The sequence below is a fragment of the Ovis aries genome, chromosome 5 (assembly GCF_016772045.2).
Source record: "Ovis aries strain OAR_USU_Benz2616 breed Rambouillet chromosome 5, ARS-UI_Ramb_v3.0, whole genome shotgun sequence".
NCBI classification, from domain to species: Eukaryota; Metazoa; Chordata; class Mammalia; order Artiodactyla; family Bovidae; genus Ovis; species Ovis aries.
In genome coordinates, this window is record NC_056058.1 from 24,150,007 (window position 1) to 24,222,095 (window position 72,089).

Consider the following 72,089-nt stretch of genomic DNA (forward strand, 5'->3'; position numbering starts at 1 on the left):
TATCAACAGGAGACAAGTGTTCCCTTCTCTCCATGTCCTTGCCAACCCTTGATAATTATTTTCCAGTTGTACTGAGGTATAATTAACATACAACACTGTACACGTTTAAGGTATAAACCATTACAATGGTTTGACTTATCTGTATTGTGAAACGAACACTACGTTTAGTTAGCACTCCTCATATCACTAAGAAAACAGAAGCCAGAGAGAAAAAAAAAGCTCCTTTTTTTTTTTTCTATAACTCTTTAGGATATACTTTCTTAACTTTTATGTGTATCATACATCAGTGTTAGTTATAGTCACCCTCCTGTACACTTTTTCCCTAGTACATATATCTTATAAGTAGAAGTTTGTCCCTTTTGACACTTGATTGAATTCCTCCTTTCCCCAATGCCCTGTCTTTGGTAACCACAAATCTGATCTCTATTTCTGAGAAGTTTGGTGGTTACTATCGTTGTGGTGGTGATGGTGGTTTTGTGGCTCCATATATGGATGGTATTTGTCTTTTTCTGACTTTTATTATTTAGCTTAATGCCTTCAAGGTCCATGTTGTTGTAAATGGCAAGATTTTCATTCTTTTTAAATGGAATAATATTCCATTGCATATATGCATCACATCTTCTTTATCCATTCATCCAGCAGTAGATGCTTAGATACTTCCATGTTTGGGCTATTATAAGTAACTGCTATGAACATGGTGACTGAGTGAAGTCGCTCAGTCGTGTCCAGCTCTTTGCGACCCCATGGGCTGTAGCCTACCAGGCTCCTCCATCCATGGGATTTTTCAGGCAAGAGTACTGGAGTGGGTTGCCATTGCCTTCTCCAGGGCATCTTCCGGACCCAGGGGATCACACCTGGATCTCCCACACTGCAGCAGACGCTTTACCCTCTAATCCACCAGAGGGTACATGAACATGGTAGTGCTGCTATAAATTGAATCGTTTTCTTCTTTTTCAGATAGTCATCATTAATACGTGGGTGCGTAACTAATTTTTGTTTGTTAATTTTTTGTCCTGCAACTTTACTCATGTGGATGGTTAGATCAAGATTTTTTTTTTTTGGATTTTCCATATATAGAATAATGTCATCTGCAAATAGAGACAGTTGTCCTTCTTCTTTTTCAACTCTGAGGACTTTTATTTCTTCCTGTAGCCTGTATTATTTGGTAGGCCTTCCAATACTATGTTAAATACAAATGCTGAGGGAGCATCCTTTTCCTGTTCCTGATTTTAAAGGAACGCTTTCAGTCTTTCACCACCGAGTATCATGTTACATGTGGACTTATTATGACCTTTAGTTGAGGTCTGTTCCTTCTATATTTAATTTATTCAGAGTCTTTACCTTGAGCAGATGTTGAATTTCATCAGTTTTTTAGATATTCATATGTTCCTCCAACCCTACCATTCTATCAATGACATATATCACATTGATTTTTGTGTATGCTGAACCATCCTTGCATCCCAGGGATAAATCACAATGGATCAAGGTGAATGATCCTTTTAATGTGGTGCCAAATTCAGTTAGCTAGTATTTAAGTAAGCATCTTTGCATCTATATTCATCAGGGATATCAGCCTGTACGTTTCTGGTAGCATCCTTTTCTTGCTTTGGTGTCAGGGTAACAGAGTCTCACAACATGAGTTTAGTAGTGTTCCTTCTAAGAATTTTTGAAACAATCTGAGAATCAGGATTGAGTCTTCTTTAAATGTTAGCTAACATTCACCCATGAGGACATCTGGTCCTGGGTTTTTCTTCATTGGGAGGTTTTCAGGTGCTTAATTCAGCCTCCTTACAGGTCTTTACCAATGTTCTGTTCTTTCTGATTCCATCGTGGTATGTTGTATTTGTCTATGAACTTCTCCTCTTTAAGACTGCCAGCTTGTTGGCATATAGTGGCTGTTACCAGTTGATAGTGGTATCAATTATGATGCCTCATTTCTCACTTATAATTTCATTGATTTGGATCCTCTTTTTTTTCTTGTTTAGTCTAGCTAAGGCTTATTAATTTTATCTTTTCAATGATCCAGCTCTTAGATTTATCTTTTCTATTGTTTTCTTGTTCTCTTATTATTTCACTTATTTCTGCCCTAATCTTATTTCCTACCTTGTACCAATTTTGAATTCAGTTTGTACTACTTTTTCTAGTTCCTTAATGCATTAAGTTAGGTTAGTTTCTTTTTTTTTTTAATAACTTTTGTGTTTAAAGTAGGCATATATTGCTATGGACTTCTCAGTTAGAACTGCTTTTGCTTTATCTCAGTTTTGGTATGTTGTGTTTCTATTTCCATTGTCTCTAGGAATTTCTTTATATCTCCTTTAATTTCTTCTTTGATCCATTGGTTGCTCGGAAGAGTCTTCATATCCATGCATTTATGAATTTTCCCGTTTTTCTCCAGCTATTGATCTCTAGTTTCATGCCATGGTGGTCAGAGAGGATACCTCACCCTTCTTGAGTTTGCTAAGGCTTGTTTTGTGGCCTAACACATGATGCAGCCTAAAAAATGGCTCATGAGCACTGGAGAAGAATGTGTAAACTGATGGTGTCAGATAGAATGTTCTATACACGTCTCTTAGATTTCTTTGGTCTCTAGTGTTGTTCAAATCCTCTGTTTATGAAGTCTCTGTCTGGATGACCTAAATATTATTGAGAATGGAGTATTAATGTCCCATTTATGATTATTTTTAGTTGGCATATAGTTAATTTATAATGTGTGTTAGTTTCTGCTGCACAGGAAAGTGATTCAGTTCAGTCGCTCAGTCGTGTCTGACTCTTTGTGACCCCATGAATCGCAGCACACCAGGCCTCCCTGTCCATCACCAACTCCTGGAGTTCACTCAGACTCATGTCCATCGAGTCCATGATGCCATCCAGCCATCTCATCCTCTGTCGTCCCCTTCTCCTCCTGCTCCCAATCCCTCCCAGCATCAGTCTTTTCCAATGAGTCAACTCTTCGCATGAGGTGGCCAAAGTACTGGAGTTTCAGCTTTAGCATCATTCCTTCCAAAGAAATCCCAGGGTTGATCTCCTTCAGAATGGACTGGTTGGATCTCCTTGCAGTCCAAGAGACTCTCAAGAGTCTTCTCCAACACCACAGTTCAAAAGCATCAATTCTTCGGCACTCAGCCTTCTTCACAGTCCAACTCTCACATCCATACTTGAGCACTGGAAAAACCATAGCCTTGACTAGACAGACCTTAGTCGGCAAAGTAATGTCTCTGCTTTTGAATATGCTATCTAGGTTCGTCATAACTTTTCTTCCAAGGAGTAAGCGTCTTTTAATTTCATGGCTGCAGTCACCATCTGCAGTGATTTTGGAGCCCCCCAAAATAAACTCTGCCACTGTTTCCACTGTTTCCCCATTTATTTCCCATGAAGCGATGGGACCAGATGCCACGATCTTCGTTTTCTGAATTTTGAGCTTTAAGCCAACTTTTTCACTCTCCTCTTTCACTTTCATCAAGAGGCTCTTTCGTTCTTCACTTTCTGCCATAAGGGTGGTGTCATCTGCATATCTGCGGTTATTGATATTTCTCCCAGCAATCTTAATTCCAGCTTGCGTTTCTTCCAGTCCAGTGTTTCTCATGATGTACTCTGCAGAGAAGTTAAATAAGCAGGGTGACAATATACAGCCTTGACGTAATCCTTTTCCTATTTGGAACCAGTCTGTTGTTCCATGTCCAGTTCTAACGGTTGCTTCCTGATCTGCATACTAATTTCTCAAGAGGCAGGTCAGGTGGTCTGGTATTCCCATCTCTTTCAGAATTTTCCACAGTTTATTGTGATCCACACAGTCAAAGGCTTGGCATAGTCAATAAAGCAGAAATAATGTTTTTCTGGAACTCTCGCTTTTTCCATGATCCAGCGGATGTTGGCAACTGATCTCTGGTTCCTCTGCCTTTTCTAAAACCAGCTTGAACATCAGGAATATCATGGTTTACATATTGCTGAAGCCTGGCTTGGAGAATTTTGAGCATTACTTGACTAGCATGTGAGATGAGTGCAACTGTGTGGTAGTTTTGAGCATTCTTTGGCATTGCCTTTCTTTGGGATTGGAATGAAAACTGACCTTTTCCAGTCCTGTGGCCACTGCTGAGTTTTCCAAATTTGCTGGCATATTGAGTGATTCAGTGATGCATATGTACACATTCTTTTTATATATATTTTCCATTATGCTTTATCACAGGATATTGAATGTAGCTCCCTGTTCCATACAGGAGGACCTTATTGTTTATCCATTCTATGTACAATAGTTGCATCTGCTAACCTCAAATTCCCATTCCATCTTTCCTCCCCCTGCTTCGTTCATCACAAATCTGTTCTGTCTGTGAGTTTTTTTTGTAGATAGGCTCATTTGTGGCATCATTCAGAATCCACATGTAAGTGATGTCATATAGTGTTTGTCTTCTTTGACTTACTTCACTTAGTATGATCATCACTAAGTCCATCCTTGTTGCTCCGAATGTTATTATTTCAGGCTTTTATATTGCTGCATAGTATTCCATTGTATATATGTACCAGAGTTTCTTTAAAATAAATTTTTTTTTTTCGGCTGTGCTGGTCTTCATTGCTGCCTGAGCTTTTCTCTAGCTGCGGTGAGCAGCAGCTACTCTTTAGCTGAGGTGTGCAGGCTTCTCATTTTGGTGGCTAGTCTTGTTGTGGAGCAAGGGCTCTAGGCACATGGACTTCAGCAGTTGTGATATGTGGGCTCAACAGTTGTAATTCCCAGGCTTAGAGCACAGGTTCAGTAGTCATGGGGCCTGTGCCTAGTTGTTTCAAGGCATGTGGAATTTTCCCAGATCAGGGATTGAACCTGTGTCTCCTGCATTAGCAGATGGATTCTTTACCACTGAGCCACCAGGCAAACCCAGCACTACAACTTCTTTATCCGTTCGTCTGTCAAATCAAATGGACATGCAGGTTGCTCCCATGTCTTGGGTACTCTAAGCCAGGCTGCAATGAACATGAGGGTGCAGATAGCTTTTCAAGCTATTGTTGTTATTTACTTTGGATAAATGCCCAGAAGTAGAACTGAGGGATCCATGCAATAGTTCTATTTTTAACTTTGGGGGGAACCTCCATACTGTTTAATAGCAATTTGCATTCCCATCAACAGCACACAAGTGTTCCCTTCTCTCCACATCCTTGCCAACACTTGTTAATTTTTTTCCAGTTTTATTGAGGTATAATTGGCATACACCACTGTATACATCTAAGATATAAACCATTACAATGGTTTGACTTACTGTGAAATGAACCCTGCAGTAAGTTTACTAAGCATCCCTCATCTCACCAAGGAAACATTAAAAAGAGGAAGCCAAAAAGAAAAAAAAATTTTTTTTTTAATGATAGCTTTTTAGGATGTACTTTCTTTACAGCTTTTATATATATCATACTGCAGTATTAAGTACAGTCACTCTCTTATACAATATCCCTAGTACATCCTAGTCCCTAGTCCCTTTTGATCATCTTGATTCAGTTGTCCCTTCCCCCAACCCCGTCTTTGGTAACCGCAAATCTGATCTCTTTTTCTATGAGGAGTTCGTGGTTGCTATTATTGTGCTGGTGGTTGTTTTGTGGTGGCGACATCATTTAGTATTTGTCTTTCTGTGGCCTGTATTATTTAGCCTGATGCCCTCAAGGTCCATCCATGTTGTTGTAAATGGCAAGATTCTCCTTCTTTTTAAATGGAATAATATTCTATTTCCTATATGCATCACATCTATATTCATTCATGCATCAGGGATACTTAGGTAGTTCCACATTTTGGCTATTATAAATAATGTTGCAAGGAATATGAGGGTACAGATAACTTTTTGAGTTAGTGTTTTCTTTCTGTCTTCTTTCATTTGGATAAATACCCAGAGTGGAACTGGTAGATCATGAAGTAATTCTATTTTTAATTTTGGGAGGAAACTCCATACTGCTCTCTGGTGGCCATGTGTGTGTCTTATTTGGAAAAATGTCTACTTAGGTCTTTTGCCTGTTTTGTTTATGGTTTCCTTTGCTGTACAGAAGCTTGTAAGTTTAGCTCCCATTTTTTAATTTTTGTTTTTTTTCCTACGCCCTTGGGAGACTGACCTAAGAATTGTTACAGTTGTTACAATGTCAATTGTTACAATTGACATAAATCGTTACAATCTATGTCAGAGAGTGTTTTACCTATTTTTTTTCCTAGAGATTTATGGTTTCATCTTATATTTGAATCTAAATGACTTTGATTTAATCTTTGTGTATGGTCTTAAGAGTGTGTTCAGTCTTCATTGATTTTCCTGGGACTCTCCAGCTTTTCCAGCACCATTTGTTAAAAGAGATTGTCTTTTTCACATTGTCTATTCTTGCTATATTGGTCAAAGATAGATTCTAGGTGTTTGTGTTTATTTTAGGGCTCTCTATTCTGTTCCATTAATCCACATGCCTGTTTTTGTGCCAATACCATGCTAGTTTCCCTGGTGGCTCAGACGGTAAAGCATCTGCTTACAATGCAGGAGACCCAGGTTCAGTCCCTGGGTCGGGAAGATCCTCTGGAGAAGGAATTGGCAACCCACTCCAGTACTCTTGCCTGGAAAATCCCATGGATGGAGAAGCACGGTAGGCTACAGTCCATGGGGTCACAAAGAGTTGGACACGACTGAGTGACTTCACTTCACTTCACATGCTAGTTTGACTTTGCAGTATTGTCTGAAGTCTAGGAGCCTTTTGCCTTCCACTTTGACCTTTTCCTTCAGTATTGCTTTGGCATTTCTGAGTCTTTCACGGTTCTATATAAATTGGGGGGAGGGGTGCTATTTGTTCTAGTTCTATGAGGAAGTGCCATGGGTAATTTAATTGAAATCACATTACATCTGTACATTGCTTTGGGGACTAGGGCCATTTTGTAAGAACACTAATCCTTCCAACCCATGAGAATAGGATGTATTTCCATTATTATTACATTGCTATTTATTTCTTTTTAACTCTGTTAGCAGTCTCTGTCTTTAAAAAAAAAAATCTCTTATAGGCAGCAAATCATTGGATCTTATTTTTAATGCATTCATTTAATGCCTTTTGATCAGAGAATTTAATCCATGTATGTTTGAAGTCATTGTTGATAGGTAAGGACTTACTTATTGTCATTTCCTTAATTTTTTATGGCTGTTGTATAGAATCATTCCTGGTTTCTTATCCTGCTGACTTCATTTTGGTTTCTTTCGGTATCCATATGCTTGATCTCTTTATCATGTGGTTTTGTGTAATTACTGTAGGTTTCTCCCTTTTGGTTACAGTGAGACTTACAAAAAATATTTTAAAATTATAACACCTTATTTGAAACTGATAACTTTCTAGAGCATTCCTAAACTTGACCCTTTCTCCTTCCCTGCACACTTTAGATTACTGATGTTACCAATAACACCATTATTAGTGTTATTTTATTAATATTTTAATAGCCATTAATATTTTATATAAACAAATTATTATAGTAATCATTATTTGAGTTATGGTTACTTTCACTATTTTTTAAACTTTTATACTAGAATTTAAGCGCATTAAGCACCACCTTTTCCATATTACAAAATCTAACTCTGACGATATACTTACCATTACCAGTTAGTTTTACACTACCTCCTTATATTTTTTAAACATGTTAATTGGCATCTATACTTTCATTCAGAGAACTCCCTTTAGCATTTCTTGTAAGCAGGTCTAGTGGTGATGAACTCCCTCCACTTACGTTTATTTGGGAAAGTCTTTTATCTTCTTCATTTCTGAAAAACAGTTTTATCAGATAAAGAATTTTAGGTTGACTGGGTTTTTTATTTCAGTATTTTGAACATAACATCCCATTCTGTCTTGGCCTGAAATTTTTCTGTTGAGAAATCTGCCTGTAACCTTATGGGGATTCCCTTGTATGTAACGTCTCTCTCTTGCTTACTGTTTTCAAAATTTCCTTCAACTTCTAACAATTTAATGATAATGTGTCACAGTCGAGCCCTACTCAGGTTCAACCTCTTTGGGGTCCTTTGTGGCTCACGGATTTGGATGTCCATTTCTCTCCCCAGGTTTGGGAAGTTTTCAACCATTGCAACTTTAAATGTAATTTCTGTCCTTTATCTTTTCCTTCTGAAATCGTCATAATGCAGATACTGTTTCTTTTGATGGCATCCCATAACTCCTGAAGGTTTTTTCATTCCGTTTCTGCCCTCTGACTCAATAATTTCAGTGTCCTGTCTTCTAGATCATTGATTATTCTGCACAGCCAAGTCTGCATTTGAGCTTCTGAATTTAAATCTTCAGTTTAGTTACTGTGCTTTTCTGTTCTAAGATTTCTGGATTATTTATTTTCAGTTCAGTTCAGTTCAGTCGCTCAGTCATGTCCGACTCTTTGCAACCCCATGAATCGCAGCATGCCAGGCCTCCCTGGTCATCACCATCTCCCGGAGTTCACTCAGACTCACATCCATCGAGTCCATGATGCCATCCAGCCATCTCATCCTCAGTTGTCCCCTTCTCCTCTTGCCCCCAATCCCTCCCAGCATCAGTCTTTTCCAATGAGTCAACTCTTCTCATGAGGCGGACAAAGTACTGGAGTCTCAGCTTTAGCATCATTCCTTCCAAAGAAATCCCAGGGTTGATCTCCTTCAGAATGGACTGGTTGGATCTCCTTGTAGTCCAAGGGACTCTCAAGAGTCTTCTCCAACACCACAGTTCAAAAGCATCAGTTCTTTGGCGCTCAGCCTTCTTCACAGTTCAACTCTCACATCCATACATGACCACAGGAAAAACCATAGCCTTGACTAGATGGACCTTAGTCGGCAAAGTAATGTCTCTGCTTTTGAATACGCTATCTAGGTTCGTCATAACTTTTCTTCCAAGGAGTAAGCATCTTTTAATTTCATGGCTGCAGTCACCATCTGCAGTGATTCTGGAGCCCCCAAAAATAAAGTCTAACACCGTTTCCACTGTTTCCCCATCTATTTCCCATGAAGTGGTGGGACCAGATGCCATGATCTTTGTTTTCTGAATGTTGAGCTTTAAGCCAACTTTTTCACTCTCCACTTTCGCTTTCATCAAGAGGCTTTTTAGCTCCTCTTCACTTTCTGCCATAAGGGTGGTGTCATCTGCATATCTGAGGTTATTGATATTTATCCTGGCAATCTTGATTCCAGCTTATTTATTTTAGTGATTTCCATTTTTTTGAACTTCTCATTTGTTCAAGCTTTGTTTTCCTAACTTGGTTTAGTTGTCATTATTTCTACAGTTCACTGAACTTCTTCGAGGATTATTCGTAATTATGTCTGATGGTTCATAATCTCCATTTCTTTACAGTTACCATTTAGGTATGTATGTTTCCTTTGGTGGTGTTATGTTTACCTCCATTTATGTGATCCTTGATTCATTACATTGGAATCTGTGCCTTTGAGTAAGCCGTCTTCTTTTCCAGAATTTACAGGTCCACATTGGCAGAGAAAGTTAATCACTGGTCAGCTCAGTTTGAGTGTCTGGCCATGTCTGCTGATAACATTCTTGGGCAGGTGGTACTTGCTATCAAGGTATATTTTGGGGTGAAGTCACTGCCAAGTTGTGAGGCTCAGTATGAGGGTACCACTGGCTGAAAACAGTTGGATAAAACTTCTGGCTTGATATTCTGTCCAAGTGAGGCTACAGGATGGGCTCTGCAGCTATCTGGATTCTCTGGTCAGGCTTACTAGGCAGTCAGGGTTGGATATATACTCAGCAAAGATGGAGCAATGAGTTAGCTTCCTTGCTATGGCAGGACAGCAGAACAGACCCCAGGGCCTGTACAGCTTGTTTTCTGGAGACCCAAATCAAGCAAGACTAAATGAATTCCCTGGTCAGGTGGGGCCAGTGGCTTTGCTTGCAGATGGGGAAAACCATGGGCTGTGTTCTGTGTGTCAGGTTCCACTGTAAGCATGGCTGTTGGATGGACTACACAGCTTCCTGTGTGTTCTAGTTAGGGTCCCTTTGAGTAGGCTGATGGTTGTATCCAGGAATTGGCGGTGCTTCAAATTTGTTTCCCTGTCGGGACACAGTGGGAAACCAAACCTCAAGGCCAGTAAGGCTCGTAGTTTGTGATCATGACTCAGGTCGTCCTGTGCCCAAAATCCTCTGGCTGAACAGAACCACTTGGCTTGCTCTACACTCTAAACTCTGCCGGCCAATCCTCTGCTCAAGTATTGCTGGGCTGTTCAGTTTCTAGGCATTCATGCCAGCCTTTCTGGTCAGGCAGGCCTTGTCTCCTGGCCTGTGGCTAAACCCCTTTGTCTGGACTGGGACAGAGCAGGTTCCACGACTGATTAGGCTTTTCATGTGAGGACCTGAATTGCACTTGCGGCCTCCCTGGTCAGACTGCTCCACTGACTTGGTTCTGTAGATAAGCAAAGCTGCTCTTAGCACTTGAGTACTATAGGTATGAACTCGGTTTCCCAAGATCTAAGATCTGGTTCTTGCTTCTCCCTTCTCCATCACAATCAGATTCCCAGTGGGTCACGCCCTGAAGATTCTCCTGCACCCTCCAGTGGAGACCAGAGTAGCAGCTTCCGCAAAACCACCCACAATACTGGGTGTCACTCCTAGGCGTTTTTCCTACCACCGGCTCACAGCATGGTGCTGTTCCAGCCTAGGAGAGGAGCAGTGCAGTTGGTGTGCAGCCATTCCTTTTTACCATCTAATGTGGTGTTTTGGTCTCTGTGGCACTGGGAAATGCTCAAGAGCCTCATCTCCACGACTTGGGATTCTCTTAATGGTAGCTTGTCCATGAATAATTCTTAGTTGGTCTTCTTGTGAGAGGAGGCAAAGTCAAGAACAACCTGTGTTGCCATCTTGGTGACATGGCTCTCTGAAATATCTTAGTAAATGCAGAATGAGTCAGGATTTATACTATAGCGGTGATTCTCAAAAAGATATTTCTAAAGCACCTGTAGGTCTTTTTATAATGTTTAATAATATATGTGGTCATTATCTTTCTTGAAAACTAGTTTAACAATGACATTTCTGGCATTTATCCTAAAAATGATACTCAAAGGTAAACCTAGTTTATGGTTTCCTAATTTGGGGAGTTAGAATAATCAGACATCAGAAGTATATTTTCCTACCAGCAGCAAAGCCCAAAATAGCCCTCTCAAACGAAAAATAAAGGCATAGTTTTCCTTAAACATAATATTGTAAAATTAAAAGTACACTACCACTCCCTGGTGGCTCAGAGGTTAAAGCATCTGCCTGGAATGCGGGAGACCCAGGTTTGATCCCTGGGTCAGGAAGATCCCCTGGAGAAGGAAATGGCAACCCACTCCAGTACTGTTGCCTGGAGAATCCCATGGAGGGAGGAGCCTGGTAGGCTCCAGTCCCTGGGGTCGCAAAGAGTCAGACAGGACTGAACGACTTCACTTTATCACTTTACTTTATCAAAAGTACACTAGGGCAAAGTCCTCATGCCACTATTTGAATTCAGTTAGATTCAACAAGTAATTGTAAGTGATTTACCCATTAATTTCCTGAAGCAAATATTCAGGCTATCTTGGAAGAAAATGTTTTAGCAAGTCACACCCTCCATTTGACTTCTATCTTTGTAATTCGTTTGTTGTGATGATACTGGAAAAGCAGCTTAGTGTGATTCAGTTATGTCATCTATAAAAGTTAAGTGTCTACTCCATTGTCTAACTGTAGGTACTTATCTCATAAATGTTAGCTCCTCTTTCCTTTCTGACTGCTTTAAATCCTTAAAATGAGTTCACTTTATGGACTGTTCCAAAGATTTCCTTCATCCTTAAATTATTAAATTTCCTTAATAATGACTTTGCCAATTTTGTTTCTGCTGCCAAATATTTTTTCCCCTCTTCCAGTTCCAAAGTATGAATTCAACAGGGCTTTTCCTGGGCTCCAAACTGCTTTTTTCTTGTCTACTGAAAACAATACTTTGTTGTTATTCAGTCCCTAAGTGTGTTGGAACTCTGCCACCCCATGACTGTAGCACACCAGGCTGCACTGGAGTTTGAAAGTGAAAATCGCTCAGTTGTGTCTGACTCTTTGCAACCTCATGGACTATACAGTCCATGGAATTCTCCATGCCAGAATGCTGGAGTGTGTAGCCATCCCCTTCTCCAGGAGATCTTCCCACCCCAGGGATTGAACCCAAGTCTCCCACACTGCAGGCAGATTCTTTACCAGCTGAGCCACCAGGGAAGCCCAGGAATACTGGAGTGGGTAGCTGTTCCCTTCTCCAGGGGATCTTCCTGACCCAGGAATTGAACTGGAGTTTCTTGCACTGCAGGCAGATTCTTTACCAGCTGAGCTACCAGGGAAGCCCCGGAGTTTGCCTTTTGGCAAATAAACAAAGCCCTCAAATCAATATCCTATTGTGTTTGGCATGTACCCCCTCCCCACCAAAACAAAAGAAAAATCTCTTATCTTGGGATCCAAGACTCAGAATAGCAAACAGAGTAAGAAATAAACTTTTTTTTTTTTTTTTTTTTTAAGGAGGATACTCCTGGAGGTCACGGGTAAATTAAACTCATGACCAGAGAGGGTTCCTCATGAAAACAGCCTTAACTTCTTGCCTTCTACCTCCAATGTATCCTTTTCCCCCAAATATCCTGATTTCTTTAACCTTGAAGTTAGAAACTCTGGCACACAGTTGTCCCTTGAACAACATGGGTTTGCACTGTGCAGGTCCACTTATACACAGTTTTTTCAATAAATATGCAGAACAGTACTACACAATCAGTGGTTGGTTGATCTCTGATGTGGAATTATGGCTATGGAGAGCTAACTATAAAGTATGTGGACTTGATGTGGACTTGTATGTTTAGGGGTCAGCTCCCCAAAGCCTTCATTGTTCAAGGGTCAGCTGTATTTGAATGTTACCATTCCACTTGAAAGATGGGCAAAGTTGCTATTCCGTAATTCTTGGCAGCCAGTAGCAAGTTGAGACAAAAAGGAAAATGGGCACTTCTAATATAACATGAATATGATTAACATTTGAAAAATCACTTGGGATATAAGTTGAGGTATTATTTATTTATGACATATTTACATATGTACAAAATTGGCTTTATCCAATACATTATCCTGCATCAGTTCAGTTCAGTCGCTCAGTCATGTCCGACTCTTTGTGACCTCATGGACTGCAGCATGCCAGGCTTCCCTGTCCATTACCAACTCCCAGAGCTTATTCTCCGTATTCTGGGAGTAAAAATCCAAGTTTCTCAATTTATGTATAACCCAACATCTTTTAGAACATAGAATGTTACCAGTTTGGCTTCACAGAACACAAATTCCTGTTTAAAAATTTTTCTAGGCAAGAAACAAAGTAAATTTCAACAGCATCTTAAACTAATTTGGCTGGCCCTGAGTGTATTAGTAACTTGCATGATTTTGAATTAATGTATACAATACACTTTCATCTGTTATCTACTTATATTTACTATCATACTACCATTTTGTCTATATCCATTCATCTCAATTTTCTACCTCATTAATCTTTGAGAGAAAGCACATAGAAAGGGGAAGTAATAATAAGAGAGTCAGAGGAGAAAACTACTGATACTGGCTCAATCTTTTCTACTCAGAATCTGGGGCCCAGCTCTAGGTTACCCAATATACTTAGTAACAAGATGCTATTAATATGAGTAATCTGAGTACCTTCTGTCAATTGAGGTTGATGTAAAATTACTCGTCCTGCATTTTTTTCCTATTTTCTTTCACACTTCTTAACTAAAAAGTATACAAACTTCTCAAATTCAGTAAGTAGTTCTGGGAGCACTTCAAAAGAAAAAAACAAAACACACACACACACACACAAACATGACCAAAACAGTAGTGGCAAAGAACTGTGTTAAAGATAAGTAGTCCCAACATGCTTGAGGGTAAAATGAAAGAAACAGTCTCAGCTCAACTCACCCTGAAAAATGCTACTGGGGGAGTTATGAGGAAGCAAGCAGGAACAGAACAGGATGGCTGGATAACTGGTGAAGGGATCTGGGGCCTTAGGCTGATGAGCAGCATGTCTTGTGCTGTTACCAACAGTAAAAGGCTGCCTGGCCCAGGATGCCGTGGTGTGTGAGAGATTACTTTTCTTGTACCTTGTACGACAAGGAAATCCAAACATGAAAAAATAAACAAGAAGCTGGGAAAGTTGACTGTGTGGAATAGGTGATGAGCATCAGCCTTTCAAAGGTAACTCTGGGCCAAAAAAGGAATAAGTGGCCAGGATGAGGTTATGTATTCATCTTTTCCATCTGCCCTTCCCTAGTCCTTACCCACTCACAAAGAGCAGAAGGTGCAAATTACCATCTACCGGGAAATCAGCTGCACCCAAACCACAGGATAACTCGCATTGCTATCTGATGACCTGAAGACTCTCCTTTAATGGGATGTCAATGTTAGTTATTTTATGAAAACAATCCCCAAAAACATCAATTAAGATATCTGACATTTGGTAAGATCAAAGGAAAACTCGGATTATTTTTAGGATCTGTAAAATTTCCCTATAATAGAAGGGAAAAAAGCAGAAATACGAAGTATGGACATATGTTCCTTCATGCCTAACAGTGATGTGTCGTTAGTCTGACACCATGATTAAGGGCAGCTTTTTAAAATAAATGTTAGAGAAAGGCTTCCCTTAATCATGGAAGATGGAGAAAACACAGATGAAGTGTTCCATAAACACCAGTAAAAAGGGAAAATAAGTATTCTGTTCCTGTTATGCTATAGCAACTGGCCGCATCTTTCTTCTCTCTCATTAATTTTAATGACACAGATATCTGAATTGCACTCAACAGTCATTATATAGGGCATGGAAATTAACACATAACATAGGTGGGAAATTAATAGGTAATCTTATTACCCTCAGGTTAAAAAAAACAGAAGTCAAATAAGTACTTGAAATGATATTAAAACAAAGCAAACGACACATAACGACAGTACAGGATAACAGCTTCAACACCTTAAAAGATTTTATAAGATTGTGCTAATTTTTTTTTTACCTCTAAAGAATTATATAGAAGAGTAAATAAAATTTAAATTACATTTATATAAGAAACAATCTTCAAAAGTTATTTAAACTTTCATATATAGAGTTCAAAAGTATATGACAAAGTATTTATTTTTGATTTGTATAAATCCCAAATTGGTAAAATATATTATTTGGGGGGGGGGGGGAGCTTTCGTTAAATACAAACGTAATACACTGAATAAACCAGGTTCACTATAAAATCGTTTCTTTGAAAACTTGCATAAAAAGTAAAGGCAGAAGGGCACAAAGTTAGAAAAGCAGTGTTTAAGGCAAACTAAATAAGAAGTATCCTTAAAGTAAGTCGTATAATCTCATAAACAATAACTTCCTCTCAAAAATGTATCCATTACAGCTGGAGAAATAAGTTAAAGCAGAAATAATGGCTGCTGTCAAGACTTTACTTGGAAGTGCTGAAGAGTATTATGCAAAAAATACCCAATGCTTCTAATTTAAATAGACTGGAATCCTTTGCCACTTAGTTGTCACAGATCAATGAAAAAATCAAATGTATCATCCCAATGTTTAGCATATAGTATGAATGTGAAATGCTGAAACTTACTTGAAAAAAAAAATTTTTTTCAGACCATATGTGTATAGTATGATAACCAAAAAGAAAATATCAATTCTGCTATTGGGGCCCATGTTAAAAATATGCATAGAAAAGTGCACCATCTCCCTCCAAGTAGGTGTCTTACAGTCTGTTGGTGAGCCCACAGCTTAGCATCAGACCTGATCACATGCACACACAAAAAGCTTCAAAGACTGGCAGGGAAGATATTAATCATGAATTAAAAGAAACAATGCCTTTAAACAATATTCAGTAAATATGTTCTTTAGTCAACTATTTCTTAAAAAACAAAATAATAATCAAGTACACATCATTAAGTTAAATACCTCAGCACATGAATTTGCACCTTATAAATCTGGTATATCAAACTGTCCTATAAAAATATTTATGCATTTTTTGAGAACTATGGTACGTGAAATTATATAATCATAAAAAGGACATGTTTCTTTTCATCTACTGGAATGATACCACACCTTTCTAGAAAAGAAAAACTGCAGCCTACAGGAAATGATCAGAACAGCTGGACTGACCAAAGTTGTCCAGTTTAAGGGTCTGTCTCTTCTCTACCAGTAGCTCCAAGTGAGCAAGTGTCAGTAGCCCAGGGCCAGGCTTCTCACACGGTCCTGGGGGGCAGGCGCTGTTTATACATGCCCGCTATCGCTTTGGCCGCGCTGTAGATCATCTGCCGACGAGACATGCCAGTGAAAGCCATATGCCAATCAGTCCGGCTGACATTGAGTAAACTCTTCTCCAGGACTTCACCCACTGTCACCAAGAGGCCAGACCACCTCAGATTGTAGTCCTGGGGAGTCAGACTTTGAGCCTCAAGAAAAAAGAAATTGAGATTTTGTTAATACATTAAAAATAAAATCACTGGAACTATCTCTAAGTGACATTCCAAAGTCCCTCAAGTTACTTTTAGTAGAGATTATGACAAACCATGAGAAACACAGCTATGCTGCCAAATGTATGAAATTATAAGGCAGCAAAAAAAAAAAAATTGCACGCATGTACTTGATTTAAAATGCCCACACTAACACACTAAACTCAGGGTTAAAATACAATCTAGATCTTTAAAAAATTTTAAAGATGTTTCTTTGGGGCTGTGCTGGGCCTTCGCTGGTGCGGAGGCTTTTCCGTAGTGGCATGTGCAGGCTTCTCTTTGCAGTGACTTCTCTTGCTGTGGAGCACGGGCTCTAGGGTGCGCGGGCTTCAGCAGCCTCGGCACATTTGCAGTTCCCGGGCTCTAGAGCACAGGCTCAACAGTTGTGGTGCCTGTTGGCCATCTGTACGTCTTCTTTGGAGAAATGTCTATTTAGGTCTTCTGTCCCTTTTTGACTGGGTTGTTTTCTTTGATACTGAGCTTCAAAAGCTGTTTGTTTATTTTGGAGATTAATCCCTTGTCAGTTTGTCATTTGTAAATATTTTCTCCTATTCTGAGGATTGTTTTTTCATCCTATTTATGATTTCCTTTGCAGTGCAAAAGCTTTTAAGTTTCATTAGGTTCCATTTGTTTATTTTCATTACTCTAGAAGGTGGATCCAAAAAGATACCGCTGCGATTTATGTCACAGACTCTTCTGCCTATGTTTTCCTCTAAGAGTTTTATAGTGTCCAGTCTCACCTTTAGGTCTTTAATCCATTTTGAGCTGACTTTTGTGTAAGGTGTTAGGGCATATTCTAACTTTGTTCTTTCACATGCCATTGTCCAGTTTTCCCACCACCACTTACTGAAGATGTCCTTTCTCCATTTTATATTCTTGCCTCCTTTGTCATAGCTTAGGTAACCATAGGTGTGTGTGTGTATCTCTGCGCTGTCTATCCTGTTCCACTGACCTGTGTGTCTGTTTTTGTGCCAATACCATACTGTTTTGATTACTATGAAGTCAGGGAGCCCAATTCCTCCAGTTGATTTTATTTTCTCAAGATTGCTTTGGTTATTTGTGGTCTTTTGTGTTTCCATACAAATTGTAAAATTCTTTGTTCTAATTCTGTGAAAAATGCCATTGATAATCTGATATGTATTGCACTGAATCTGTAGACTGTTTTGGGTACCACAGCCATTTTCACAACATTGATTCTTCCGATCTAAGAACATGGTATATCTCTGCATCTGTTTGTGTCGTCTTTGAGAACTCTAAGATATTGATTGAAGAACAGAGTATAAGTCTCTGTCTCCTTAGGCAGGTTTATTCCTAGGTATTCTTTTTGATTCGATGGTAACTGGGATTGTTTCCTTGATTTCTCTGATATTTCATTGCTAATGTATAGGAATGCAACAGATTTCTATGTATTAATTTTGTATCCTATATTTTGACTGAATTCATGGATAAGCTCTAGCAGTTTTCTGATAGCATCTTTAGGATATTCTATATATAGTATCATGTCATCTGCAAACTGTGACAGTTTTACTCTTTTCCAGTTTGGATTTATTTCTTTTATCGTCTCTGGTTTCAGTGGCTAGGAATTCCAAAATGTAGTTGACTAAAAGTGCTGAGTGGACATACTTGTCTCGTTCCTGACTTTAGAGGAAATGCTTTCCATTTTTTACCACTGAGAATGACTGCTGTGCGTTTATCATATATAGCCTTCATTATGTTGGGGTAGGTGCTCTCTGTGCTCACTTTCTGGAGAGTTTCTATCATAAATGGGTATTGAACTTTGTCAAAAGCTTTTTCTGCATCTACTGACATGATCGTATGGTTTTTATTCTTCAATTTGTTAATATAGTGTATCACACTGGTTAGTTTGCAGATACTGAACAATTCTTGCATCCCTGGGATAAATCCCACTTGATCATGGTCTATGATCCTGTTAAGGTATTGCTGGATTCAGTTTGCTAGTATTTTGTCAAGGAGTTTTGTGTGTATGTTCATCAGTGATACTGGTTTGTAATTTTCTTTTTTTGTGATATTTTTTTCTGGTTTTGGTATCAGGGTAATGGTAGCCTCACAGAACATGTCTGAGTGTTCCTTCCCCTGGGATTTTTTGGAAGATTTTAAGAAAGATGAGTGATAACTCTTCTCTAAATGTTTGATAGAATTTGCCTGTGAAGCCATCCGGTTCTGAAGTTGTTTTTTAATTATTATTGGAAGATTTAAAATCATAGTTTCAATTTTAGTACTTGTGACTGAACTGGTTGTATCTTCTACTTCTTCCTGGTTCAGTCTATAAAGGTTGTACCTTTCTAAGAACTTGCCTGCTTCTTCTGGGTTATCCATTTTATTGGCATACAGTGGCTTATAGCAGTCTCTCATGATCTTTTTATTTCTGCTGTGTCAGTTGTAAACTTCCGCTTTTTCATTTATAATTTGATGGATTTGAGTCCTTTTTCTTGACGGCTAAAGCTGTGTCAATTTTGTTTATTTTTTCAAAGAACTGGCTTATGGCTTCATTGATCTTTCCTATTGCTTTCTTTGTCTCCATTTCTGCTCTGATCTTTATGATTTCTTTTGTCAGCTAACTTTGTGTTCTGTTTCTCCTTCTTTATCTAGTCCCTTCAGGTGTAAGGTTAGGTTGTTTATTTGAGGTTTTTCTTATTTCTTGAGGTAAGACTGTATTGCTATAAACTTCTCAGAACTGTTTTTGCAGAATCCCACAGGCTTTGGATTGTGGTTTTGCTGTCATTTCTCTAGCACTTTTTAATTTCCTCAGTGATACACTGGTTATTTAGTAACACTGTTAATCCTTCTGTGTCTGTGCTTTTTTATAGTTTTTTCCCCCTTACCTAATTTCTAACCTCATAGTGCTGTGATTAGAAAAGATGTCTGCTATGGTTTCAATTTCCTTAAATTTACGGATGCTTGATTTGTGACCCAAGAGGTGACCCATCCTGGAGAAATGTCCCATTTGCACTTTGAGAGGAATGTATATTCTGCTACTTTCAGATGGAATGTCCTATAAATATCAATTAAGTTTATCTGGTCTAATGGGTCAATTAAGGCATGTGTTTATTAATTTTCTATCTGGATGATCTAACCAGTAGTGGGTTGTTAAAAATCCCCCCTACTATTGTTATTTTTTTCAATTTCTCTTTCTATGGCTGTTAATATTTACATTATATATTGAGGTGCTCCTATGCTATGTGTATATATGTTTACAACTCTTGTATCTTTTTCTTGGACTGATCCCTTGGCCATTATATAGCGTCCCTCCTTGTCTCTTGTAACAGTTTTTATTTTAAAGTCTATTGTGTCTGATAGGAGTACTGCTACTCCAGCTTTCTTTTGATTTCCAAGCGTGGTTGTTACCTCTAGCAAATTCCAACTAAAGAAATGCTTTTTCTCCCTTAATCTGTTCATATATTCACCTCATAAATTGATTCACAGGCATTTGAACCAACTGGCCAATTTGGGACAAATCCTTGGTCAGAATATAATGTTTGGGATTCTGTGACTTATAATTTAAGAAATGCATATTTGGTCTTTGTCCCCAGTTTCTGACAACAAGCTGCCCTGGACGTTCTAAGCAATAAGGGCCATACAAAGGTTATCTTTTGTTGTGTTGAGGGGATATTTGAAAAGCTCTCAGGTAACCTAAGGACAGAAGTTTGTAGCCAAGGGAACCAACTCTGTGACAAGAGTTGGAACTTTCATTCCTGTTCACAACCTGCATCCCACCCAACCTCTGGGGAGGGGACAGAGGCTTGAGGTTCAATCAGTCATAAAGCCTCCATAAAAACTCAAAAGCAGAGGATTTGCTGATTCCAGGTTGGTGAACATGTGAAGATTTGAGAAGAATGGGGGTCAGAGATGGCTAAGAAACTGTATGTCTTTATCCCATACCTTGTCCTATCCATCTCTTCCATCTGGCTGCTCCTGAGTTATATTCTTTTGAAGAAATTGGTGATTTAGTGAGTAAATGGACTTCCTAAGGAGGAGGTTGGAGAAGGAAATGGCAACCCACTCCAGTGTTCTTGCCTGTAGAATCCCAGGGACGGAGAACCTGGTGGGCTGCCGTCTATGGGGTTGCACAGAGTCGAACACAACTGAAGTGACTTAGCAAGGAGGAGGTAACTGCAACTCTCAGTCTATATATAGTATGCCAGTGAGAATTCCAGGTGATAGCCTAGGCTTGCTACTGGCATCTGGGAACTGGGGACAGTCTTATAAGACAGAACCCTCGGCTTCTGGTGCTATCTCTTGGTAGACAATGTCAATACTGAACTATAGTACACTTAGCTATGTTCTAGAATGGCTTGGTAGTGTGGGGGATAAAACCCTCCCAAACATTAGAATTGGATTTAAAACCTATATAACTGCTATCCGAAGTAGTATTTTCAAGAATGAGCCTGGCTCACAGAACTGTGTGGTTTGAGAAGAAAGGATGAAAGACTGGGGGATGAGGAACCTGATTTCTGGGTGGTATGGAGCAGCAGCTGTGCAGCAATCAATTATTCAAGGTAAAAAAGTTGATAATGGAGTGTAGAGATGCATCCAACTCCTGGGGAGCAGGCTCACTGAATGCATAACGAAATGAGAACTAATTTTTTGAAAAAGGTAACTATTCAATCTTTGGTTACAATTATGTACAACAGCTAAACTAAAAGAAAAAAATGCTGGTTTGGGCCTTGGAAAACAGACCAAGCTCAGATTTTGATTAGTCTGAGCTTTGGTCACTTGTCTAAAAGTCATCTCCTCCCCAGGGAGAAGTTGCCCAGGGACAACAGAAAGATCTTTAAGACCTCTGGTCACTAAACAGATAGTCACTAGGGAGGGGAGTCAAAATCAGGAAACTCATGAAACCAGGGGTACAGTGTGGAGGAGCCAGCTCATTTTGTGGATTCAGTAATAGTTAACCTTTGCTAAAATAGATCGTGAAAATAACCAATTTAGGGGCTAGTCTTTGGTTTTTAATGCTGCAGAACAGAATAGCATGTTTGTAACAATGCAGGACCCACAGTTTGTTGTGGAACCATTAGAGACAATTATATATGATCCAGACACACAGGAGACTACTTCTGAAGGAAAAGCCAGTCTGGTCAACTAGATAAAAGCACTGTAAGGTTTATTTACCCTGAGAGGGGTCTGTCCATCATGCCATTATAAAAGTCAAGTGGAACACCCAGATGAAGCAGCCAATATACCTCCTATGCAGGCCATGTGCAACCAGCTCTGTGATGACCGAGCTATTCACCTGCTCATATAATATGGCTGTTTCTCAGGTCATGGTGGCACATCCCTGGTGGCAAAGATGGTAAAGAATCTGCTTGCAATGCAGGAGACCTGCATTTGATAATCCTTGGGTCAGGAGTGGCAACCACTCCAGTATTCTTGCTCGGAGAATTTCATGGACAGAGGAGCCTGGTGGGCTACAGTCACTGGGGTTGCAAAGAGTCAGACACAATTGAGTGACTAACACTTTCACTTTCATAATGTGCTTATACGTGAAAGAGCTAAATTGTGCAGGATAACTAAGTAGGAAATCAGTATGTACAAGAGTGGAGAACATAAGTTTCCAGGACTTGACACGGGAGTCCCTTGAGTTGTGTTACCAAAGTCCACTGGTGAAGGTCTGAAATGTGCTACAATCAGACTGAAAATAAAAATGTAATCACTGATGTGATTATGAAGTTGAATATTTAAGCAGGTGTAACAAAGCTGGGTCTCTCTTACACAGCTGGACGGATATCATGTCTGGCTGGGGAACATGTCCCCTATCTAGTATTACAAAACCAAACCTGTTGATGAAGTCTCAGTGGTCAGTGCAGTGAGGAACAGAACTGATGATGGAATCACAATATGTGTAAGTTTGTAGAATTGGTGTTTGAGCAGGTTTTGTTAAGTGACTGTGTTTTGTCTCTTTTTAACCGGATTGTACTTTGAGGATGGAGACTCTCTCTCATTGGAGAATGGTTCCTCTCTAGCTATTGTTGTAAAACAGAAGGGATGGAAAACCACGCTTCAAGCATTTTCAACTGAACATGCTATTCGGAACCAGTGATATTGTCTGAGCCCGCAGCGTAGAATAGAAGCTGCAGTGCTGGTAGGGACAAAATTCTCTGTGCCATAGTCCTATGTGAAGGGCAGACTGAGGCTTATGGCAAAAATCTGAGTGCCTCCCAGCAAAGACGTCTTGGACTTCAAACGAGAGAGTTTCTACTTAAAGGGTGTTTACTGCTAGTCTAGGATATTATTAATTAAAGCTACTCATAAACTAAAGGACATAAAGTGATCTTGAAATCTGAAATACCCATAACATCTGGGATGATGCAGAAACACCCATATAGGGAAGGCAGTGCCTAGAAGTGTTCCGTAATAACATGGAAATGGTTTATAAAGAAGCATGCTCTCTGGGGAATATGAGGAGGAAACACTCACAGCTCCAGTGTCGCTGTTCCTCTAGGACAGACTTTGGAATCAACAGAGGACCTGCTGGAACCAACTGCCAGGTAGACAGCACACTATGAACAGCTGTAAAGTGAACAACCAAGAGCTGCTGGGATTACGGATGGCAGCTCCAGGGTGAATAGATGACATCCTATTTGGAAGTCCACCACTCTGACTGGGGAAGTTAAAAACAAATCAGTTGGATCAGTAAGGTTGAAATGCATGCTGTTTTCCCAGCAGTGATGGAAGAACTGAATGGTGCTATCCCTTATCTTTGACTTTTACTGACTCATGGGCAGTGGCCAATGGCCTGGCCATATGGTCAGACAGGAGGGCAGTGGCAACCTGGCCTATAAAAGGGATGTCCATATGGGCCACATAGCCCTGTGGAAATCTGTGGGAATTAGAGGGATGCATTAAAGTAGGACATGTTGATGCCCATCAGAAGAACTCCTTTCCAGGCTTGGAAGGTGAATGGAATCACAGGCAGATATCCCCCTGTGCTCTCCTGAGACAGCCACCTGCATCCAAGAAGTAAGTGGATACGGGGTTAGTGCAGCAATGTGAGACTGGCTTAACCTAGACACACTCTTCTTTTTGTGCATTTTGATGCACAAAATGCCAAGAAGAACTGTTCTGTCTGCCAGCAAAAAAGGACAGAGACTGCAGATGGCTGTGTGGCAGCTTCCCGGGAACATGTTCCCAGCCCTGAACATTTATCTGGCAAGTTATCGGGTAGACCTGGGTGACTTTGCTGACTCCAGGCCAGGCTTTTCTCACCCAGTGGTAGAGGCAAGTGTTCAGAGTGTTGTAAGAGAACTGGAACAGAAGACAGTGCACCAATTTGGATGGCTGAGCCCCATTTCTTCAGAATAAGGAAAACACTTGTACAGCCCATAATGTCCAGTGGGTAAAGGCAGCCCCTCAGAGAGAGTCTGATAGAGAACTGAACAGGTAACCGAAACCCTAGTTGTCTAAATGGGGAGAGAAAGGTGAGAGAGGCTGGCCTGCAAGACAAGAAGAGCTAGAGGAGGGTCTGCACAGGGTAGAGTCCAGCGTTGTTCCGGGAGGGAGGAGGTGGCGGAGGGTGCTAGTGTGATCAGGCAGTTCTTACCAAGGGCAGAGGACACTGCGATAAGAACTTTTTTTCTTTCTTTCTCAGATCACCTCAACCTTTCTCTCCCTCTGAGGTAGCAGTGAGATGACCAAAGTGGCAAGTGCAAGAAACAGAGATGCTTTCTAAGCCAGAAACTGTAAATGTGTGTCTTAATCTTTGTTACAGTTCCTAAGGGCCTGGATGAACCCTCACTCCATCGAGCAAAACCAGGGCTGACAGTGATTGCCACTATATGGCCTGGTGGTGAAGACAGCCCACCCACTCTGCACCCCTGTAACTTTACCTTGTTTGAGAAGCGGATGAGGGGGAGGAACTTGCCAGACTAAGTACTGCTGTCTGTAATCTAGACTGGCCCAGAGGCTGAACCTAAGTCACTTCGAAAGGTAGAAAAATTTGAGTACGAATGAAGGAAAAAAGGGGGGGGGGGAAAAAGACTCAGAGCATTATACCATATGTTTGAAAGGGTGAAGCCATATCTTACTTCTGAAAGCACTCCTGCTTGTTTTCTAATTGAGGCGTTGTTGATTTACAATGTTGTATTAGTTTCAGGTATACAGTGAAGTAGTCCAATTATATGTACCTATGTATATGTTATTTTCCAGATTCACTTTCACTATAGGTTACAAGACACCGAGTAGTCTCCTGTACTGCGCAGTCTATATCGTTATCTATTCTATACACAGTCGTGTACAGCTACTAACCCCAAACTCCTAGTTCATCCCTGCCCCCAACGCCTTCCCTTTTGGCAACCATAAATTTATTTTTCATGTCTGTGAGTCTATTTCTGTTTTCTAAATGAGTTCATTTGTATCTTTCTCTTTTTTTAACATGTACATGAGATCATATGCTACCACTTATGAGATCTGGACTTGTACTGACCCCTTAATGTGTGGGATCCAACACTCTTTATAGGTAGACAGTGTCAGAATTGGGTTGGATTATAGGATATCCAGCAGGTATTGGATAACAGCTTGGTGGTGTGGGAAGAACTACCTCACCTCCTCACACACACAGAGGAACTGGTTTCAAAACCCTTCTTACTGTTCTGTTTCTAAATTTTATTAATTTTACCAATTAGTTCTTAAGTGATACTGTATTACTGTTTTTGGTTAGGTTACAAGCCAGACTCACAGAATAAACTGGAAAACTTCTACCTCTGTGTATCAGATGCATCAGTCATCTATTCTTTGAATATCTTTTATACCTCACTTACAACACCACTGTGTGTGTGTGTGCGTGCTAAATTGCTTCCGTTGTGTCCGACTGTGCAATGCCATAAACCGCAGCCTGCTAGGCTAATCTTACAACTCAATTTTGGGGGAGCTAGGTGAAATTCTTGCATTAAAAGGCTTCACTAAGATAGTCAACTTAAATCACATCAAACTGCCAACATGTAGCTGTTAACTTCAAAAAGCAATTTTGTACGGTTCAACCTAATAGTTATAAACTGCCATTGTTAATTCAAGAATATTTTCCTAGAAAATCAACAACAGTATGTAATTTTTCTAAATTATTGGTATAGCAGTAGGCATAGCATTTGTTTACAATATTTTAACGACCCTCATATTGGAGTGAATTTAACATTACCATGTATATAAAAATGCTTTCTTCAACTCTTAAAGAGAAATTGTGGTAAAAATTATGGTATCAGTGGTATGGTATTATGAAACAAAACTTTATAAGCATCAATTCTTATTTCCCATCTAAAATGTAAAGCCCTAAGAAGGTCACAGGTTGCTTGAAGGGGCTCCATAAACACATAAGCCAAATTTATATGTGAGTGTATACATCATACATACTTTCTCTTGGGGGAGAACCCCAGGAGAATTCTCAAAAACCTAAGGTCCCAAATAACTTTTGAGAGTTTTGACATGACATTTATGAGTATAAAGAGTCCAATGTAAATAACTCTTATGTTCCATTTTGTTCAAGAAAGGATTAAAAGTAACAAAAATGTAGATGGAATGAAACTCATTATCGCTTAATGCTTACATTCTTCTGGAAACTATGTGGATAAGTAAACATTTTTCAGCAGACTGGAGAGACATTTGCCTTTCATCCAAGGTTTGTAAACTTGCTTCTAAATATGTTTCCACATGTCTTTACCGATGAACAAATTAAAGACGAAGATAAGGACAAAGAAAAAGGAACTAGAGTAACCAGGAAGAAGGACAATGTGAGACAAATGAGACAATATATGAAGGGTTAACCTAAAATCAGAACAGGTAAATTTTTTTCTAACCCAAAGGTAATGAACACAATCATAAAAACAAACAAGCAGAACAATGAAGAAAAGAGCAAATAACCATGTAATAGATTTACCTTTGCAAAGACCGCTGGAAAATAAAAGTAGGGAGGTACTGAAACAACGTGAAAGGGACAGAAAATTGAAAAAGAGAAAAGATTAAAAGGGAAAAGAGGGAAGAAAAATCAAGAATATACCATATTTCCAATAAAAATCTTATTTTGAGGACAATATTTCAAGCTTTTCTGGAGCATAATGAAAAAGGATCAAACCAACCTGTTGCACGAACTCCAAGGGTACTGGTGTGGCTTGTGTAAATGCTTCCAGATGAATGCCATGCACAGGGTCTTCAACGATCAGGCAGCCAATGTCAAACCACCTGCAACAGAATGTATGCGTTTCAAGCTGTGTATGTGCTAAGTAAGTTCTATGAATTGGCAAAGTACTGTCCTTTGGATAAAACACTAGCAGACTGATTAAAAGATAACTCATAAAAGCAACATATAAAATTGCCCTGTTGGCTTAATTTCAAGAGGAGGGGGGAAAATGGGGAAGAACAACAAAAATAACTGAAAACCATGCATCATGGAACATTCCTTTTCTTGCTAAGATTTAGGGAGAAGAATGTCAATTAGAGGTCCTCAAATATGCAACAGATAAATTTATTCATCTGAAAATGCGAATAGCTTATCATAATTAAAAACATCATTTGCTAATACATGGGAAATTTTATACTACCAACTCTATGATTCGTATATACCCAAGCTGCAAAGTTACTAGCTGACTTAAAAAATAAGCTCATTCAGGAAATAACAAACCCTCTCCTCATTCCTGATAAATTTTTCTAATCACAATTTCTGAACTGTTCACAATGAATCAGACTTTGAGGACAGCTTCATGAAATCAAGAAAAATTTCTTCCATTTTAAGATACACATTAAAAAGTGAAAAATTTTAAAACTGACTTAGGTGAGGTTATCCGTACATCATCAGCATTTTAATTAACCAGAAGCAGGAAATCATGGTTTTAGATGAGAAGATACAGAGCAAGAAAATTTTTAAATATGCAGATTAAAGTGCTATGAAATATAATACAGATTAGGAAACTTTTTTTTAACATATTCAAAGAAACAACAAAACAGTAAACAGAATAACAACTTTGCCTGAGTGGTAAAATGGCAGTTCATTATGTCTACAGTATTCATATCCCAAAACTGCTTCAAATCGAGAGCCTTAAATAATTATCTTATATGAATCATTATTTTAAGTATCTGGGATATGAATCATTATTTTAGTTGGGATATGACTCAGTATTTGATTGTACACAGCTGTGTATCGTGCAGACAGCAGAGGACTGCAGTGACTCAGCCCCCAGGCACGGCACGGACTTCCTGGAAAGCAGCGCCCCTGAAGGTGCGAGCAGTCTTCGCACGCTGCCTGTGAGCACACTCCCCGTCTCCACACCGCTCTCGTGCCCCGTGTGTCTACCTGAGCATCCCATTCTGCTCCAACTCAAATCTCAAGTGCCGTCACTGTCATGGTCAGAGACCTCTTCAGCACCTCTCCCTGGTGCTGCTGGCCGAGGAACTCTGCCTTCTCCCTCCACCCTCCTGTCCTACCCAAGCTCCACTCTCCACCCAGAGGAGGAAGAGCGGCGGTCTCCACTGTTCATGCTCAAGGACAGCCACCAAGGAACTCTCTCCTCCTCCTCAGCCTCTCCTTGTGGCTGGTGAAATAAGGCAGACTTGGCCAAATCCTATAAGGAAGTCACCTGGACTTAAGCAGAATGGTAGTTCCAAGACTCTGGATTTTATGTAACAGAAAAAAATCGAAAGAGAACCTGAGGAGCTAATACAGGTATGCCAGTTTGTATTTTACCAAAGAAAGACTATCTACTATCACCAGTTACTTCCCAAAAGGACATTTTAATCCATTTCACACATAACCCAAATATTTTTAAACTTGATAGGTTAATTTCAGAATAAGGACAGTTCATGCTTACATAGGTATTTTTCCATTTTGGTACACAAGATGCTCATTTTCCCCGTGGAGCATGAACTGATGCAAAGGCCATCACAGAGAGCTAGATCTTTACTCTGTTAGGCTCTGCACTGTTAGGGGCCAAACAACACTGGTCTTTTCTTGCCTTTGTTATAAGCATGCATTTCTCTATCTTCTGCGCATTTATTTCCTACGGGAACATCACAAAGATTAGTAGCCAAAGCAAACTATCAAGTGTTGTGGGTTGTGGGTTTGCTCTCATGCACTACTTATTTGCTCCTCTTCTGCCCAAAAAAGCATTAATATTTGGCAGGAAAAATACCATGTCTAGATATGATGGTGCAGTTGATGGTGGACCAATGAAAAGCTGGATGAGGTTATAAACTATAACCAAAGGTATCCGAGAGCTGCAGGAGCAAGGAAGACAAAATGGAGTAACGTTCTCGACAGAGACAACTTTATAATGGTACCCTTTAAGACCTTCAGCTGATGCTGAGCACTACCCAGCCTGGACTCAGGTCAGTCGTGACTGCAGTGCACCAAACCACCCTTCACACACCTCACTACTGTTTACTACAGAAAACAGTGAACCTTCTCAGGATTACCTGAAGACTCTCGAGTTGCTTAATACCCAGCTCTAAAAGACAGAGAGAAGACATCGACAAAGACAGCGCTGTATCGTTACACCAAAGGGAGGCTAAATGAGGCCCATACACTGGACTCAATAGACAAGGATCTTTACTGACTCACACTACAGAAAACAGAGGGAAAGGTAGTCCCAACAGAAGAAAAGATATATTCAACAGATAAATTGAATCTATTAAAAAAAAGTATACAGGCTACACAGCAGCAGACAGGTAAATGGAAGATCCTCAGCTAAAGAACAGAGAGGAAAACTAGAGTGAGCAAGTAGAGGGAAGTGGGGACTGACCACCTGAGAAAAGTAGGGTACAGTCAGAAGGTGAACAATGTGTCACTGGAATCCGAGAAAGAGAAAATGGGCCAGAAGCCAATGCTGATGTAAAATGGCTAAGAACTTTCCAAAACGGACAAAAGACATAAGTCTAGTGAAAGAATCAAGCTCGATGAATCCACAGAGGTTTAAAACATAAGCAAAGACAGCACACCTATACATACCATAGTAAAACTGCAAAAACACAGTGACGAAAAGAATCGTAAATGCAGGGAAACAACACACTCTCTTCACAGAAACAACAAGCTGGATAGCTGATGCAGCAGAAATGATGGAAGCCAGCAACAGTATAATGGCAACTTTAAAGTATTACATAAGAAGAATCTGCCCATCTTTTCCAGAGAAAACACCCTACGGAAACAAAGGTACGTAAAGGTATTTTCGGACAAAAGTTAAGAGAACTCGTGGCTAAAGTCTAATGTAGTACAAAGAATGGTTTTAAGCACAGTGAGAATGATCCCAGACTTAAAACCAAAAATGAAGGACGGTCTTCAAAGCGTAAATGTAAGTGAACAGAATGCACAGAATACTAACAGTATCTTGAGTTTAAAATATATGCACAATTAAGATAACTTACAATACTGCATAAGATGTAGGGGGTAAATCATATTATCAACAGTCATAATTTGTACGGTAATGTAACACATGGAAAAGGCATGATGGAAACTCTAAGGTAACCCTTACATCAATATTAAAAGGTTAATAGAGGGGAAAAAATGAAATAATAATGATCAGTGGATTGTTGCTTGGTGCTTATACAGAAAGTTCAAACTTCCCAACAGAACAGTCAAAGCTCTTTAATCTGTCCCCAAACTACTCCTGACTTTCTGTCCAACAATGTTCAGCCAACCTGATATAATCCCTGACACCCAAATGTATCTTAATCATCTTTACACTCTTCCTCCACATAGCATGTCCTATCTATTCTTTTTCACTTATCCAAATTTTAACTACTTTTCAAACTTCAGTTCAAGTACCAATCATTCGTGACTCTTATCTGACACTATTTCACATCAAATTATTTCCAGTGAAAATGTACGTAACATTTCCTATAAGTAAAGATTTACACACCTACAGAGTCATTTAAAACTGTTTATCTGTGTATATATTTTCTCTCCCACCTGGTCTATAATAGACCCTCAAAGCTGCAGTACATTTTTGCATACTATAGCTACAAAGCACTAAGCACAGTGTTACTCAATACTAAAACAAAAATTAAATGTGTCAAAGTCAAAGTCGCTCAGTCATGTCCAGCTCTTTGCGACCCCCTGGACTGCACAGTCCATGAATTCTCCAGGCCAAAGTACTGGCGTGGACAGCCCTTCCCTTCTCCAGGGGCTCCTCCCAACCCAGGGATACAACCCAGGTCTTACGCATTGCAGGCTGATTCTTTACCAGCTGAGCCACAGGGGAAGCCCCAAAGCAACAAAATCACACGGTAAATAGGAAAAAGTTAGCTCTCAACGGTTGGGAAGCTATTTTAATATAAGGCAATTCTGCAAATTAAAAAAAATTCTCTGATCAAAAAATCCATCTATTAAAAGTTTAATGCCCTCAAAAACAATGGCAAATTATGCTGTTAGAGGTTTTTTCCCAACCTACATAGATGAGAGGTAGTGCTCAACAGAACTCTAACCTGGTGACTGCCTCTAGGCCATCTTGCCAGACCTCCCATTACCCTGACAGCTATGCAAGATGATTGTGTTTGTTACCGAAGTCGGCATTCAAGTCAAAGCTACACCACTGTATCTTATTTAATTGATAATTAACACAGTCTTAGAATTCAGGCAACACAATGTAAATTTTATAATTAAAAAGGAGAAAACAAGAGTAGAAATGTGAGCTAGGCTACACAGGTCACATAATGAGATGATACAGCTAGACCATTAACATATTTTCTGTCTAGTTCTAAAATAAGATACATTTTTTACCAGACATTCAGTGTGAGCAATACTATTTTTGCTCCTAAGAGAAATGTAATAAGCCACTCACTGAACCCATTATACACCAACGAACTGGACAACCTAGAAGAAATGCATAAATTCCTAAAAACACACACAATCTACTAAGACCGAAGCATTGCAGCATTATTTTCAACAACCGAGGCATGGCAGCAACCTAAGTGTTTGTCCATGAAAAACAAAATGTGATTTACATATATACATTCAAACACACACACATATACATACATGTGGTGTGGTATATATATTTATATGCATGTGCATATAAAATAGTATCTTATTCCATTAAAAAGGAAGGAAAACCTTGCCATTTGCAATAATATGGATGGAATTAAGGTAATTAAAGTAAGTCAGACAAAGATAAATACCATATGCTCTCCCTCACCTGTGGAGGGGGGGGGAGTAAATTCACAGATACAAAGGACAGATTGGTGGATGTAGAGGCAGGAGTGGGAGGCAGGGTAAATGGATAAAGGGGATTAAAAGGTACAAACTTCCAGTTATAAAATAAGTCATGAAGATGTAATGTACAGCATGGGGTTAATAATGAATTTTGCATATTTGAAAGTTGCTAAGAGAAAAGATGACAAGATCCTGTCATGAAAGTTCTCTTTATAAGAAAAAAACACTTATAACTATGCTTTTTTTTTTTTTACTTACTTGTCAGGAAGCAATTCTGCAATGAAGTTTTCCACTGACACAGCAGTCTGTTTTTCATGAATCACTCCAGTCCGACGCAAGCTATCTATCCGTTCCTGGGCACCCTGAATAGAAACAGCGTATATTAGAAACTATTTCAAGTTGATCAGTATGAAATACGCTAACTGATGATTATATAAGTAATATGTGTATACATTTATACCCAAATACATGTATACTCATTATAAACATGAAAATATACAGAACAGAGAGTAAATAGTGAAGACGCTCGCTCATACTCCCCTTAGTATTGATAGTCTGCAACATATCCTCCAAGTTATTCTTATACGCATTATTTTGGTTGCTATTGTGAAATGAATAATTTTATATTCCATGTTCTAATTGGTTATTACTAATATAAGAAATCTATGTGCTTTTTAATGTTTATCTGGCAAGAGGCCACCTTAAATGTTTCAATCCTAGCAGTTCTTTGGTTGATTCCCTCAAATTTTTCTAGGTAAGCAGTCTTATCAATAGTAAATGTTTTTTTCTCTTCTGAGTCCTTTTATATATATGGCCATGGATGGAGGAACATGGTAGGCTACAGTCCATGGGGTTGCAAAGAGTCGGACACGAGTGAGCGACTTCACTTTTAAAATATGCACCAAAATGACAGTCTTTTTGACTGCAATGTATTCATTACACCAAAGCTTATTCAAGAAAATAATTGCCATTTATGAAATAAAACTGAGGGGCTGAGAATACTATACAGATAACTCAAAAATCATGAATGAAATATATATCGATAGTAGGAAACTAAAAGCTGGATTAACGAGGACAAGGCTGCCATTCACTACTTTCATTTTAATCACTTCAATCACTTCATTCAAGTACTCATGAATGATGTTGTGAGAATGAGTTCAAAAAGCTAGATAAAACACTTCTGAGTAAAACTAGTCATGGATAATACACCTATTTTTATCATGAACAGCAGGACTAAGCAGTGAATGAGATTATGAGGTCAATTCTTCAAAAACAAAAATTAAGAAAGCCAAGGCACTTTTAGAAACAAAAGCAGCTACTTCAGAGACAAATTAAAAAAAAGAAGTGACAACTGTGTGAGAACATGTAAACCAACTTGTCATTAGTTGCTAGACATGAAAGATCAAAGAAGATGTGACTTAAACGACAACGGAATCCAGCTGTATTTCTGCTTACTCTGATATCTCGGCTACCTGGCATAGCATCTAACTTAACAGGTACTCAGTAAGAACTTACAACGTGAAAAAGTGAACAAGAGAAACATCAAGGGCTTCTCAAGGCCTACAGAGCTAACATTAGGAATCTAAGTATGTAAATATGGCATCACCAAATTGAATAAGGACGTCACTACTGAATTTGGAAGAAAATACAACAGCTAAGATGAACTTAATTCTTTGTATGGGATAAAGTAAATCTGCCTAATTCACTCCTCCCAAAAGGTAGTTATGGCTAACTTTTATTATAAAAATGTGTAAATAAATGTTAATTCAGTAAAAACTATTAGGGGATTAGCGGGCTGTTTAATTCATTCGCAACTTTTTAAAGATGGTATCTCAACTATGTACCATAAAAAGTAGTCCTAGATTTCATGCTCCCAGGAAACAGAAACTCAGTCGGTTCATTTTTAACTACTCTATAGCACAAGGCTTATACTGCATAAGGTTCACAAAATATTTACCTGAAATGAACTAGCACCTATGAAAGACAGGATAGTGAGTTTACTTCTTGTTTCTATTCATGGAATCCAGAAAACGCAGAGTGGGTAAATCAGCCTCTCTCCTCCTCTGACCACAGCATTTACTTAAATGCACATCTTTTAGAATCACAAGTAGAGACACTTTGATATTCATCCCATCTTTTGAGAAGGGAATTTTAACTTTATTTTTCAGCAGTGAAAGTGAAGTCGCTCAGTCATGTCTGACTCTTTGTGAGCCCATGGACTGTAGCCTACCAGGCTCCTCCATCCATGGGATTTTCCAGGCAAGAGTACTGGAGTGGGTTGCTATTGCCTTCTCCAGAGGATCTTCCTGACCCTGGGATCGAACCTGGTCTCCCACATTGTAGGCAGACGCTTTACTGCCTGAGCTACCAAGGAACTTAGCAGTGAAGTGGAATAAAAAACTAGGTAGTTTAAAGGCTTGGATAATTTGAAGTAATTATCTCAGAACTAAAATAAGATGCAGAAAGGCCTCTAGAGCTTACACTGTGCTCTGAGAGCTTAAACTAAGCAACTTGGTCCAAATAACCAAAATTCCACACTTCTTCATAACTTCTAATGGATAGTAACAACATGTCTGTTGAATATAACCTAAAAGACAGTGGTCATAAATATACCTGGTTTTTCAGTAAAAGTTAATACTTAGCATTAGAGAAGTCTCGGAGCTTCCTAACTTTAATTATGGTTGATTGATTTCCTTACATCGAGAGAGCAAAAGAGTTCCAGAACAACATCTACTTCTGCTTTACTGACTACGCCACAGCCTTAGACTGTGTGGATCACAATAAACTGTGGAAAATTCTTCAAGAGATGGGAATACCAGACCACCTGATCTGCTTCCTGAGAAATCTGTATGCAGGTCAGGAAGCACCAGTTAGAACTGGACATGGAACAACAGACTGGTTCCAAATAGGAAAAGGAGTACGTCAAGGCTGTATGTTGTCACCCTGCTTATTTAACTTATATGCAGAATATATCATGCAAAATGCCAGGCTGGATGAAGAACAAGCTGGAATCAAGATTGCCAGGAGAAATATCAATAACCTCAGATATGCAGATGACGTCATACTTATGGCAGAAAGCAAAGAACTAAAGAGCCTCTTGATGAAAGTGAAAGAGGAGAGTGAAAAAGTTGGCTAAAAACTCAGCATTCAGAAAACTAAGATCATGGCATCTGGTCCCATCACTTCATGGTACATAGATGGGGAAACAATAGAAATAGTGTCAGACTTTATTTTTTGGGGCTCCAAAATCACTGCAGATGGTGACTCCAGCCATGAAATTTAAAGACGCTTGCTCCTTGGAAGAAAAGTTATGACCAACCTAGACAACATATTAAAAAGCAGAGACATTACTTTGCCAACAAAGGTCCATCTAGTCAAAGTAGTCATCTATAGATGTGAGAGTTGGACTATAAAAAGCTGAGTGCCGAAGAATTGATGCTTTTGAACTGTGGTGTTGGAGAAGACTCTTGAGAGTCCCTTGGACAGCAAGGAGATCTAACCGGACCATCCTAAAGGAAATCAGTCCTGAATATTCACTGGAAGGACTGATGCTGAAGCTGAAATACCAATATTTTGGCCATCTGATGCAAACTGACTCATTTGAAAAGACCCTGATGATGGCAAGGATTGAAGGCGGGAGGAGAAGGGGACAACAGAGGATGAGATGGTTAGATGGCATCATCTACTCAATGGACGTGAGTTTGAGCAGGCTCTGGGAGTTGGTGATGGACAGGCAGGCCTGGCATGCTGCAGTCCATGGGGTCGCGAAGAGTCAGACACGACTGAGCAACTGAACTAAACTGAAACAATCTCATATGAGTAAAGGAAAACTTAGGTTTAGTTCAAAAAACCACTCACTTCAAATAAAAGCAGATAGATAGAAAAAAAATCTGGTTTGAAATTTTAATATTCTGCTTTATTTTCTTCTCATTAGCTCCCTCTAGTGTACCCAAAATAAACAACAGATAAAATTACAAATCAGTTTGATATTTGTATCAGTTTCAATGAATTTGAAGCTTGTATTAAAGACTGTGGAAAAGGAAACCATGTCTAAATTTGAAGGGCAAAAACCAATACTAAAACAAATCTGTCAAATAATAACAAAATCACAACATAAACTAAACTATGTTCATAAAATACGGTTTTAACAGAAAAAAATCTCCATCAGCCTTTCAAGTTATGTACTCATCTGAAGTATCTTTGATGTAATGATATTTAGCACAACAAAATATTGAAGACTCAAGCCTTAAAAACCATTAAATTTGAGTTATATTCCAAAAATCATGTAGTGATCTATCATTAGAAAGTATTAACAACTTATCTGGTCCTTTTTCTGTTTTTTTTTTTTTTTTTTTTCCCCCAGAACAATCAGAAACCACATGACTTGCCAGAAGATTTTAGTGAGTCACTGTGTCATTTGTGTCCATAACACCCAAAACGTTATTTGAAGTTGTCCCTTTGGATGACGCTTGGGAGGATTTCACATTCTGAGGTAATCTGGGGACATGAGGTATGTCTTTATTTTCTAATGGGAGAGGGCAGAGCTTATAAAGAGGAGGTAAGAAAGGAGATTCCATTACAAGTATGTATTCAGTCAGAACATTTTAGGAAAGAATGCATGTGGAAATTGAGGGAGGAGAAGCAGAGTTCCTAAAAACTCTCTGGGTCTCCCTCGACCTTGCACTGTCTTCGTGTCTCACCAGAAGCGCACAGAGACAAGTGTGAAGACAGTGCACTGTCTGATGGCACAGGCACTATCCCAGTATGGCAGCAGATGGGCAGCTAGAGCTCTCTTAAGGAAAAGATCTCTGCTGGTAAGGCTTGTTTACCCCAAACTTTGAAACAGCTCCCAGAGTGAAAACGTCTTTTGCATTAGACTGTTTAGTTGAGAAAATTACTTTGAAAAGTTTACCCTAGCACTTTGAATTGTAGCATTTGTGGTTTGATACCAAATTACCTCCATAAGGCTGCTAGACGTTCATTCAAAAAAAAAAAAGGCACTATTCTAAGAGTTCATCTCTGTAAGCAAAACAAAGATCTATGCTCCTGTAGAACAAATTCTAGTGGGAAAAAGGGCATTAAAAATAAAAATGATATAGTAGATCAGAAAATGCTGAATGCTATAGAAGAAAAAAAAAAGGAGGGCTAGAGGGATCAGGAGTGCAGGATCAGTGGGTGCAGCCTGCAGTACTGAACCAAGCAGTGAGGACAGGCCTCACTGCCCAGGGAAGACTCGAGGACTTGGAGGTTAGGGAGTCAACCAAGTAGCTATGTGAGAAAAGTGTCTCACAGAGAGCTAGTGCAAACACTGTAAGAGAGCAGCCGGATAGACAAGGATGAAGACCTGCAAGGAGGCCAATACAGCTGGCATGGAGAGAGCAAGGGGGAAGACTAGAGGAGACGAAGCCAGAGGAAAAACAGAAGGCCACTGGTGTTGCTGCTGTGGAGAACAGTATGGAGGTTTCCTAAAAAACTACAAACAGCATTACAATATGATTCAGCAACCCCACTCCTGGGCATGTATCTAGAAAAGACAAAAACTCTGTCTTGAAAAGATACATACACCCCAATGTTCATCAATAGATGAATGGATAAATAAGATGTGGAATGGCCATTTGCAGCAAAATGATGGACTAAAAGATTATCACACCAAGTGAAGTAAATCAGAGAAATACAAACATGATATTGCTTATGTGAAATTAAAAAAAAAAAAGTACAAATGAACTTATTTACAAAACAGAAACAGATTCGCAGACATAGAAAACAAACTTATGGTTACCAAAGAAGAAAGGGGATGTGGAATAAATTAGGAGTTTGGGATTAGGCTTCCCTGGTGGCTCAGATGGTTAAGTATCTGTATGCAATGCAGGAGACCCAGGTTCAATCTCTGGGTTGGGAAGATCCTCTGGAGAAAGAAGTGGCAGCCCACTCCAGTACTCTTGCGTGGAAAATCCCACGGACTGAGGAGCCTGGTAGGCTATAGGCCATGGGGCGGCAAAGAGCCAGACACAACTGAGTGGCTTCACTTTCACTCTGGGATTAGCAGATACACACTACTATATATACAAAACAAACAAACAATAAGAACCTACTGTATAGCACACGGAACTATACTCAATATCTTGTAATAACCTATAATGGAAAAGAATCTAAAAAAGAACACACACACACATATATATGGTATAACTGAATTATTTTGCTATACACCTGGAACATTGAAAATCAACTATACTTCAATCAAAAAAAAAAAAAAAATTGGCCAGTTCAGACAGGTCATATGGCGCTATGGAAACCATGGTAAGAAATTTGGACTTTTACACTAAGGGAAACAAAGTTCTGAAAAGAACAGTGACGTGGGCTGACGTAGTGTGCTGAAAGAATTATCCTGGCTCCTCTGTTGAAGATAACCTACAGGGCTACAGGGGTAGAAAGTGATGACCTGTTAGAAGGTGAATGCAAGATTTCAGCAAGACCTTGTGATGGCTTCACCCCAGGGTGGGGGCAATGAAGACACCGACAAGCAGTCGGATGCTGGATGTACTCTGAACGTACAGAGAACAAGATTTCTCGATGAGTTGGACATGGGTAATGAGAGAAGTCAGGGATGACTCCAGGTTTCTCACCTGAGAAAATGGAAGGACACAGATGTCATCGACTGAGATGGAGAAATCTTGGGGAAACAGATCAGAAGGTAAGAAAAGTAGCTGAGGACTAGACATATTGAGACATTCAGGTGAAGGTGTCAAAAAGGCAACTCTTATATAAACCTAATTTACATGAGAGGTCTGTGCTAGAGATATAAACTCAAACCTGTGAGCACACAGCGGCTATTCAAAGCCATGGGGCTGGATGAGATCACCAGCACAGTGAACATAGATGAAGGGACAGAGATCATCAAGAGGCTGGGGAGCAAAGGAAGCGCCAACCAAGAAAGCATAAAGGAACGAGAGAGGCAGGGAAGAAACCGAGTGTGGCGCCCGTGAGCATAGAAGCCATTAGAGAGGAGGCTTAAAGCCCGCGCTAGAGCAAAGGAGACGGAGCTACACTCGCGACCGTGAGCACATCCTCAGTGGAGTGGCGGCAGGTGGCCCCTGGCTGAGGTGAGTGTTAGGACAGCATGAAGACAAGAACTAGAGATAAAAGGGTGGGCAACTCTGGAAGTTTTGCTGCAAAATGAAGCAAAAAGGTAGGAGGTAATGGTGAAAGAGGGGTAAAAAAACTAAGGTTTTCTTTGGTTTTTCAAGGTGGGAGCAGTGTTTGTATGCTGATGAACTGTTCATTTGCTCTTGCATGTCTGTATACTGATGGTGACGATAAAACATGTATGAGAGGGAAGGCAGAACTCTTGGAACTTAGCACCTGGAAGGCTAGAGGGGACTATGTCTAGTATGGTAACAGGATTGGTTTGGATAACTGACAGTTTTTTGTTTGTTTGTTTTTAATGATTATAGGCCAGAAGACAAAGTATGTGAGATTCAAGTGGAGGTGTGAGTATGCAAGTGTATGAAATCTGTCTTCAAAATAAGCCATTCTATCATCTGCCACTGTTATGTAAGGATTATAGACACCTACAGATGCAATCACAAGGTTGTCTTCCTTTACCAAAAAGTTCAGCAGTGTCTTACTTTTGGTGAGTGCATTATAAGATTTAATAGGTTTCTACACACTGGTGAGATCCTGGCAAACTCTGGTTATACACAGGTATTGTGCCTATAACTTGCCAGGTAGTTGGGTCTCTAAGGTAAATTAGTTAAAAGGACAAGGAAAGAGAAGACTCAAAGTAAGCAAGCTAAGAAAGATTTTTCAGTGAGTGGCTGAGTCCCTTTACCAAACACAAGAGAAAAGGGGGAATCGCCAGGTAAATTTAAAACCCTGCTCCCAATAATCAGAACATATTTTTAGGTTTCTTTAAAACTCCACTGTATTGTCGTAACACTAGAGAGTTGTCCAATTAAAATCCAAATCAGTATTTCAGCATGTAAAAACCCAACAGCTCCACAGAGACCATCAAATTATCATCAAAATTATGAAAAAATAAACCAGCAGTTTCTATATCCTAAAAAGATGTTCTATTACTCACTTTTAATCCTGCTGCATAGCCCACTGGTTGTGGGGCAATGTTGGACTGTCCAGCTTCCCCTATAACCACAGCTAGGCCAAAGACCTCTTGGAAGGCGTCTCGGACGGCAGCAACTTTTACTTCTTTATTCGAGGTCACTACAATATCCAGTTCACCTCCAGATTCTAAAAAGACCAGAAGAAAAATTCAAATTAATGAAATTCTCATATTTACTACGTGCACTAACATTTTATGACATCATTAGTACCAACCTGGCACAACGACACAAGATATAGATTAACCTTTTAATTGGCTGAGGAAACTGAGGCCAACAAGGTCTTGCCCAAGGTAACACAGCTACTTAGCAGTGATATCAGGACTCAACCCTAGGCCTGTACATTTTGACTCTACCATATGAGGTAAGCACACACACTTCACCTGTCATCTAACATCTTGTCCTGAAATTTCTCAGAAAAGCTGTGAAACATTTGCTCTTGAAACACCACTATGCTGTTCCTTAGTAACTGTCTTCTGGAGCAGTTGAAAGTATTTTCCAAATATCTGAGCTTTTTATTATGAACTTTTTCCTGATTGAAATAATGTTCCACAGATCCCATCTTTATTGGAATTTCTTAAGTCATCAAAACCTAAAAGCAATGGGTTACATAGGAAAGAAAAAGAATATGTCTTTTTTTCCCCTCCATGTGGGACATAGCTCTTGACCCAAGCAAAGTACTGTTCCATTAGGCTTCAGCTCAAAAAACTGTTCAGTTTGTGATGACTCATGTCACTTTTAATGATTATAAAGACAGCTCATCAAAAAAAATGTAGAAACTTAAACTGTGTTAAAATCCATTTCTAATAGTTCCTATGCTTTCTTGATACATTTGAAATTGTTATAGTGATTTTCTAAAATATTTGTATAAAAATATGGTTAACTTCCGCTAGAGTTTTGTTAGATCCAAATGGTCTAGTTTTTGTTGTCAATAGCTTTTTCACACTCAAGTCTTACTGCTTTTTATCTGCTAATAATAGAAATTTCATTTTGTATCTTTCTCTCCTTTTTTTTTCCCCTTTTTCTAGATGTCATGCAGAGTACTAGCCTGAGGAAAGTCTTGGGTTTGAGTCCCAGTTTTATCATTTACTAGCTCCATTACCTTGGGGAAGTCACGGAGCTTGTTTCCTTATAGAAAAATTCCTGCCACCTCACAGAGCTTGCTCTAAGGATTAATAAGGTAAATGTTTCAAATAGGTAATGGGTCTAACACAATACCCATTCAAACAACAAGAGCTCCAAAAATACTAATTCTCTTCTTCTCATTAAAAATAAGATCCTGTAAAAAGAATATATATACTACAAATTATATCAAACTTGATTACTATGAATATATAAAATCAATATACATGGTAGGGTCCAATTCTAAATAGTGACAATTAGAAACACAGAGACCAATTCAACTGAATTAATTCTTTGATTCAATTTTCTACTTAAAGGGAAGCAAAGTGGCTGTTAGCTCCACCAAGTTGTATGACAGAGAATAATAATAAATTTCTCTGAACACAAGTTCCTCATCTAAAACTTGGGGAAAATAACACCTAGCTTGCAGATCTCTTATGAGAATTAGTATCTGGCAGATCATAAATGGTACTTACCATTAGTAGGTCTTATCTTTTGACATTTACTAGACAGTCAATTATCAAGAGACTCGAGACTTGAGAAAGTTATTAACTTTTTATTGCTACTGAAAATCTCTGTTCAAGCACCTGGTGCATAGCTTTGGCCACTAATTATTATCTTCAATAGATTTACTAATAATTGGTCATAAATCCTGCTGAGAGATTATGTTATTTCACTTATTGGATATGTATATTAACCATCTGGAGAATTCTTGGTAATGAGGGTTCCAAGGTGGTTAAAATTAAAATAGCTTTCCAGCAAACCCAGTAATAAGATATTATTAGTAAACAGACTAACAGCCTCTAAAAATTTTATTCCTGAGTTACACATAAACACACGTAATTAAAATAGATAACTGGAGAAATGTCAAAAGCCAAATATGAACAAGGCAACACTTCAAATGTCAACAGTGATAGTAAAATTCATATGAAGCAACACTAACCATATTTATAATTAAAATCAGCAAGTATACCAATAATTCAAACAATTTTTATTCCTGCAAAGTTCGTGCTGTGACGTTTTCAAAAATTTTAATGATGACTAAGAAAACATGAATTAAAAGCACCAAGACTAACAATCAACTAAGAACATAGGATTGCCACTGATTACAAGACCTGTAGGATTACATTCAGTGGCTGACATGAGCACATACTTTACATGGCAGATGGTGCTCTAGTTTAAGTACATACTGATATACGGAGCCATGCCAGGGTCCAGCGTTGTAATCATGCTTTCTACTGAATGTTTTGTTTTATCAAGCACGGATTTCACCATAGGGTTCCCAGCCACACCCTGCACAGAACAAATTCACATGTGAATACTCATTCTAAGCAAAAATCACTGTGATGGTGAAAAAAATTTCAAGTTTCCAATGCACTGAAGACCTATGCTTCTCTAAAGTGTAAGAAAAATAAGGCTATGGCAAAGTCAAATTGCTATGAAATTTCAAATGCTTCCTCTCAACTTCTCTTTATCTCATTGTGGATTGACAGCAACCTACAGACCCCATTTCAAGCAGCACTGACCTGGAAAGTATGTTTATTGTATATATGCATATGTGTATGCATATATGTTAATTTCATCTCTATGTATATACATATATTTTTACTTCACTTCATTATTAGTTACCCATTTAAAAGACTAGGCAAAACTTGTCCATTAGGGTCCCAAATAAAGACTGTAATCAAGTGTTTCTCCAAAGACTCATATTTTGTTCCCTAATAGTAAAAACAATTTACTTCCCAGAAAAATTACTTATTACTTTAATATTTAATACTTTATATTCTATGAAAGTTTTCTTTTTTCCTACTTCCTATTTGTTTTGTTCCCAAACTCTCACTTTTAAAAAAGTCAGACCTATCCCTTTGAATTCTTAAAACCACACTATTAGATAGAAAGAACCAGATCTGAGGAGTTCCTTCCATGTATGCTTCTCCCACAGTCGAAGAGACTTAGAGGAAGCAATGTCTCCTGAGATGGCATCTGGCTAACAGGCCATGATTCCATCTGTCTCAACCTACTATTAAACCAAGGTGATTCAAAACTAAAAATGACTTCATAACATTGATATTCAAGACTGTCAACCCATCTTATGCTGAATATTAGAAGAGTTATTTACAAAATCTGTACAGCTGAACTATTACAACTGGCAATTGACATGCTAACACAGGCTCTTAACAAGAAGAAGTGATAGTTCCTACATAAAGAAAACTTTTAAAAAGCACAAAGTGATAAAAAGAAGCAAGCTTAGGAAAAAATGCCACCTAATACATAAAGCTCAAATGCTGTAAATCAGTTTAACTACCTAACAATTAAAAAATATGTTTAACATATAGTCAAATTGCAACCAAACCCTCAGAATACTGAAGAGAACTTGACAAAGTGACGTTGGAATCATTTAAGAAAGTGGTTAAGAAAAATAAATGGAAAATACCAGTAGAGAAAAATTTTGAAGGAAAAAACAGAAAACTTATACAACCAAGTGCTGATTTGTCTTTAAGAATGCAAAGACTGCAAACTTACCTTTCTATCTGACTCAACAGATATTCCGATCCCCACCTCAGCACAGAGTAGGCTCTCAATAAATATTAGTGTAACAAACAGTTACAATTATTAAAACAGTGTGGTACTGCTGCAAGGACAGGCAGAGCAGGGAATAAAATACAGATCCCACTAACTGACATTATCACACAATTTAGTAACTAAGATGAAGGTGACATCAAATCACTGGGATATGATTGTAGAATACTCGATTAAGCGGTTGGAAAAAAAGTAAGTTTAATGTTATGGAGGCAGACATCAAAGTATCAGCTATATCAAATGGTATGGTAAAAAAAAATACTGCCGTAAGAAAATTAAAAGAAATCATAAACAATTATCACAATGTAGTAGGTAAAGTTCATTTTTATCATTTAAAAAAAACTCCCAGAAATGACTCCCAAAAATTTAGAAGATTTTGTCAATAAAGCATAATAAAGTTGAAATGTAAGATAAAAATGGAGAATATGGCAATGTATGACAGCATAAAATAAAATATTAAGAGTTCTTATGAAGTCACTAAAGAAAGTAATCCCAATTCAAAACTGGGCAAAGAATACGAATATAGACTTCACAAAAGAAAAATACAAATGGTCAAAAATCACAGTTTAAAAAAAACTCAAATTCAGTAACAAAGTAATGTAAATTTAAACAAGGTATTATTTTCTTTGCCTATCAAATTAGAAAATACTATATTTCAATTAATAATCACTTCTCACAAGTGAAAGATCTTACAGCGGGGTGTTCTGGTATAATTTACCTGGAGAGCAATATATATCTGTAGTTTTAAAAATGTTCACACTGACACTTACTAGGAATTAACTCTGATAAAGCAAAGGTATACAAAGATTTGCATACAAGAGGCTCATCATAATTTTATTAATAAGAATTACAACCAGAAAATGCCAATAACGGGTTAGTGAAATACAACATGGGAAATCAATGAATAACATGTTGGGCAAAGTATACTGAAGAATATGTTATGGCTGGGAAAATGTTCATGATCGCTAAGTAAAGATAAACGAAGGACACAAAACTGTGTCCACATGTCACTACTCCACTCTGCTTTTAATTAGAGAGATGTAGCTACCTAGAGATGCACATCCAGAAGACTAAGAGGAACTATAGGGAAAGTACAGTGAAAGTGAAAGGCACTCAGTCATGTTCGACTCTTTGCAACCCCATGGACTATACAGTCCATGGAATTCTCCAGGCCAAAATATTGGAGTGGGTAGCCTTTCCCTTCTCCAGGCGATCTTCCCAACCCAGGGATTGAACCCAGGTCTCCCGCATGGCAGGTGGAATCTTTACCAGCTGAGCCACAAGGGAAGCCTAAGAATACTGGAGTGGGTAGCCTATCCCTTCTCTAGCGGATCTTCTGGACCCAGGAATCAAACCGGGGTTTCCTGCATGGCAGGCAGATTCTTTACCAACTGAGCTATCAGAGAAGCCCAGAAGTGTAATAAGACTAAAAAGATATTTTACAATGATTTTTCCTTATACTATTCTTTTTTATTTTCAAAATTCTCTTAAGTTTTATAATTAAAAACTTACACACGGTTTTTAAAGTAAATACCCCTTACCTTAATAAAACCCCAGAGTCCACCAGCTGAAGCTTCATCCTGACTTCTACCAATTCTAGGGTCTTCCTGCTCCTCTGGGAAAGTGATGGCTGATGTGGTTCCAGTTCCCTGTGCCACAGATGTCAAACCAGCTTGCTGAGTAATAGGAGTTGGCAAAATACCTAGTTAATGGCAAAAATGTTAACATATGTAATTCATTCCATAAAATATCTCCTATAAAAAAGATGATACAATATACGAAATGAATAGTTCAAAACAGCTTTAATCATGTTACTATATACTCAAGCATTTCAACACTGAGATATGAATTCAAAGAATCACCTAAATTATACAAACTCCAAAAAAGAAATTTCTTTCCCTCTTCTTAGGCTTATTATCTAGTGCCCTGAAAATGGACCAAAAAGACACCCAAAAGTACTTCATGTTTGCCCAATGTAGCACATGGACGCAAACAGCTATAGCCTGATTCTCCTTAAAGCATAAAAATAGCTGATTTAAGCACTCAAGCTCATCATACAAAATGCAAATAAAAATTAGTAAACATATCCATATACAATATTTAAACTCAAAAAGAAAATCCACATATACATAAACATGGGCGTCATACCTGCACTCTGCAAAAATTTTTGTTAAAGTAGATAATCCAAACTGGATTAAAAAAAAAATTTACAACAAAGGTGTTTCTTTTCCTAAAATTAGAGAAACAATAGGAAGAATATGACAGGATATAGTTTTAATACTGATTTCCAACAACCATTCCAGGGAAGCCAAAAAAAAGATGTTCTTGACCTAGAAAATAAAATAGTCCGATACCACCAACTTACGGTACATACACTTACTTGATTTTGATCTTTTACATGGCTAAATAAAACTACTCCCTGGATCGTTGAGTCCTGATAATTTTTAAGTAAAGCTATACTCAGGACTTCACCTTGGTGTTTCTCTATAACTGCACAAAATTTTAGGACAAAATTTTGTAATTTTGTCTTACATTTCCCTTTCTTCGTGGCTCAGCTGGTAAAGAATCTGCCTGCAATGCAGGAGACCTGGGTTAGATCCCTGCGCTGGGAAGATTCCCCTGGAGAAGGGAAAGGCTACCCACTTCAGTATTCTGCCCTGGAGAATTCCATGGACTGTATAGTCCATGGGGTCACAGAGTCAGACATGACTGAGCAACTTTTGCTTTCACATACTAACCGTGTTCTAAGTTTCATATCATATAAAAATCATATTAAGTAATATCAGTTTTATTTCAATACTTTAAATGAAAATAGGAAGCTCTGAAAATCAAGGAAAAGGGAATAAAACATTCATGCAGAGTAACAAGAACCCTCCTTTACTGGTGCTAAGAAAGTAAAATGAATGGTGCAGCTGCTTTGGACAGTAGTCTGATAGCTGTACTAAATTCAGCAATTCTGACATGCACCCCAAGAGCAGCACTATTTACAGGAGCCAAGACATGGAAGCAGCCTAAATGTCTATCAACAGGTGATTCAATAGATGTGGTGTATGTATACACAACAGGATATTACTCAGCCATAAAGAAAGAATGAGATAATGCCACTTGCAGCAACATGGATGGACCTAGAAATTATCATACTAAGTGAAGTAAATCAGACAAAGACAAATATCACATTATTCCTTACATGTGGAATTTAAAAACATGATGCAAATGAACTTATTCACAACACAAACTCACAGACAGACCAAAAAAATTTTTTTAATTAATGGTTATCAAAGGCGAAGAGGAGGGGAAAAATTAGGAGTTTGGGATTAACAGAAAAACATTGCTATATATACGTATAACAGATAAATAACAAGGACCTACTGTATAGCACAGGGAACTCTACTCAATATCTTGTAATAACCTATAATGGAAAAGAATCTGAAAAAGAATAGATATAGATATATGTATAACTGAGTAACTATGCTGTATACCTGAAACTAACACAATGTTATAAAGCAACTTTACTTCAATTTATTTAGAAAAAAATAAAAATGAAGCCCTTCAGGAAAAAAAAAAAAAAAAAACTCAGCAATTCTGAACCTAGGTACATACTCAAGAGAAATGAAAACATTTCCACTTAAAACTTGCACACCAAGGTTCATAAAATCAGTACTCACCATAGCCAAAAAGTGGAAACAACCCAACAGTTTATCAACTGATGAATAAATAAAACATGGTATATCCACACAATGGAATATATTTCAGTCCTAGAAAGGAAGAACGCTCTGACACCTGTTACAACATGGATGAATCTTGAAAACATCACACTAAGTGAAAGTGGCCTGTCACAAAAGACTACATATTAATACAAGTCTATTTATATGAAATGTCCAAAACAAGCAAATCTACAGAGACAGGAAGTAGATTAGTGGTTCTGAGAACCATGAGGATTGGGAGAAGTATGGAGTGACTGCTAACAGGTATGCAGTTTCTTTAGGGGTGATTAAAAGCTTCTAAAATTGACTGTGGTGATGGCTGCACAACTTGGTAAATATAGTAAATACTATCAAACGGTACATGTGAAAGTGAATTGTATGGGAATTACACCTCGATAAAGCTGTTTAAAAAAACAAAACAGATAAAACATTCCCCATATATAGCCACCTGTTTCAAAGTGTCAATGACAGAATACCTGTCACTGGAGGTGCAGAAAACGACGGCATCAGGGGTGTCTGCGGAGCTCTTCCTGCATGTCCCCTTGTAATGTCGTAAGCTGAGCCAACAGAGAATCCCGAAGTGGGAGGACCCGAAGGGGGTGCAGATAAGAGAGTGTTTGGGGCAGAGGTGGAAGGCGGGAAGTGGGATAGAGGAGGATGACTGAAGGCAGCACCAGTCGGTGGAGAAACAGGAGGTGGCAGAGAGGTGACGAGCGGAGGAACCGAAGGAACTGGTGAAGATGGCACAAAGGGCAAGGGTGCCGCAGGCTGCACAGGAGGCAGGGACGGCTGGGGGGTGGAGAACACCTGTGGCGGCAGGCTCTGCACAGAGGACCCGCTTGGAGAAGAGAAGGTGCTGGCTGCAGCTAGGAAAGAGGGGAGGAAAAATCACGCTTCAGTGACATGCTTTTCACTTAGTTTTCAAAGTATCTCATTATCATCTTGGAAAATTTTTAAATTTAACAGATCCTATTCCCAAGAGTTATCTTTAAATACATAATTTAAAATACATGAGTATGACTGAGTGCAAATGACTCTCAATTCCCATCAGTAAAAACAGCAGGTATATACAACTAGGTTATGGTATTGCAGATCTTTGTGTTTCCGTTTGTTTTGTTGTGCTTTTAATAAAATAGACCTGCTTTTCATCTCTGCTAATACGAGCATAAAACCTCACAATTTAGGGCTCAAAAACTTTGGTCAGAAGGTTAATCTCCACGAAGTCACAGAACATTAGACAAAGCTAACGTGCTTTTTAGGATATTTCTGTCATGACAAAGATGATTTCTAGTTAATATGAAAACAAAAAATAAAAATTAAAGCAAACAAAGATGTTTTCTGCCTTTGGGCTTAAATAAAAAAGGCTATTTACCTTCATCCTGGCAAAGATTACAAAAGTTTTAATATGTAGGCACACCTCAGTTTATTTTGCTTCATTTTACAAACTGAAGGTTTGTGGCAACCCTTATGTCAAGCAAGTCTATCAGTGCCGTTTCACCCGGCAGCATTTGTTCTTCATGTCTCTGTGTGACATTCTGGTACCTCTCAAGATATTTCAAACTTTACATTATTATTGTATTTGTTATGGTGATGCATGATCACTGATCTCTGGCACTGCAAAAAGACTGCAACTCGCTGAAGGCCCAGATGATAGTCAGCATTTTAAAGCAATGCTTTAGCAAAGTATTTAACTGAAGTGGGTACATTGTTTTTTTTAGACATAGACATAATCTATTACACACTTAACAGACTACAGTATAGTGCAATCGTAATTTCTATATGCACGAGGAAATAAAATCCACGTGACTTGCTTTATTGCAGTGGTCTGGAACTGAACTCACAGTATCTCTGAGGTATGTCTCTAGGCTTTTGTTCAATGACTCTGAGAAAAGATGACAGTACCCTGACTCTCCTCAAAACCCACTGATGCTAGACAACTGCACGTACCTAAAGGAGCCGGGGAGGAGGACAGTGCAGCAGAAGCAAGGCCCCCGGGATTCGGTGGAGGGGTCCCAGGTGGCGTTGTCTCTATTCCACTTTCTTCCATCATTTTTCAATTTCAGTAAAACTGTAAAAATATTAAAATGTAATAAAGATTACACAGTAATAAAAAGTATACTTTTAAACCTTGTTATCAGTTCAGTTCAGTCGCTCAGTCGTGTCCGACTCTTTGCGACCCCATGAATAGCACACCAGGCCTCCCTGTCCATCACCAATTCCTGGAGTTCACTCAGACTCACGTCCATCGAGTCCGTGATGCCATCCAGCCATCTCATCCTTGGTTGTCCCCTTCTCCTCCTGCCCCCAATCCCTCCCAGCATTAGAGTCTTTTCAAATGAGTCAACTCTTCACATGAGGTGGCCAAAGTACTGGAGTTTCAGCTTTAGCTTGTATAGTTAGCAAATAAAGCATTTAGAGAAGAGCTAACACCTATCCTTCTCAAACTCTTCCAAAAGAAAAAAAAAATTGTAGAGGGAGGAACACTGCCAAACTCATTCTATCAGGCCACCATCACTGACCAAAACCAAAGACATCACACAAAAAGGAAAATCACGGGCCAACATCACTGATGAACATGGACACGAAAATCCTCAGCAGAATACTTGCAAACAGAATCCAACCACACATTAAAAGGATCACACACCATGATCGAGTGGGGTTTAATCCCAGGGATGGAAGAATTCTTCAATATATGCAAATCAATCCATGTGACACACAATATTAACAAACGAAGGGGTAAATCATAGGAAAATCTCAAGAGATGTAGAAAAAGCTTCCAACAAATTCCAACACCTGTTTATTACAAAAACGCTTCAGAAAACGGGCACAGAGCAAACCTACCTTAACACAGTAAATGCCATATATGACAAATCCACAGCAAACACTTCTCAGTAGTGAAAACTGAAAGCGTTTCCTCTAGAACAAGACAAGGGTGCCCACTGCGGCCAATAGTATTCAACATAGCTAGTTCTAGATATCTTAGCCACAGAAATCAGAAAAGAAAAAGAAATAAAAGGAATACAAACTGGAAAAGAGGAAATAAAGCTCACTGTGGATGGCATGGTACTGTACATAGAAAATCCTAAATATGCCACCAGGAAACTACTAGAGCTAACCAATAAAGTTGCAGGGTACAAAATCAATACACAGAAATCTCCTGCATTTCCACTCACTAACAATGAAAGATCAGAAAGAGAAATTAAGAAAGCAATCCCATTTACCACTGTAACAGAAAGAGTAAAATAACTAGGAATAAACCTACCTGCAGAGACAGAAGACCTGTATGCAGAAAACTGTAAGAGCCTGATGAAAGAAATCAAAGACGACGCAAACACGCAGAGCTACACTACGTTCTTCGTCTGAATAATCAGTATTGTGAAAATGACTGCATTATCCAAAGCAATCTACAGATTCAGTGCAATCCCTCGTAAATTACCAATGCCAGTTTTCACAAAACTAGGAGAAAAAATTTTTACAATTTGTATGAAAACACAGAAGACTCCGAACAGCCAAAGCAATCTTGAGACAGAAAGAGCTAGAGTAATCAGGCTCCCTGACTTCAGACTGTACTACAAAGCTGCACTAATCAAGACAATACAGTACTGGCACAAAAACAGAAATACAGTTCAATGTCTAGAGATAACCTGAGGCACCAATGGGCACCTAATCTTTGACAAAGAGGCAAGACGATACAATGGAGAAAAACAGCCTCTTCAATGAGAGGTGCTGGGAAAACTGGACAGCTACATGTAAAAATGAAATTAGAACATTTCCTAACAACATCACAAAAATGAACTCAAAATAGATTAAAAATCTAAATGCAAGTCTAGACATTATAAAATTCCTAAGAGGAAAACAGAAAACACTCTGACATAAAATGCAGCTGGATCCTTTCTGACCCACCTCCTAGAGTAACAAAGATAAAAAGAAAAATAAACAAATGGGTCCTAATAAAACTCAAAAAGCTTTTACAAAGCAAAGGAAACCATAAACAAGCCATTCCTTAGAATGGGAGAAAGTATTTGCAAATGAAACAACTGACAAGGGATTGATCTCCAAAATATAAAAGCAAATCATGTAGATCAAAAAAATTAACAGCCCAATCAAAAAATGGATAGAAGACCTAGTCACTTCTTCAAAGACATACAAATGAGTGTTCAACATCATTTATTACTAGAGAAATGCAAATCAAAACTACAATGAAATATTACCTCACACTGATTAGAACAGCCATCATCAAAAATCTACCAACAATAAATGCTGGAGAGGGTGTGGAGAAAAGGGAACCTTCGTACACTGTGAGACTGTGAACTGATACAGCTACTAGGAGAACAGTGTAGAGGTTCCTTAGAAAACTAAAAATAGAACTAACATATGATCCAGCAATCCCACCATTTGAGCACATACTCTGAGAAAACCATAATTCAAAATACACACACACCTCAATGCTCACTGCAGCACCATTCACAACACCCAGGCCACGGAAGCAGCCTAGATGGCCATCAACAGATGAATAGATAAAGAAGATGTAGGGGTATGTATACACGATGGAACATTACTCAGTCATAAAAAGGAACAAGACTGGGTCAGGGATAGACCCAAGTCTGTCATACAGAGTAAAGTAAGTTAGAAAGAGAAAAATATTCTGTATTAACACATGTGCGTGAAAGCTAGAAAGATGGTACAGACGAGTCTGTTTGCAGGGTAGGAACAGGGGTGCAGACACAGAGAAGAGACATGTGGGCATGGTGGTGGGGTGGGGAGAGGGCAAGGGGGAGATAAGCGGCAGAGCAGGACTGACTATACACGCCACCACGCCACCACGTGTAGGACAGACAGGGAGCGGAAGTGTAAAACAGTGTAACAGGGAGCTCAGCTCCATACACGCCACCACGTGTAGGACAGACAGGGAGGGGAAGTGTGAAACAGTGTAACAGGGAGCTCAGCTCCGGGCTCTGTGATGACCTACGGGGAGGGACCGGGGTGGTGGGGTGGGAAGGAGGGTTAAGGGGGAGGGGATATATGTATTCATGTAGCTGATCCACTCTGTCGTCCAGCAGAAACTAACACAACATTGCAAAGCAACTATATGCCAATAAAATAAAATAAAAATTACATAGCTCAAATGTAAATAACCAACAGATAGATGTCCGTTTTTACTGTATACAATGCTACTTATTTCCAGGTGAAGGATTTGTCAAAATTTCTAAAACAGTAGTCTGTGAGACTATTTAATGTGCAAACAATCTGAGACATTGTCATATACCTACTTCATAACTGAGAAATAATTTTATGTTAGCTATGTAATTACCCAATATATTTCAAACAGTAAATTACTAATTTAATTTCTGCCACAGAAACGCATGTTAGATTTATATCTAGATTCCAGTCACTATTACTTCAAAAATAAATTATGTAAAGTATTTTTGAAACACGTCCTCCCTCCTCACTAAGCAGTGTAAATGGGCTACTCCTGTTAACAGGCTACTTCACCTCCCAGGTGGCTCAGAGAAAAGAATCTACGTGCCGATGCAGAAGATGTGGGTTCAAACCCCATATGTGGGTTGGGAAGATCCCCTAGAGAAGGAGAAGGCAACCCATCCAGTATTCTTCCCTAGTTCCAGTTTTTATTTGTTTACATTCTAAAACGTACCCCCATAATGGTTAACCCACCTGCCAAGCCAAGAGAAACGGGTTTGATCTCTGGGTCAGGAAGATCTCCTAGAGAAGGAAATGGCAAACCACTCCAATATTCTTGCCTAAGAAATCCCATGGACAGGAGAGCCTGGCAGGCTAGTCTGCGGGGTTGCTAGAGTCAGACATGACTTAGCAACTAAACAACAACATAATGGCTAAATGATTAGGTCTCAGCTTTTACAAAAGGCAGGTTTTAGCAAAAGCGCCACAAGCATTTTTCCTAACAGACAAAAATGGATTACAAACTGTTAGAAAATGTCCTTAAAAATTACAAAACTTTCAAGCCTGCTTCAAGTATAAAATCAGAACTTCTAAATACATCAAATACGTTTTTAAAGTTTTTATTCATTTTACAAATATTCCGCAAAGGTCAACCACTTGCCAAGCACTACACTGGTGCCTCTGGAAATAAGAGTGTAAGCAAAAACAAACATGACACTTATAGTCCAGCCCAGGAGACAATCAATAACACCAACATACAGTGAACTGCAGCCTGAATAATATGCTCTGAGGATAAGAACAATTCTGTTTGTTAGAAAATGATTTTGAGTTGGGGTCAGAAAGGGATGATCAGGATTTAATTAGGAAAGGGAAAGAAGACAAGGAGGGTACATGCCAGGAAAAGTGACTGTATAGAAAGTCAGAAAGGAACAGGAATGAGGATCGGGGACCTGGATGGGAGCCCAGACTGTACTGAGATTTACAAGCCATGTTAAAGAGTGGAATCTTCTAAGAACAGAAAGTCATTGTGGGGGCACTCAAACTAGGGATGATGTATTTGCCTTTTAACTTCTATGAAGGAATGTTAGGCTCACAAGAAGAAGATGCCAATGTAGAGCAGAGTTCATCAGTACCCTAACCCAGCTCCTTCCAATGACAGCATCCTACATAACTAGGGTTCAACCATAAAGTCTAGGAAATTAACTCTGGCACAATATGAGTAACTGGAAGTATAAACCTTCTTTGGATTTCACCTGTTTATTTACATGTGTGAGTCTGTATGCAGTTCTATGACATTTCATCATATGCACTGACTCACGGAGCCACCACCACAATCAGGACACAGAACTGTTTCATCTCCCCAAACGAACTCCCACATGCTATTCCTTGGTTACATCCTCTCATCTGCCATACACCCTGACAAACAACTGTTCTCTATTTTCTCATTTCATGAATGTTACAAAAATAAAACCGCACTGCATATAGCCTTCTGAAATTGGCTTTTTTCATGCAAGAGTGCTCTCAAGATCCATCCAAGCTGTTGGATGGATCGGTGGTTGGTTCTTTTTCATTGCTGAAAACTATTCCATTTTATAGATGTACCAGTTTGATTATCCATTTATTTGCTGAAGGACATTTAGGCTGCTTTAGGCAATTCATATTTGTGTTTTGAAAACATTCCTCTGACCAAAGAATGCAGACCGTGCCATAGGGTATCTACGCAGAACAGACGCAGGGAGACCCTTAAGAAGGATACACAAGTATTTCAAATAATATTCTAGACTAGTGATTCTCAACAGGGAGTGGAGAAGGGTGATTTGCCCCTCCGGGGTCATCTGGCAGTGTCTGAAGCTGGAAGAAGCACAAGCTGGAATCAAAATTGCCAGGAGAAATATCAATAACCTCAGATGCAGATGACACCACCCTTATGGCAGAAAGTGAAGAGAAACTAAAAAGCCTCTTGATGAAAGTGAAAGAGGAGAGTGAAAAAGTTGGCTTAAAGCTCAACATTCAGAAAACGAAGATCATGGCAACTGGTCCCATCACTTCATGGGAAATAGATGGGGAAACAGTGGAAACAGTGTCAGACTTTATTTTGGGGGGCTCCAAAATCACTGCAGATGGTGACTGCAGCCATGAAATTAAAAGACGCTTACTCCTTGGAAGAAAAGTTATGACCAACCTAGATAGCATATTCAAAAGCAGAGACATTACTGTGCCGACTAAGGTCCGTCTAGTCAAGGCTATGGCTTTTCCAGTGCTCAAGTATGGATGTGAGAGTTGGACTGTGAAGAAGGCTGAGTGCCGAAGTATTGATGCTTTTGAACTGCGGTGTTGGAGAAGACTCTTGAGAGTCCCTTGGACTGCAAAGAGATCCAACCAGTCCATTCTGAAGGAGATCAACCCTGGGATTTCTTTGGAAGGAATGATGCTAAAGCTGAAACTCCAGTACTTTGGCCACCTCATGCGAAGAGTTGACTCAATGGAAAAGACTCTGATGTTGGGAGGGTTTGGGGGCAGAAGAAGGGGATGACAGAGGATGAGATGGCTGGATGGCATCACTGACTCAATGGACATGATTTTGAGTGAACTCCGGGAGTTGGTGATGGACAGGGAGGCTTGGTGTGCTGCAATCATGGGGTCGCAAAGAGTCGGACACAACTGAGCGACTGAACTGAACTGAAGACATTTTTGTGGTCCAGTGGTTAAGAATTTGCCTTCCAGTGCAGGGGTCATGGGTTCGAACCCTGGTTGGAGAACTAAGATCCCCACATGCTGCAGGGCAACCAAGCGTGCGTGCTCCAACTGCTGAGCCCGCAAGTTACAACTAGAGAAACCCATTCACTGAAAAGAACAATCTTGCATGCCACAGCTAAGACCCAGTGTAGCCAAATAAATAAATATTTAAAAAAAAAAAAAACCAACTTGAGAGTATTAGGGGAGTATCTAGTAGGTAAAAGCTGGGGATAGAGCTAAAAATTCTACAATGCACAGGACAGTCACCACAAGAATTTTCTGGCCCTGAACACCAATAATGCCAAGGCTGAAAAACTTTGGTTTAGCCTAAAGTGATGACAGTGGAGATGGAGAAGAGTGGATAGACTCAGGAGGTGTTTAAGTGGTAAGAGCCAGCAATAGACTGGCTATGCGGTCCAGAAAAGAGAGAGGCGTGACTTGTACACCTGGACAGATGGTGGTGCCATTCTATAAGATAAGGAACGCTGGAGGAGGTCAAAGTGTGTGTCTGATGTTTTGGGAAAGAAGGGATTACACAGTATTTAATACTGGACATGCTAAGTGCAAACTCCTTGAAACAACCAAGTACAGCTGACTTGGTTTGCAGCTCAGAAACCACATAAATGTGGGCTTCGTCAGTTCACTGATAGTCTCTAAAGTCATGTGCTGAAAAGAGATAATCTGAGAAGACTAAGTGAAAAAAGGAAGATGGCTCAAAGAATCCTTGAAGAATAGCCGAGGAGGGGAAAAAAACACCTGCAGAGAAGAATGAGAGACCACAAAAACAGGAAAGAAACCAAAAGGCAGCAGTGTCCAAAAACCAGAGCTGAGTATTTCAAGGCAACGGTATCAAAGGCTGCAGAGAAGCCAAACAGGATGATATATGAAAAAGTCAATAGATTTGCCAAACTGTAGTTAAAACTTAGTGAGAGCTGTTTCCAAAATGGAGTGAGGATAGAAGCCAGTTTCAACTGGACTGAGGTAGGAAGTAAAGCGAATATGTACAACACTTTTAAAAGTTTTGCTGTGAGTGGAGATGAACGATCTACGCGCAGGAAGTAGAAAGCAGATATCCAGACAGGCAAAATCCTTTCATTCAACAACATCTACTTCTGCTTCATTGACTATGTTAAAGCCTTTGACTATGTGGATCACAATAAACTGTGGAAAATTCTTAGAGATAGAAATACCAGACCACCTTACCTGCCTCCTTAAAAATCTGTATATAGGTCAAGAAGCAACAGTTAGAAGAGGATATGGAACAATGGACTGGTTCAAAATTGGGAAAGGAGTATGTCAAGGCTGTATACTGTCACCCTGTTTATTAAACTTATAAGCAGAGTACATCATGTGAAAGGCCGGGCTGGATGAAGCAGAATTTGGAACTGAGATTGCTGAGGGAAATATCAACAACCTCAGATGTATAGATGAGACCACCCTAAAAGGCAGAAAGTGAAAAGGAACTAAAGAGACTCTTTATGAGGGTGAAAGAGGAGAGTGAAAACACTGGCTTAAAACTCAACATTCAAAAAACTAAGATCATGGCATCTGGTCCCACCACTTCACGGCAAATAGATGGGGCAAAGGTGAAAACAGTGGCAAATTTTATCTTCTTCAACTCCAAAATCACTGTGGCGTAGTGACTGCAGCCATGAAATTAAAAGACATTTGCTCCTTGGAAGAAAACCTAGACAGTGTATTAAAAAACAGAGACATCACTTTGCCAACAAAAGTCCGATAGTCAAAGCTATGATTTTTCCAGTAGTCATGTACAGATGTGAGAGATGGACCATAAAGAAGGCTGAATGCTGAAGAATTGATGCTTTTGAACCATGGTACCACAGAAGACTCTTGAGAGTCCCTTGGACAGCAAGGAGATCCAAAGAGTCAATCCTAAAGGAAGTCAACTCTGAACATCCACTGGAAAGACTGATGCTGAAGCTAAAGCTCCAATACTTTGGCCACCTGATGCAAACAGATGGCTCACTGGAAAAGACCCTGAGGCTAGGAAAGATTGAAGGCAGGAGGAGAAAGGGGTGAGCACAGAGGATGAGACGGTTGGATGGCATTACTGATTCAATGGACATAGGTTTGAGTAAGCTCTGGGAGACAGTGAAGGACAGGGAAGCCTGGCATGCTGCAGTCCATGGGACTGAAAAGAATTAGACAGGACTCAGTGAGTTAACAACAGATCAAAGATAGATAATATGGGACAGAACCACCTGGGGACTTTATCACTCCCTAACAAAGCTATTTCTTTTCATCTCCTTTTTCCACTGGTTATTCATCTTCCTACTACAAATACTACCAATCCTCAAAGTGACTAGTGGGAGTCAAATTTAAAGATAAACATTACTGAATGCACTTGCAAACAAACTTGTACAAGGAATACAACCCATAAAATGGAATATTGGTCAATCTCTTTATGTCTTTAAAAGCTAGACTGTTTGAGAACTAGCTTAATGACAATATTGGGTAGATCTTGGATTCATAAACAATGTGCTCAATCGTGTCTGACTCTTTGTGACCCTTGGACTGTAGCCTACCAGGCTCCTCTGTCCACGGAATTCTGCAGGCCAGAATACTGGAGTGGCTAGCCATTTCCTCCTCCAGGGGATCTTGCCCACCCATAGATCGAACCCAAGTATTCTGCACTGTATGAGGATTCTTAACCGCTGAGCCAGCAGGGAATATAATAGCATCTACAAAAGAAAAGTTACTGTGATAAAAGTAACAGGGAAATGTCAGAGTTGGGAGAGGTTCTAATGCTTAGTCTCAACACAAAAAATATATTAATGTATCAGCATTGAAGAAAAAGTGATGGAAATGGGTTGGAAAACTGGGTCCCTTTCTGGATGCACTCTGCTCTTCCAATTTGCTTGTGCCTTGGATTCTCTCTTAAAAGTAGGTGGCTACTTATAAAGATGCAAGAGATGGAATAATGAACCTCTGATAAAATCTTATTAAAAATGATTACTACTGTTGATGTACTACCGGTTCAAAAGATGCTCTCTACTACCCTTTAGCCAGCACTGCTGCAGGAAGGTCTGAGTTTTGTGTCTGCATTCCCAGTTCTGATCCCAAAAATAACTTCTATAAATGTTCACTGACCAAATAGCGGCTGTAAAGGAAAAAGACTGGAATGTCAAAATGTGTCATGTTCGCAGAAACATACAGGCTGTCTCTCAAGAACTACTTCCAACGACACTCTCTTAAACTGGACAAATTCTGCCAATCTAGGACACAAGCTATCCTGCAAATTTGCTCGAAGCAGGCCCCAGAAATGAACAAAGAGACAGCAGAGTGCCAAAGCCCTCCAGAGCGGCACTGGGCATCTATAGGGGAATCCACTGTTACAGAAGCTACTTTTTAGTGCCCACCCCCACTTGCTGACCCGGGAGTCTCCTAGGCGGGAGCGGCCTCCCCCCAGGCTCTGCCACGTCTCCAGGCGGGCTGGGCCGGGCCAAGGTCGCCTGCCTCCGGTCTCTCCTCTCTGGCCAGCGCGGTGGAAGTTGGAGCCAAACAGCCCGGGGCGCCGGTGTGGGTCCGGGGACTGGACCCTAGAACCGGCCAAGACCCCCGGGCCGCACTCTCCGCAAAATCCACAGCGGGAATGCTTGCTTCGTGAAGCCTACCGGTGCCTGGGCTGAGGCCTGGACGCTCCAACAGCGGGAGCCTGGACAGTACCGCTGAGGAGCTCTCGAGCGACCCTCGCCTCCCGGCCCGGCCGGCCCGCCCACCTCTCAGGCAAGGCGCCTCTGGGCGCTGGTTTGGGCGCCTGAGCCCCATCCCGCTGCCCACATGCACCCGCACTGCTGCCGGACTAACGCTTACCTGCAGGCTCGAGATAGTGTCTGCGTGGCAGTGAAAAGTGGAGGCTAGACAGGCTGGGTGTAAGACTACGGCCGTGAGAAGACGAGCAAGACGCAGGTAAGACCCTGCAGCGCGCCCGCCCGCCTCCAAGATGGCCACCGGAGGCGCCCGTCCCTGAGGCTGCCACGTCCCCGGCGCGCCGCCCCGCCCCGCGCTGAGTCCCGCCCACGCCCCGCCCCACGCCCCGCCCCGCTCCCCCAGAGCCCGGCCCCGAAGCCGCCAGTTAAACCTGCTGGAGCACCTGGGTCCAAAGATCTTCGTGCCACCAGGCCGGGCGCTGCCCGCTCCAGAAACACGACTGCCCTCCTTTCCACTACGCAACCTCAGCATGCGAGAATAGAACCCTTGTTATTGGGTGTAGCTCACTTACTCCATGGCCGCCCCCAGGGAAGGTGATTACCTCCCCCCAACCCAAGGGCATGCCGCCTCCAGGCAACTTCGCTCCCCAAACAGAAGTATCCTATGTACTTTTAAAGATTTCCAGATAAGAGCGGTTGCCTCAGGAAAGAGAGAGAGCAGGGTGGCAGATACTATACTGATTTTCCCCAAGTTCATGTATTACACATATTTTTAATGGAAAATCGAAAATTATCCACTTTCTTAACCTTATGCGCTGCACTTAAAACAGGTCCTGAAAGTCGGTGCTCAATAATGTACCCTAAATAAATCAATCAATGCAGTACAATGGAGGAATATAAAGATTTGCGATCAGAAGTCCTGGTTTGAGTCCCGACTGCCCTAGTGTTCCTTGTGCTGTCATGTTAACCTTATACAGATCGCTTATTCTCCTTGAGTCTCCATATTTCTATCTGTAAGATAAGAATACTTGCCATCTCTAATCAAAGCAGGTAAGAGAATCAAAATAAGACACACAAAAGCACTTTTAAAACTGCTGAGTGTTAAATATATGAATAACTGTTGTTTACCATATTTCCAAATTATTTCAGGAACACATCTGTAGAATTAGCATTAATGTATTTCTCAGACTTGACAGCTAAAAGCATTTTAAAATACCTCGCTAAAGAGTTAATACTGTTTAACTGGGCCCTAACTTCACACAAAATGATTTGCAGCTCCAGTGGATTGGTCCCTGAGGTAGTGACTCTTACCTTGTCCCCTGAGAATGTGTGTAGGTGGCTGTCTGGGTTACTCCCCATAGAGTGCTGTTTGGGGTGGTGCTGAAAAGAGTTACCATCTCCCATCCTTTTTGGTCAACACCCTTAATAACTGTAAGAACTGCTGGTTTCTCCAATCAACAAATATTTATTAGTGTCTGCAATGTTCTGAGCATCAGTACTAGAAATGTAGCAATGAACAAGACAGACAAGATCCTTACACTGAGGGAGAGGCAGATCTTCTCAAGGGAGAGGCAGGCTATGAGCAGAAAAATAAAGTGAGTGCTGTTTGTGATGGGCACTTTGAGGAAAGTCAATGGGGTGATGTGATCTTCACAATAACTGGGGGAGGCCACCTTGGGTGAGCCAGAAGTGTAAGGTGTCTCTGAGTAGGTAGGATTTTAGTTGAGATCACAGGGAAGCAGCCCTGTGATTCTTTGAACAGAGGGAAGAACACCCAAAGGCTTTGAGGGAGGGTGCCTGGCATATCTGCAGAACAAGAAGGAAATTGGGACTAAGACGGTGGTTAGAAATGAGGTCAGAGAGATAGCAGGGCCAGATGGTAGCCAGCCTTGTAGTTTAAGGCCTTTGGGTTATATCTGGAGAGAAATGAGAAGCAAGTGGAAGGTTTTGAGCAGAGGACAGATAAGATTTGACTTCCATTGTAAGTCATATTCTGTTTGCTGTTTGAGAACTGTGAAGGGGGTGGTGGTGCCAAGACAAAAACAGAATGATCACAATGAGGTGATACTGCCTTAGAGCACAGAGTAGCCTGGCAGCTTACAGTCTGTGGGGTCTCAAAGCGTCAGACATGACTGAGCACACTCACATGCCTTAGTGTAGCTAATGGGGCAGGCAGGGGAGGGAGTACATGGTGTGGACATCTTTTGAAGGTTAAGCTGTCATGATTTCCTGATGGAGTGGATGTGACTGTATTAATTTTCTAAGACCTCCAAAACAAATTACCATGACTGGTTGGCTAAAAGCAACAGAAATTTTCCTCTCACAGTTCTAGAGAACTGGAAGAGAGGCAGGGCCTCTCTGAGAGCTCTTCCCTGTCTCATCCAGCTTGAGGGGTGCCAGCTGTTCTTGGGATCATGCCAGCCTGACTCCAGTCTCTGACTTTGTGTCCATATGGACTTCTCTCCTCTCTGCCTTTCTCTTATAAACATGCCTGTCATTGCATGTAGTGACAGTCGCTCAGTCATGTCCAACTCTTTATGACCCCGTGGACTATACAGTCCATGGAATTCTCCAGGCCAGAATACTGGAGTGGGTAGCTGTTCCCTTCTCCAGGGGATCTTCCCAACCCAGGGATCGAACCCAGGTCTCCTGCATTGCAGATGGATTCTTTACCAGCTGAGCATGTAGGACCCACCCTAAATCCACAATGATCTCATCTAAAGGTCCTTGAGGGTCTAGACCCTAGTTCTAAATAAGCTCCTATTCACAAGTTCCCAGTGGACATATCTTTTTTGTGAAGGGCGCTGTTCTATCCACTATATGGGTCGTGAGAGACAGGAGTTAACCAAATAAACAAGATTATAAAATGAGTTTTGACATTAACCTTGAATTGCATTTATAATATGTTTTACTCGCCACTTTTCACTTGAATTTCAAAAGAACTGGTATGTCAGGTATTATTATTATTATTCCAATATTAGAAATAAGAAAACTAAGGCTCTGAGAATCGTGTGTAGACCTGAAATTAGAACCCAGAATTCTTTATCTCTACCCCCAAATCCTTGCCTAATTTTGAGGTGATAGGTTAGAAGGTATGCTCTTACACAAAGGGCAGTGAAGGGAGTCAAGGGGAAAATATAGCTTAATGACAACAAACAAACTACTTAGGTCTTTGGCTTTAGCTAGTAGTCTTGTCTTGTGTCCAGTCATGCCCAACTCATTGTGGCCCCATGGACTGTAGTCTGCCAGGCTCCTCTTTTCCTGGAATTTTCCAGGCAAGAATACTGGATTGGGTTGCCATTTCCTCCTCCAGGGAATCTTCCCGACCCAGGGATCCAATGCGCGTCTCTGGCGTCTTCTGCCCTGGCAAGTGGATTCTTTACCAAAAGCACCACCTGGGTGACTAGCATAACTCATCAAATTTCTTCTTAGAGGAAGTCTCTAATACATAAGAGTTCATTTCTGAGCTACTATGAGACGTACAGTGCTATAGTAGGCTTTTGTTTTTATGGCTCAAAACCAAAAGCAAACCAAACTATTTCCCATTTGAGTTGAGGCTTTTTCCTAGCTCAGTTCAGAGCTAACAGATCTATATATAGTCTTAAAACAGTCCATAAAGTTTGTGCTGTTCATATGAATATTGATGTGTGTTTCTCCAGGTGGAAAGGAGACCAGGCTGAGGTTCTGAGCATCTACAGCACAGTCAGGACTAGAGACAGAGTTGAGTCTGTTTGAGAGACCATGGGCTCTACTGAGAGAGCAGTCTGTGAGTTGTATAGCCCTGAAGGACATGTCAGTGGATGTGTCGAGGCTACTGGCCCAGGCAAGGTCTCATGCCCACACCCAGCTCCTACAAAACAGGATATGAAGCGCCTTTGGCAACTAGGAATGAGGAGGGTTGTCCCAACCACCGCATGGAACATATGTGTTAGTCAGTCATGTCTGACTCTTTGTGACCCCATGGACTGTAGCTCACCAGGGTCCTCTGTCCATGGAGCTCTCCAGACAAGAATACTGGAGTGAGTTGCCATTCCCTTCTCCAGGGGAATTTCTCAACCCAGGGATCAAACTTGGGTCTCCTGCATTGCAAGCAGAATTCTTTACCATCTCAGCCACCAGGGGCACCATACACTATACCAAAACATTATTCTTTGTTTATCCAGAATTCAAATTTTGGAGGCAAGCAAGCCATGGCCAAGAGTCTGAGAGGCAGTACGAGGAAGATTGGGACACAGATGTTGGTACCAGATGCCCTGGGCTTGAATCCTGCCTCCAATAAGTCAACAGCTGGCCTTGGGCATATTCACTTAAAATCACTGTGTCTGGATTTTTTTCACCTATAAACTGAGAATTTATATTAATACTTTCCTTAGTCTCTTACTTGTGGATTGAATAACTAACTAAATATGTAGCAAGTGTGTAGAACAGTGCCAGACTCACAGTAATCTCTGTGTAAGTGTTACTCTTTGACTTTTAAATTGTCTAAATATTCACCCGACAATGACTATTTTAAACGGAAAAGATTTTTTATTTAGGTGAGTCTGAGTTGTAATTTCCAAATAAAGTTTTGATGTGCTTGTTTGTTTTCAACTAAAGAAAACTTCATCTAGTTACAAAGTAACTCAACCTCTCAATTTGCCAAGGACACTCCCAATTTACGACTGTATTCCCGGTGTAACTAGTAAAAGCAACCACTTTTTATTCTCAAAAGTGTTCCACTTTGCACAATAAATTTTGTGTTTATGCTAGTTACAGAGCTATTAAAGAGTTACTCTCTGCACATGTGATACAGTGTGGAAATGTCAGTAACTGCCCCTTGCCTGCACAAACACAATCATCACCAGAGTCCACTGCAGTTTGCTTCAGCGAACTAACTTACCTTCCTAAAATAAGCATTTATAGGAACTTCCCTGGTGGTCCAGTGGTTAAGAATCCACCTTGCAATGCAGGGGACACTGGTTCAATCCCTGGTCTGGGAAGATCCCACATGCCACAGAGCAACTAAGGCCATGAGCCACAATTACTGAATCAGTGATCTGGAGTGTGCAAGTTGCAACTACTGAGCCTGTGCTCCATAACAAGAGAATCCACTGCAATTATAAATCCGCTGCTGCTGCTGCTGCTGAGTCACTTCAGTCGTGTCCGACACTGTGTGACCCCATAGACGGCAGCCCACCAGGCTCCACGGCCCGTGGGATTCTCCAGGCAAGAACACTGGAATGGGTTGCCATTTCCTTCTCCAGTGCATGAAAGTGAAACGTGAAAGTGAAGTCGCTCAGTCGTGTCCGACTCTTCGTGACCCCATGGACGGCAGCCCACCAGACTCCTCCGTCCATGGAATTTGCCAGGCAAGAGTACTGGAGTGGGGTGCCATATAAACCTGCATGCTGCATCAAAAAGTAACCCCTACTTGCCACAACTAGAGAAGGCTTGCATGTGGCTGCGAAGATCTACCACAGCCAAAAAAGAAAATAAAAGAATCTTTTAAAAAAATATGCAAGTATAAAAGCATGCTGTCTCCTTATTGCTCGCATGGTAAAATATTAAAAACTCAACTTATCAGGCCTTTCCTGATGGTCCAGTGGTTAAGAATCCACCTGCCAGAAGACCTAAACAGACACTTCTCAAAAGAAGACACACGATGGCTAATAAACATGTGAAAAGATACCCAACATCACTCATTAGTAGAGGAAAGCAAATCAAAATCACAATGAGATAGCACCTTACACCAGTCAGAATGGCCATCATCAAAAAATCCACAAACAATACACATTGGAGAGGGTGTGGAAAAAAGGGAACCTTCTTGCACTGTTGGTGGAAATGTAAATTGATACTGCCATTACTGAAGACAGTATGGAGATGCCTTAAAAAAAAAAAAAAAAAAACCTAGGAATAAAACTACCATATGACTCAGCAATCCCATTACTAGGCATATACCCTGAGGAAACCAAGATTGAAAGAGACACATGTACCCAAATGTTCATTGCAGCACTATTTATAATCGCTAGGACATGGAAGTAATCTAGATGTCTATCAACATATGAATGTGAGAGGCTAACAGGTAAGAAGGCCAGAGGTCCCAAAGCAGCAGGAGGAAATGAACTGCAAGTGGCATGCATATTTTTTTCCCTTCTCTGTTGATGAAACTGTTTCTGCCTAAGACTAACCTCTTTTTTTCTTTTCTCAAACCTTGGACTGATAATGGCTCAACACACCAGTTTTCATGTCAATTGCTTTATGGCTGGGGATGACAAAAAATGTGCCATCCTATCTCAAAAAAACACACTGTGGCAGAGGGGCCTGGTGAAACTCCCTCAACCTTGAGGTGTTTCTTTTATCTGATTAGAAGATCTCCAACAGACATAAAATGCCTTGCTGAACACTAGCAAGGGGGCACTCTTTCTTTCCCCTTCTGATGTCTGTGTCAGAAGCTTTCCCTATCTCCATTACACTTTAATAAAACTTTGCTACACAAAAAGCTGCAAGTAGTCAAGCCTCATCTCTGACCCCAGATCAAAATCCTCTCCTCTGGAGGTCACGAATCCCGATGTAACACAGGGCTTGCAGCAGCAACCTTTCAAATGAAGAATCTGTGGTACATATATACAATGCAATACTACTCAGCCATAATACTTGAGTCAGTTCTAATGAGGAGGATGAACCTAGAACCTATTATACAGAGTGAAGTCAGAAAGAGAAAAACAAATATCATATATTAACGTATAAATGGAATCTAGAAAGATGGTACTAATGAACCTTTTTGCAGGGCAGCAAGGGAGACGCAAACATAGAGAACAGACTTGTGGACACAGTGGGGGAAGGAGATGGTGGGATGAATCGAGAGAGTAGCATTGAAACATCGACAGTGAAACTCATGTTTGTTTTCTAGACTCTTCTCTTCCTGCATCTTCCTCCATCCCCAGGCACCAGCCTCAAGGATCTGCTACCTCACAAGCTTTTGCTCTGTTCACTCCCTCTTCCTGACATGCCTGTTTCCCTTTGTGTTGTGATATGCTTAGTCACTCAATTGTGTCCAGCTCTTTGCCACCCCAGAGGACTGCCAGGCTCTGCTGTCCATGGGATTCTGCAGGCAAGAATACTGGAGTGGGCTACCATGCCCTTCTCCAGGGGATCCTCCTGACCCAGGGATTGAAACTAGGTCTCCCACATTGCAGGTGGACTCTTTTTACTGTCTGAGCCACTCCTCATTTTTCAAGAACCAGCTCAAAGTTTTCTTCCATTATAAATCTTTGTGCATTGCATTTTTGTTGGTTGTGTCTATATTCACTGTTCTTTTATAAGTTCCTTGATGGCAATAACGTTGTCTTTAGAATCCCAGTATATTCAAATGCTTATGCAGAGTGAGTACTCAATAAACTTTTTTTTTTAATGGATTTGAATTTTCTATGAAGATTTATGCAGTGAATGTTCTATGCATAGAACACTTAAAATCATTTCCTTTTCTCCTCTAAATGAGATTTTGCTAAAAATAATCATGTAGGAGGCAGAACAAATATGCTTCCTTTGGAAAATCTGAAATTTTACTTTAAACAAAAAACCAAGCAACTAAAATGAGTTTTCTGGTAAAACAAATGAAAAAAAACCACACTGATAATATGTGATAATACTACAAAAGATTCTAAATCTTTTTAGACTTTTGTATTTTTACAAAGTTAAGTTTGCATAATTTTAACTAATTGTTTACAATGCATAATAACTCCTAAATACTTATATCTATAGTAGTGCTTCTCAAACCTTTGAATGTAAAAACACTCCACTTCTCCCCTCTAGGTTTCACATCATAGTTTAGAAAAAAGAAAAAGGAAAAACAACACAGTTGTTTTTAATAAGCACATTCATTTTCAAGCAATAATTATAGCTCAAAACTTGTATTTATTCTTTTGGCAATTCAGCATTTTCTTAAAGGCTTAGAAATGAAATTTTGGAAAGACAGCATAGGAGATAAATGACTCTAGGTCACATGCATGCATGCATCCTCAGTCATGTCTGACTCTGCGACCCAATGGATCATAGCCTGCCAGGCTCCTCTGTCTATAGGATTTGCCAGGCAAGAAATCTGGAGCAGGTTGCTAAGCCCTCCTCCAGGGGATCTTCCTAACCCAGGGATTGAACCCATGTCTCCTGCATTGCAGGCAGATTCTTTACTGATGAGCCACCGGGAAAGTCCCCTAGTTCACATATCACATACCAACCTAACAGCATGTACATAGCCATTTGGTGTCTTCCCACTGGCATTCTTTGAAGAACTGTTGCTGAGCAGATCATCAGAGTAAGGTAGAAAGCACATTAGACTAGAAATCTAATACTGCCAATAATTAACAATGCAACTCTGGAGTTCCCTTCTCTGAGCTTCAATTTCCTTCCCTGAGAAGTGAAGGGTTGCTAAGTGATTTCTGAGACAGATGTTAATTATGGTTGACTTCCGCACAACATTAGTCACACAGTCGTGTCAGACTCTTTGCAACCCCATGGACTGTAGCCCACCAGGCTCTTCTTTCCATAGGATTCTCCAGGCAAGAATACTGCAGTTGGTAGCTATTCCCTTCCCTAGGGAATCTTCTGAACTGAGGTATTGAACGTGGGTCTCCCGCATCATAGGCAGATTCTTTACCATCAGAGACACCTGGAGAAGGAAGTGGCTACTCACTCCAGTATTCTTGCCTGGAGAATTCCATGGACAGAGGAGCAAGGAAGGCTATATATAGTCTGTGCAGGCACAAAGGGTCAGACATGACTGAGTGACTAACACTTTCACTTTTAGTTTCCTAACAACATAAGATGAGAAAATAAGGCATTGTATTCATGAATATAGATGAAAAGTACTAGATAAAATGTTGCAAAATGGAAATGCAGAGGATACAAGGATGATGATATACATTGTGATTAACTAGGCTTTCTCCCCGGGAGTGCAAGGATGGTTCCATTTCAGAAGAATGTACTGATGATTTAATAAATTTTAAGTGTGAGAAAATCAATCTAATAATACCAATGTGCCCTGTGCTTAGTCGCTTAGTCGTGTCTGACTCTTTGTTACCCCATGGACTATAAGCCCTTCTATCCATGAGGATTCTCCAGACAAGAATACTGGAGTGGGTTGCCATTCCCTTCTCTAGGGGATCTTCCCAATCCAGGGATCAAACCCAGGTCTCCCGCATTTCGGGCAGATTCTTTACCATCTGAGCCACCAGGAAGTCTATAATACCAACAGATACAGAAAAAAGCATCTGAGAAAGTTCAACTCTTATTCACAATAGCTCTTGGTTAGCGAGTCGGACACGACTGAAGTGACTTAGCAGCAGCAGCAGCCACTAGAATTAGAAGGCATCTTTCACCTGATAAAGAGCATATGCAAAACAGCATAGAAGATATCATACTTAATGCGGAGCTATTAGAAGATTTCACTTAAAGTCAGAAATAATAGAAAAAGATTAAAAGTTTTAACAGGAAAAGTAAAAACCAAAACTGTTCTCATTTGCAGTAAAACTTCCTGTTGAAATCTTAAAAAAAAAATAACGCTGCACCCCTGTTTTCAAGGTCTTAGTGATCTAGTCCATGGCTTTAAATTGCATCTATATTCCAGAGACTCTACCATCTATATGTTCAACCATTAACTTCTCTCCTAAATTCTAACCTATTCGGTAGCTTTAGCTTTTTAGTATTTAATCAGAAGGCTAATTAAAACTCTTGATGTTTCCAAAATCACTCCACTTATACTGTTCCTGGTCAATGAATGGCAATTCTGTTTTTCCATTTGCTCTCATAAAAAAGACACCTTGGCTCAAACTCAGCGTCAACAGTGGTAAGCCATGTTGGTAGAGTCTACCCTCCATACAATGTGATAAAAGTGGCACTTTCTTCTGTAGTCTTCTTCCCAAAGACCCATAATCCTGAGGAACCATGAGAATATATATTCTACAACATATCTGACCAGTATTCCTCCAAACTGTCAAGGTCCATAAAAAGGAACATATTTGACTCAGTTCTAATAAGGTGGATGAACCTAGGGCCTATTTTAGACAGTGAAATAAGTTAGAAAGAAAATATTGTATACCAACACAACAAAATACAAAGAAACTATAAGGGGTTAAAAATAACTGAACACACACAGCTGAGGAAAATTATGGACAAGATACAGAGAAGACCCAATAGCCCATTTGCCATGTCCGAGGAACCAAGAACAAAGGCAGGTTACAGCATATGCCCCCCCACCAGCCCCGCACACAACACCACACGCAAACCACCTAAGGCAGTCCTCTGGCCCAACCTCTGAACACCCTAACCCGCACCCTATATAAGGGACCAGCTTGTGCCCCTCAGGGAGCAAGTGAGCACGGGAAACTGGTGTTTGCTCTAATTCTCCCTTGCTGCAGCAGGGGCCCCAGTAAAGCCTTGCCTGAATTTCATGTCTGTCCTCTTATCAATTTCTATTGATTAAGGAGGCCAAGAACCCTGGTCAGTAACATAATTTGTGGTAACCATGGAGGGACAATTGTCCCCTTCCCAGGAGAAGATCCGGGCACCCTCAGGCCTACTTGAAAGCAGCTTCCCCACGGGTGACAAGCTATCACCTGACTCACTCTCTTGTCTCAGAGTTACTACGTTTGGTAAGTCTGCCCTCCTGGCCCCTTACCCTCATTCGGGCAAAGTTTGCCGCCTTCTCTTTGTCTTTTCTCCCTTGCCATTTTCCCCTCTCTCTCCTGAAATCTACTTCTCCTCTCTCTGTCCTCTCCAGCTTGTGTCCTACCCACCCGAGACAGTGGACGTCAGACAGCCCCAGAATCACTCCTCTCAGCTTGTGAGACCTGCTCACTCTGGCCTGGACTGGCTCACCCTGATGGGTGACAAGTAGCGGGGGAGAGATTCCCCTCACACCGGGGAGAACTTGGTCTCTCCCAGATGGGAGATTTACAAGAATGATAGTGGTTCAGACCTCATGTCGTGCAGTGGCTGGAAGTCCTATCACCCCAGTACTCTCTGTACTTTCCTGCCGCCAAGAGAAGCCCCCCTGGGAACAAGCTGAGGTGGCAGATTTCTACTGACTGGTGTATGCATAGGTGAGAGTCCCACAGATGACGTACAACTGGCTGGTTCCTGAGCTTGATCATTCTGGTGGACAGTGGACAGGGTGCTCCCTCCTTCACTCGCCCTTTCTAGAAGTGCACAGGTTGGTGCCTGAATAGATACCCACAGGTGTGCAGATTGAAATGGCAATCTCTCTCTGTCTGTCTCTTTCTCTTTTTCAATCTTTTCTGTCCTTCCTCCCTTTATCTCTCCCTTGGTGCTCACCCCTACACTCCCATCCCCTTCATCATGAAGACTCCTTGTTTGTGTCTTTAAGTTTTTGTCATTGGTGGTGGTGGTTGTTTAGAAGCTAAGTTGTGTCTGACTCTTTGCCACCCCATGGACTGTAGCTCGCCAGGCGCCTCTGTCCCTGGGATTCTCCAGGCAAGAATACTGGAGCTGGCTGCCATTTCCTACTCTGGGCGAGCTTCCAGACCCAGGGATTGAACCCACATCTACTGCAATGGCAGGCGGGTTCTTTACCATCTGAGCCGCCAGGGATGTCCGCCTTCTGTTATTGGTGCATGTCTTTAACAGGATCTTTGTTTTATGCACTTCTGCAAGTCTCTGTCTACAGTGTGGGCACAGTGGAGCTTTTAAGTCTTAAAATGCAAAGACAGCCCACATTGCCTGAAACTCCAGCCTTGGGTTACTTAGTAGGATTTTAAAGAGCAAAACTATAAAAGAGAGGAGCTTGCATCTTTCTCCTCTGCCTTTGCAACGTAACTATTGTGCCTGGACTCTCGGAAACGACCCGATCCACCTGGAGTCCCCCAGACTGAGGGAGCAAAAAGGAGGCCTTTTACATTCAAGTGGGAAAACTATGAGATATCTGGCTTTGTCAAAAATTAACTGGTCTAGCTTAAGCTTGTGGATTTAATACAGATCTGTCTTTAGAGTCGTGTCCGACCCTTGGCGACCCCATGGACTGCAGCCTTCCAGGCTCCTCCATCCATGGGATTTTCCAGGCAAGAGTACTGGAGTGGGGTGCCATTGCCTTCTCCATTCTTGTACCTTAGGTCACTGAAAGTCACTAAGTACATATTGTTTCTGTTAGCAACTTTGTCAGGAAGGAAAACTGCCCAATATGATTACTCTATCCTAGTTATATTTACTTAAAAGTCCCTCCAGATTTTGGTAACTTAAAACTAAGTTAAGTTAAATGATAGAAATTCACTGAGTTTTCAGGTCATTTTAAGTAAAATGAAATACTGGAACATTAATTGCTAAACAGGTCTACATTTACCTACTTTCGTTTTCTCGTAAGAGGCAAACTAAAGATGTTTGGGTTTATTAGATACATCTTGCACCATAGTAAGGAAAGGAACTGTGCTTTGGGAAGACACATGTTTCTGGAGATTATAGGATATTCCAGTCAAGGAATGCTAATGTCAAAGACCCTTCATGGTTGCCACATGGGGCCCCTGGAGCATCCCAAAGAGAGATCCTAAACTAACTGGGTTCATTTGGTATGTTAAATTACACGGGAAACATTGTTCAAACTCACTGTTGCCTGTGTCAGAAGGAATCATCAGGGTTTCCCCAGTTTTATCATGGCTGCCAAACAGAAAAGGGGGAGGGTTTGGGGTTCTTCTACTTCCTAGCCTCACAGCTTACTCTATGTGAAAAAAAAAAAATCCCCTGTGGGAATATTCCCTGTGGCGTTTTTCCATTGTGCCCATCTCCAATTCATCCAGGAGTTCCTTTCTGTACCTCTAGGACCCCACTCCAGTACTCTTGCCTGGAAAATCCTGTGGACGGAGGAGCCTGGTGGGCTGCAGTCCATGGGGTCGCTGAGAGTTGGACACGACTGAGCGACTTCACTTTCACTTTTCCCTTTCATGCATTGGAGAAGGAAATGGCAACCCACTCCAGTGTTCTTGCCTGGAGAATCCCAGGGATGGGGGAGCCTGGTGGGCTGCAGTCTATGGGGTCACACACAGTCGGACACGACTGAAGCGACTTAGCAGCAGCAGCAGCAGGACCCTCTGTGCTTCAGACTTTGACAGTCCAGACACTGTGACAGACTCCATATTGGACTGGCCACTTCTGAGCAGCCAAC

General features: G+C 40.2%; 1 protein-coding gene across 1 annotated transcript; it reads right to left on the reverse strand.

Annotated features, from left to right (window-relative positions):
- Positions 1–12,992: 12,992 nt before the first annotated feature.
- On the reverse strand, positions 12,993–59,247 carry PRRC1 (proline rich coiled-coil 1). Its single transcript, XM_004008657.5, has 9 exons — positions 59,109–59,247; positions 49,068–49,188; positions 47,597–47,986; positions 44,958–45,118; positions 42,027–42,129; positions 39,681–39,844; positions 31,859–31,962; positions 26,541–26,643; positions 12,993–16,398 (listed from the first exon to the last, which is right to left on the reverse strand). The coding sequence occupies exons 2-9, from the start codon at positions 49,168–49,170 to the stop codon at positions 16,189–16,191; spliced, it is 1,338 nt and encodes a 445-aa protein (XP_004008706.1). The 5' UTR covers positions 49,171–49,188; positions 59,109–59,247; the 3' UTR covers positions 12,993–16,188.
- Between the last annotated feature and the right edge of the window lie 12,842 nt (positions 59,248–72,089).

Coding starts and splice junctions, on each gene's coding strand:
- PRRC1 (XM_004008657.5), bottom strand. CDS start 49,170: ATGATGGAAGAAAGTGGAATAGAGACAACGCCACCTGGGACCCCTCCA. Junction 39,845..42,026: donor TGGCATGGCTCCGTATATCA/GTATGTACTTAA, acceptor TGGTCTTTTTAG/AATCTGGAGGTGAACTGGAT. Junction 26,644..31,858: donor GCAGAATTGCTTCCTGACAA/GTAAGTAAAAAA, acceptor ATTCTGTTGCAG/GTGGTTTGACATTGGCTGCC.